The sequence below is a fragment of the Oncorhynchus clarkii genome, chromosome 27 (genome assembly GCF_045791955.1).
Source record: "Oncorhynchus clarkii lewisi isolate Uvic-CL-2024 chromosome 27, UVic_Ocla_1.0, whole genome shotgun sequence".
Classification (NCBI taxonomy): Eukaryota; Metazoa; Chordata; class Actinopteri; order Salmoniformes; family Salmonidae; genus Oncorhynchus; species Oncorhynchus clarkii.
Window position 1 is genome coordinate 2,784,620 of NC_092173.1, and position 72,089 is coordinate 2,856,708.

Consider the following 72,089-nt stretch of genomic DNA (forward strand, 5'->3'; position numbering starts at 1 on the left):
ATAAATTATATGTACAGTATAGGCCTATATACAGTATACGGCTCTGGATTGCTACAATGTGTTTTGTCCACTTCGGAGCAAAGAGGATGGAGTATAGATGTGATGTTTCCAGGCCTGACACAGGCAGTAGAGTGCTTGGGCTGCGTCTCAAACGGTCTCTGGCCAAAACTGGTGCACTTCATAGGGAATAGGATGCCATTTGGGCCACAGCCAGAGCTCTGATGGTGTCCTGTAGCCTACGCTCCTGAACCCTTAGCAGCCTGCTGACAGCTTGATGGATAGGTCAGTGTGCTGTGCTGTGCAGGCCCCAGGAGCAGAGGGTGATGATCATGGATCTAAACCAGCATGGTTACACACCCACAGACAAACAGCTTTACCAGAGGCCGATTTTTAACCAAAAGTTCTCTCAGCATCAATAGATACAGGAACTAACCGAACTTGGCACCATTATTGTATAGCTATTATATTGAATGAACAACATGATTGTTGGCTGTATTTTGTTCAGAATTGTTGGCTGTATTTTGTTATTTCGGCTACATCATCTTCATCATTATTATCATCATCGTTGTCGTCGTCATCATCATCATCATCATCATCATCATCATCATCATCATGGCATTGTCGCTTGCATCATCCTAATTCTTAGAAAGGATTGTTGTTGATGTGCATCTTTAATTCTTAGAGAATTAGCTCATTGCTGCTTATTAAAGGTCCTGGATAAAAGCAGAGGCCTCGGTAAGCCTCCGATGCTATTTCTTGTTTACATTTAGCCGGTCTAAACATGCCCCCCCCCCCATGCTGGTTTGCATTTAGCCCCTGTGATCCCGTGTAATTACTGCGCTTCGATGGGTTACCTGGGTTTATTTCCTACACGTGTCTTATTACATTGCCTAGCAGGCAGCCACGCTCACGCCTGACATACAATAAAGTCTGTGTCAGAAGCATTGGAGATGCCTGCACAGATAACCCCGCATTTGCATTCAAACAGGGCTCCTGACAAAGCCTTAGCAACAGGCTCCTTAATCAGCTGCAGAGCCCCGGCCTGGTCTCTCTTTAAAGCACTGATCTTGAGAAGGAGCTTTAAAATTGGAAATTATTACACATTAAACCCTCAAGGCCAGGCAGGATCGAACTAGGATCGATACCTTGCCGACCACAATAAATCAGACGCTCTGTCTTTCCCCGGCTCTTTGCTCGCCCGCTACTGTTTTGCTGAACATATTTACATTTTCTTGTAACAAATGAATTCCAACATTTTCTCTTGATAGAATTAGGGCAAGTGCTGGTGCTGTCACAAGTGTTTGGCAGCTTCGGGGAGACAAATTGCCAGCCTGGACATGGGTAACAAGCGGCGGTGTTGAGTCCCTGATAATCTCCCCACTAATTCTCCATTACAGCAAAATGAAGCCATAAATCTTCCTGACAGCTGATCGATGTAAACATTGTTTCCCCCATGATTGCCAGCTCTCCCAGTGGAGATACTGTCCGCTTGCAAGCCGCTGAAATTACTCCCGCGCGAGCCCTCCCTGGAAGCCAGCGTGCGCCTCGGAAACCAAAGTCACTGCTGTCGAAAAAGTAGGCTTACCGTCTCATTTCAACTCAAGTCCCCACTTGTTAATCAAAATGGCCCATGTTTAACCATTGGGAAAGGCAATTTGTTACAGCTGAGAAGTATTCTTTCTGTAATCACTGTTATCGGTCATAGGTGCAATGAAATACAAATAAAATGGACTAAAGGCGAAAGAAAGGGGATAAAGAACGAACAAAAAATAGATTTGAAAATCATGTCGGACTTTAGGGAATTTCAGGGGTATGACGTTATTGTCCAGGTAGACTTTGACAACATTTCGTGGCTGACTAGTGGGAAGTTATATAAAATTATCCAGACCCTTTAGAGTTGCACTAATGTCCTGTAAAGGAGAAATAGGAGTGGCATCCATGTGGCAGTCATCCATGTGCACTTAATTCAAGAGCAGATACTTTAAGTACTCTTCCAGTGAGCCCAGCTATATTTCAGCCTCCCACAAGCACCATCCATCTCCTACTGCCACCAATTCCGGTCTGCAACCCCCCTGCACAGGTAGGACATGTGTGTGTGTGTGTGTGTGTGTGTGTGTGTGTGTGTGTGTGTGTGTGTGTGTGTGTGTGTGTGTGTGTGTGTGCGAGTAGAGAGAGAGGGAATGTCCCCACAAGAATAGTAATTTTAGTAACAGTAACATGTTGTTAGTCCCCACAAAGTGAAATGCTATTTCTAGGGGGTTTAAGATCAAGGTTAGAATTAGTGTTAGAGGCCTTCCAAGTGGCGCAGCGGTGTAAGGCAGTGCTTGAGGCGTCACTACAGACCGGGGTTCGAGAGGGTTCGCCAGGGGGGCTTTACTTGGTTCATCACGCTCTAGAGACTGCTTGTGGCGGGCCAGGCGCCTGCAGGCTGACTTCTGTCGTCAGTTGAATGGTGTTTCGGCCGACACATTGGTGCAGCTGGCTTCCGGGTTAAGCGGGTGGGTGTTAAGAAGTGCGGTTTCGGAGGATGCGTGACTCGACCTTCGCCCCTCTCGAGCCCATTGGGGAGTTTGGGGAGTTGCAGTGATGAAACAAGATCATAATTGGATGAAATTGGGGAGAAAAAAGGGCTAAGAAATATGAATAAGACTTTTTACAAAAATGTGTGTTAGGGTTAGAATGAGGTTTAAGGTTAGGAGCTAAGGTTAGTTTTAGGGTTAGGAGCTAGGGTTAGGGTTAGGGGTTAGGGAAAATAGGATTTTGAATGGAACTGAATTGTGTGTCCCCACAAGGTTAGTTATACAAGACTGTGTGTGTGTGTTGTGTGTGTGTGTGTGTGTGTGTGTGTGTGTGTGTGTGTGTGTGTGTGTGTGTGTGTGTGTGTGTGTGTGTGTGTGCGTGTGTGTGTGTGTGTGTAACAGTTTTCCTTCCGTCCCTCTCCTCGCTACTACCTGGGCTCAAACCAAGTACCCTCTGCACACATCAACAACTGACAGCCTCGAAGCATCGTTACCTATCGCTCCACAAAAGCTGAGGCCCTGACAGAGCAAGGGAACAACTACTTCAAGGTCTCAGAGCAAGTGACGTCACCGAATGAAACGCTATTAGAGCTTACCCCGCTACTAGCTGGCTGTTTTGGACTCTCTCTCTGCCGCACCTGCTGTCTCTAACTCTGAATGATCAACTATGGAAAGTCAACTGACATTTACTCCTTAGGTGCTGACCTGTTGCAACCACTGTGATTATTATTATCTGACCATGCTGGTCATCTATGAACATTTGAACATCTTGGCCATGTTCTGTTATAATCTCCACCAAGCACAGCCAGAAGAGGACTGGCACCCCTCAGAGCCTGGTTCCTCTCTAGGTTTCTTCCTAGGTTCTGGCCTTTCTAGGGAGTTTTTCCTAGTCACTGTGCATCTACATCTGCATTGCTTGCTGTTATGTGGAATAAAGACAGACGAGGGCGGAGTGATGTTTCTAAACATCGTCGTTTCTCCCCTCCTCCACGAGGAAACGAAACGCTTTTGAAAGATTGAGATGTCAAACAGTCCAAGCTCAGTATGCTTTATCAGGCTGTTAACTATCTGATAATATTCTTCACCATTATTCAAATCCAATATGCATACAATTACAGAGACTGAGATGCTCTTAAAGGGGACTGTCAACAGCATCCACAGGCTGAGAGAGGGAAATTAAGAGAATTTGTAATGGGACGTTTGCTGTCTAAATTTGACTAAATTATCCAATATCTACATTTCAGATTGCATTTGTAGCAGCAGTATTTCCATGCTCATCTGTTTTCCAAAATAATAAATTAGTTTGCCTGTAAAGAAGTGTTCAGCAGGAAGAGATCATTTTGAGCCAATCAGACGGGGTATGAAGGGTAGGCTATGTACCTCACATAAGGGGTCACATTGGGAGAGGGGGGAGTTCTATCACCTTAGATTGAGAGACATAGAATGGAAGTTGAGTAGAATCTTTAAAAATATGTCTCTATCATGCAAAAGAAATAGGCCTACATCTTAGAGACACTTTCTCCACCCACAAGATCCCAATTCTAGGACCTTGTCCCTTTTAAAACCTACTTTCTCTGAATGACACTTTTTCACTTTTTTTATTTTCCTTGTTTTAGCTAGCAGGTCATTTATCAGTAGGGCAAGGAGTTTTCCCGAGAATCTGACCCAACCAGGATAAACTCCTGGCCCTAGTCATCGCTGGGTAATGCTCTGATGTCCTTGTATCTCAGCAGCTGTTGTCTGCTGCCGTGACTGAGGTCTCTCTGTTCTGTTGTAACTGTACGAGAGTATTTATGAGGCCTATTCACAACACACCCAGAGGCCATGTGTAACAGATAGGGACGAGGGCCTTAAGAGGGAAACAGACATCCTCTATTGGCTTTAAAGGTTACTGCTTTTCCAGTTGGTCCCAGTCTGGCAGCGTCACTTGCATTATGACTTCATCACCCCGGAGAGGAGGAAGAAAGGAAAGAAAAACAGTTTGCAGCCAATCTGTCAATGTCCGTCTCAAATTACCGCTCAACCAATCACGGACCGGGATCAATAGGGACCGGCCGGAGGGGAGGAGAGCTTCTAGGTGGCCACTGAAAGATGGAAGAATAACTGATCAATAACTAAGGATGGATTTTGTCATTTTGAAAACCGCTGTCATTGGCCGCCGACCCCTACATGCGCAGAGCTGTATCCGAACCCCTCCCGAAGAGGACGTGTCAGTCGATCGGAGTTCTGCCTTCTTTCCCTTTGTCAGCCCGTCCGTCAGTCTGTCCATCCGTCCGTCTTTCAGTCAGTCAGTCAGTCAGTGAGTCCTCGCTACTCAAGACCACAGCTCAGATCATAAGGGATTGTCACACTACTGAGCCGAACCAGAACCAAGCTGTACTGAGCTGGCCTGGTTACGCATTCGCCTAGTTGCTGCAGCCGTGCTGAGAAGGACAAAGTGACAAAGTGAAAAGAAAATATTAGAGCAAGTTCAGTTTGTCTGCACAGTGCATTTTAAACAAGGGCTATGTCCCAATTATCTCTCATTCCTCCCAAAGGGTGGACTTGTTCTCTTCCCTTCACTGATTTGAAAGGAAATGACTGGTAAAAAAAATATGGTGGAAACTCCCACTAGCCCATGCCTCCACCAACGCAATGCTTTTAGATTTGTGGGAAGTAGTGAACGAGTGTACACTTCAGGAGAAAGGAGATATTATTGGGACGCACCTATGGAGCCTGTCCTGAACTAGTCCCCCACAGTGAAGACCATGACAATCCGATGTGAAAGGGGTGTCGCCCTGATTAACTCAATAAGATACAAAGATCTAGTTTATCGGGATGCTCTTCACTCTAATGGTGGTTTGATTGGAGCCAGTGGATTTATTGACATGTGAAGTGGACTGATTAATGAGGCTTTAAGTCAGTAAGGATAATAGTCGTTCACAAGGCTTATTTAAGGCTCCAACAGTGACTGGTGCTGAAGCATATAGATGTCTTTTAAATCACACTTTGCACCTCCCTAGATGGGCATCTATTGGTACATTTCCACTATCAAGTTTAGCTCCAGCGCTTGTCCCAGGCACCAGTGCTCCTATGGAAAAACCCAATATAGTGTTGGTTAAGGTGGCAATGCAGCTTTGGGCCAATGGGTGGGAAGTAGGCCCTATTGATTTCAATATTGACTGCTGGCTGAGTCTATAAACATAATTCTAATTTAAATATAGCGCCAACCTGGCCAAAAGCCAGGGAAAATGCAGAGCGCCAAATTCAAATAAATTACCATAAAAATCAAACTTTCATTAAATCACACATGCAAGATAGCAAATTAAAGCTACACTTGTTGTGAATCCAGCCAACATGTCAGATTTCAAAAATGATTTTTGGCGAAAGCAAACATTGCTATTATCTGAGGGTAGGACCTCCATAAACAAAGAGAGAAACCATATTTCAACCCTGCAGACGCGACACAAAACGCAGAAATAAAAATATAATTAATGCCTTACCTTTGACGAGCTTCTTCTGTTGGCACTCCAATATGTCTCATACACATCACAAATGGTCCTTTTTTTAAAATGAATTCCGTCCATATATATCCAAAATGTCCATTTATTTGGCGCGTCTGATCCAGAAAAACACCGGTTCCAACTTGCGCAATGTGACTACAAAATATCTCAAAAGTTACATGTACCTGTGAACTTTGCCAAAACATTTCAAACTACTTTTGTAATACAACTTTAGGTATTTTTTAACTTAAATAATCGATAAAATTGAAGACGGGATGATCTGTGTTCAGTACAGGAAGAAAACCATCTGTAGCTAGCTTTCTGGTTATGCGCCTCTATCTAACAGTACACTTCAAGTGACCCTCGTTCAAGATGGCCGTACTTCTTCATTACACAAAGGAATAACCTCAACCAATTTCTAAAGACTGTTGACATCCAGTGGAAGCGATAGGAACTGCAAGAAGGTCCCTTAGAAATCCCAATGAAAACCCATTGAAAAGAGAGTGACCCCCCAAAAAAGAAAAACTTAATGGTTTGTCCTCTGGGTTTCGCCTCCTAAATAAGTTATGTTATACTCACAGACATGATTCAAACAGTTTTAGAAACTTCAGAGTGTTTTCTATCCAAATTTACTAATAATATGCATATCTTATCTTCTGGGGATGAGTAGCAGGCAGTGTAATTTGTGCATGCATTTCATCCAGACGTGAAAATACTGCCGTCTGTCACCAAGAAGTTAAAGCTAATTATAATTTGATAATGAAATCTCTGGGTTTAAATGTAACGTTGAGAAAACTTTAGGGTCAACACCAGTGGTGTGGGTCAACACCAGTATCGATGGAAATACCTGACTGCCAGTTCCGGTTGTGAACACAAATATGCAATGAGCAAACAGCTTGTAAACAGAGCAAACAGTAATTACTTGATGGTGCCAACTAAGAATCTTAATGGGAATCCTGAGGTCAATCATTGATTGTTTTTGATAACGTACCGTTCAGACCATTGGCCCTCACATTGTCCAGGTCGCAGTTGTAAATGAGAACTTGTTCTCAACTGGCCTACCTGGTTAAATAAAGGTGAAATAAAAATTCAAAGAAATGAACAATAACCCTTCATACACCATATACGTGAATCTTACATGCACATTTTGTTATTTGAGATAACTGATTTCATATCGTATTATAGGTTTACTGTAATATCCAGAGTACTAAACTGGCATGGAAATGGTATTGTACATCTGTATGTAATGTAAAAACTCTGAGAATTAATTTGATACATCTAGAATATATATCACAAACATTTTCTAAAATGGAGAAATATGTTTTTTCATTGCAAGGATTCAGAGCGGTAACAGTAGCTACTGTACAATAGCAAACTGAAGAGATGTTAGCATACTGTCCATCATACTTAGATTGCAGAGTGTTATGTTAATTACTGAAGAGGAATATCTTGTTCAGAGGGTAAGTAAGGTTGCAAGTTGCACCAGATGGGAAAGGCCTCATTGTGGTGGTTTTAGACAGAACAATGTCAACATCAAAAGGAACAAACTCCATCCTATAGTTCAGTAGTGTATCTGTCAATGGGGGTTAAAGGTGACTTGGTAAGGCCAGGGTTGAAGCTCAAGTTTTAAATCACCGGATCAGAATTGCTCAAATTGACAGCGAGACCTGTATGCCCACTGAATTAATCTCCATTTAGTTTTCATTTTGTGGTTGTTTCTTTATTGGCTCCCTCCATTTATTTATTCATTCGGTTTGCTTTTAAAGGGGAAGAAGTGACATGTCCCGGGGCATATTTTATTTTTTTAAATCCAATGATTTAAAGTGTAACATTTTCAGACTCGAGGGTCACCACTGTGTTTTTTTCCACGCTCCCCCTGAAATCGATCGTTTGTGAAGAACTCAAACGGAGAGTGTGGACTCAGGGGTGCTCTAGCAACACGGGCGGAATAAAAGCGCTGCTGGGGACGCAGGCTTGCGGGCGGAGAGAGAAAAACTCCCCGCTCCTCTCCCCATCAGAGCATCAGCGGGGTGACCTTGGAGTCAGAGAGAGCGGGCGGAACGGCCACGGTTCCGGCGTAGGCTCTGTTCCATTCACAGGCGGAGGAATTTGGCAGCCGGAGCCGAGTTGCAGTGCAAGCCCTTGCCCCGGCTTAAGTGAGTGCAAATTGACTGAAATAAAACTTTTAAAGGTCGATGTTAATTGGATTGGGTTCATGCATACTAAGTCCCGATTACTTGAGTTCCTCTGTCTTTAAAAGGCTTGTTATGTTTCGTTAATGTGGTGGAATGTTGAGTATGTATATCCAGAAACAGGTAAGGGGCATGCTGTGTGTATATGGCCCGGTGGTTAATGAAAAGTGCAACACGGACAAACAAACAGACGATGCTAGACAGTGGCTATCAAACAAACAACATATAAAGGATGTCTGCTGAGAAACTGCCTCCGGTGAGAAAACGAGAATGAAAAAGGTGACGGATGGATAGATAGATAGAGAGAATGACAGAATGAGACACGGGGGAGGGCAGCGGTCTTTGTGTGTGCGTATGTGTGTGTGTGTGTGTGTGTGTGTGCGTACGTAGGTGTATAGGTGATTGCGTGTGTGCGTGGAAGCGTGTGTGCATAGGTGCGTGTGTGGGCGTATATAGCCTACATATATCTGTGCGTGCGTAGGTGCCTATGTGTATGCGACTGTATCTGTTTTCTCAGTCAAGGTGCGAATCATCTCTCCCTCTTGTGGTGTAGCTCAGCGGCGGCAGCGGCCCTTGTGCTGCACCCCCACGGGGGTCAACCGTGTAAGGTACATAAAAGGCCAATTTAATTTAGCGCGTCCGCGGTTACAAAGTATTTTAATTCAGACAGCTGTGACTGAGGAGTTAATATTTTACTTGTCAGAAGTGGGGCCGAGGCCAGTGAATCATTGTAATTCTCATTAAGAGGCTCTCCCCTAGCAGCGGCCTAATGCAGAATAATGAAAGTCAAGACTGAGTGAGATTCTAATGCCAGTTGAGCCCTATCTTTTAATATTCCCCCCTTGATGGATTAGGGAAGCAGGAAATTCATCTTGGATCATAGGGCCTAATTTAATAAGGGGATCATTCCAGGAGTATTGCATTTTATAATAATGTCATTTAAAGTGTCGTCTTCCATTTTTACCTTCCCATATGTACACGCTTATATAATGGCGCCGGAGGGATCAACTTTTACAGTGGGGGAATCTCGTTGTGGCTCCTGTCCGCTCTTCTTTTTGACCACACCGTACATCTCTCTCAGGTCTACAGGTTGTGCGGCAGTTTTGATTTCACATTTTGGTGATGAAGGCAATTGGGTGCTTATATAGGACAATAAGACCCTCTGGAGTTCATCTAGCATGTTGATATTAAATATTTTCTCCAATTATATTCTAATGAATAGTATTTAGGAAAATCACGGTGTATGAAAAGTGTTAGCAGCGTCACCCAAAGAAAGCGGATATGATGATTACATTTGCGACATTGCGTACCGCGTCTGTTTAATAAATTATAGCGCTATATTTACCCGTAGGATTTTTTTCATCTGGCGAATAAAAATGGTTGTTCTTCAAATATATTAGGAACTGTCATTGTTTGTTGCAGCACAGAGGTGAACACACACTTATTGCACCATACAGCCATGAGTACATAGGCTCCTCTATGTGGAATTGTTTCATGTTTATGCAATTCCATGAAACTGTATCTATATCAGTAACACTTGAGGCCACTTGCTTGTCGTAACCATATATGAAACATGATTGTGTTGAAAATCCCAAATTGTTTGCATAGTCAACTTACACACAGCACTGTCACACACACTTACCCCACCAGACATGCCACCAGGGGTCTTTTCACAGGACCCAAATCCAGAACAAATTCAATAAAGCATACAGTATTATGTAGAGCCATTATTGCATGGAACTCCGTTCCATCACATATTGCTCAAATAAACAGCATATCTGGTTTCAAAAAACAGCGAAAGCAACACCTCACGGCACAACGCTTCTCCCTTATTTGACCTAGATAGTTTGTGTGTGTGTATTGATATGTAGGTTATGTGTGCCTTAAAAATATATATATGTAGTGCTGTCCTGGAGCTGTTCTTGTCTATTAATGTTCTGTATTATGTCATGTTTCATGTTTTGTGTGGACCCCAGGAAGAGTAGAGTTTTGAGTTTTGCAACAGCTAATGGAGATCGTAATAAAATACGAGATATGAACCCCTTTAATATCTTATTGTCACCTCATAATGACCCTGATCTGGGATGGAACTGAAAGGGAAACTTCACAAATGTTCAACTTCCTAATTTATGATCTCCAGCACCCCCATCAACATCAACATATTTGAAAATTGTGTGTTTCTATGTTTTGTAGTAAAAAAAAAAGATAGAGAAAGATAAGTGTTTCAAACGACATCATCGGTGTGCATCGGGTGATTTTGACCAATTGTGAGTAGGCATCGCCTACTAAATGCCTACTAATTGTCTACTAATCACTTATATTGATCTTTTTTTTACTACAGAACATAGAAACGTGGCATTTTCACATATGTGGATGTTGGGGTGGTGCTGGAGATGATGAATATGAGGTTGAATTGTTATAATTTTTTCCCTTTAAGCATTTTGGGTTGGAAAAGGTATATATAGAAAGGTATAACATGTTATAAGGCTTCTGAGAAGCCTTTAGAAAGGCTCATACATGCTTATAACAAGCAATAAAGCATTATGCCAGCTTTAAGTAAAGTGTTACCATATTGTGTGTGTATGAAGTCGTGCTTTAAAGCGGAGTTCTGGGATTGCTACATTTTTTTACTTTAAAAATTCATTATATATTGTCTGTTGTTGCTAGCGATATTAATAAAAACACTGGGGGGGAAAAAATCGATTTGATATATTTTCACGGGCCCGTGCAGTACATCCATGGACCCCTCGGTTGAATATTCCTGATATTGACTTTGATTCTTGAGGATTTTAACTTATATTGTCTCATGAGCTTAGTTTAACTGTCTTTCTTCATCACAACCCAACAGATAAGCTTGTTTTATAAACTTGTTCTCACAGATTGTTTTACTCACAGATTGCAGCCTCTCTAAAATGGTCCGGTCAGCATTGCATGGAGATACGTGCTACGTGTGACCTTTTAAAGGGGTCGCAGTACTCATTAAGAAAACAAGCTGTCTTTAAACACTTTCTTCAAAATGACAAAGTGCTTCCTCTTTGCCCCTCTCATGTCTTTGGCACCTATATCCACCTACTCTATTTCCCCCCTTCTCCCTCCCTCTCTAACTCTCTCCACTATCTTTTCACCTCTTATCACCCTCTTCCTACTTTAGCTCGTCTCAACCCCCAACATTCTGCTGGCCTTGGCCCTCTTGGTTAAAGAACTTGAGGGTTCAATGTACCGCATTCAGTTCAGTCCATTTCAACCTTTTGGTTAAAATTACACTTAGTTGGGGAATTTGATGCCGTCTTTCATTTGGTTTCCTTAACCAATGATGTCTTTAGGAACACAGTCTACAGTCAAGGCAACGTGTCTGTTATTTTTTGCATTCTATTGATATTCGTTCCCAAGTCATGTGTCACTTCCTTGAGTTATTTTGATGAAAAAAATTAAAGTTGAGAAAAGTGCCACCCAGTGTTCTGGTGGTGAACTAAAAAAACGTTCACGTTCACATACTTTTACAAAAGCGTTGGACTGACCTTCCCTTCTACCAGACTATTGGTTGATTGTTTTGTCAATTTCAAGGGCAAATCTCAAATCCTTTGAATAAACATTGGCTATGTTCATGATGCTCTTCTTAACATGTAAGCAACATGTGTATAATAGGTTTTATAGTGTTCTGGTAGAAATACTACAGTGTGTGCTTAGCTGAGACAGAGACATTATGTGTGTGTGTGCATGCGTAAGTAGATGCTTGCGTGCATGTCTGTGTGTGTGTGTGTGTTTGGTTTTACTATCCTTGTGGGGACCAATAGTCCTCACAAGGATAGTAAAACAGGAAATGTGTAGACAAGGAAAAAGGTTTAGGGGTTAGGCTTAGGGTTAGAATTAGGGTTAGGGTTAGAAGGTTTAGGTTTAGGGGTTTGGTGTTAAGGTTAGGGTTAGGGTTAAGGATAAGGTTAGAGTTAGGTTAAGAGTTAGAGTTAGGGTTAATGCGCCAGCATGCTTCAGTTTGGCTGGCACCTAGCCGATCTCGGCTGGCATCTAGCCGATCTCAGCTAGGCAAACGGAATGAGTGTGCTTGCGTACTTTCTTCGCTTGAAAAGCAAGAAAAAAGCAGCAAAAGTACTATTTGTTCATTTTTAGACGCCGTAGCCAGCATACACTTCCTCATAATAGTCAGAATTCATCTAAGATAACTCAAGAAATCAGTCATTCATTTAGAATTTTTTTGCCAAGGAAATCTCAGTCGCACAATTTTTCATCTAAGATGTTGAGTGCTGTATTTCTCAATGAAAAAATGTGCATGAAAATGAGTCATCTCTCATTAAATGACAACAAAGACTTTACTGAATAATCCCTAGTGCTTGTGTGCCCAAAATTTGTGTGCCCAAACAGCCCCCCAAAAAATGTAACCGAAGTGCAAAACGAACAAAAACGTCACCAAATGATGTCATAATAAAACTCTTCCAAACTGTTTCGGGTGGGAAGCATGTGGAAGCCTTTAGGGTTAGGGGTTAAGGAAAGTAGGACTTTGAATGGGAATCAATTGTTTGGTTCCCAAAGGGGTAGCAAAACAAACGTGTGTGTGTTCGTGTCGGTGTGTGTGCGTGAGAGAGAGAGAGAGTGTGTGTGTGTGTGTGTGTGTGTGTGTGTGTGTGTGTGTGTGTGTGTGTGTGTGTGTGTGTGTGTGTGTGTGTGTGTGTGTGTGTGTGTGTGTGTGTGTGTGTGTACGAGGCAGGGGGGAAGAAGAGAGGGAGAGTGAGTACGGGCTAACCCGCAAGGATCTATTTTTACATCCATTTCAGAATGAGATAGTGTCCCTCTCTCACACTCCCCAATGTGGTGGAAGCTAATGCTGGGCTATTTAATTAGACATTGCCAGATTGCTGAGCCAACATTGTAATCCAATAGAGCCACGGTAGCCCCCGTTAAATCCTGTCTCCTCAAAGAGCCGTTTGGCCCCTGTAATGCATTTCCAAGCAGCTCTTCTCTTTTTCTGTCCTTCCAAAACTCGGGAAATCAATTTACATTACATTGCATTAAAACACGTTACATTCTCTTCTCTTTCTTCTCCAGTGACACCCCCTCAGGCTCTCCCTCAACCCAATGCTCCCTGTTGAACTTGACACGGACCCTTACCATAATACATTACCTACCACGCTCATCATATTATCCCATAACAATGTGTGTGTGTCTGTCTGTCTTTTACGAATTCATCCAATGAGAATGGGCCGTGGGGGTGGAGTGAATTACCATAGCGACACACCTGTCAATACTAGTGGGAGGATGAGGAGATGGGGGTGGCAGGATCAATGAATATATCGGAATGAAATTGCTGCATGACAAATGCCCCTGGTGCATCTAAATCCTGTGTCACCTCACTGCTGCCATCCATTCAACTGTCCTCTCTCTCTCCTCAGCATAGGCAGAAGAAAATAAACGGAAGGAACTACAATAGAATGTCTTCAGAAGGAGACTTGGCCTCCATCTTTTGCTATACTAACACCATATTTTTTGGCCACTCATATGGAGGAACGAATAGAGAGGAAGTGTGTGTGTGCTGTAGCCTAGTTAAATGGAGCTGATAGATGCAGTGACATTAATTGTGACGCTCCACGAACAGCTCCCCTGGACAATATTTTGGTGTTGTCATGAGATTTAACAACACAGTATGAATGAAAGTTGTGGTGATTTCCCATCATTAAAATATAATTTAGCATGTGGATACAAATATAGAGTCATTTACAGGTAGCATTTTGTCATTTCTTACATTAAAAAACGTCAAAGGACACACACCAAATTTCCCTTCTACCATGGCCAATTGCCCACAATGCCTGGCTAATGTCTGAGAGACCGCAAAAGTTCCCCACCGCTGCTTTTGTCTCTCTCAGAGGCCGAGCCACATGTTATCTGCACCCATCGCCTCACCAGCTGCAACTGGAAATGAATTCATAACAAATAAATGCAATGAGTACATAAAAATGTGCAGAATGGCCTGGGGGTACATAAACAGGACGTGGAGTAACAATCTGACTTCTTGTTTTGCTCTGCCCTGTTTTGTTTCGTACCCACTTAGTTACCTGAATAGAATGAGTTGGGAGACTTGTTTTCTTCAACAATCCTTTTTTCTTCCACGCAGGGTTCAAATCTGTGTGACGCAACATCCCGTTTTCAGCCAAATAAAATCATATTCTGGGTAAATGCTGTGTTTGTCTTATGAGTGCAACATACACCAAGCTCTGCGGTTTAGCCACCCGGGCCTACGGTCCACATGTGTGATAACAGAGTAATATGAAGGCCTAATTGCTGGTCTGAGTGCTGTTGGAGGGAGTTTTCGGCAGGTTTCTTTTCCACTTTCACTCCATTTGATGCCTTTGAAGTCCTTCTTTCATCTTGTGATGCTCCTGATGTCTGTTGTCTTTTGTCTGGCCGTGTGTGCACATTGCTCTTTGAACGCACTTAATATATAACAAAGGCAAACCTTTAGAGAGCCCTATTTTATCTTTTCTTTTTCTTCTAGCTTTGTTTTTTGGGTGAAGGACTACTGGTTTCGCTCGAGCGTTTTCGACTCTGACACGAGCACACACACACAAGGGCACATACACACAGACAGCGACACACACACACACATACACAAGCACACACACACACACATACACACAGCAACTTCACACACAGCAACTCCTTTCAGTTTTACACAGACAAACACAGACGGGATGAACGTAATCCCACAACTCTGGATCAGAAGGTTGCGTGTTCAATCCCCAACAAGGTCTCACAGTCTCACATCAGAATTTGACGTTCATCCATGTTTCTCAAACGTCACATTTCAAAGTGTGAAGATTAAGTTTAGGCATTAACTCTGAATTTTTATGGTTGGGGTTATGTTTAGGCATTAACTCCGAAATCTTAAGGTTAGGCAATAATTCCCGAAAGGTTAAGGTAATGGTTTGGGATAGGCTTTAATCAAAAATATAAAAAAACGACTTTCTAACGCTGGATTCGAACATGCAAACTTTTTGCACCGGAGGCAAATGCTTAGTGATGAACTCTTTATGTTTAGGTAAGGGTTGATGTTTTGGGATAGGCTTAAAACATCCCTGGATTCAAACATGTGACCTTTGGCACCAGCGGCAGATGCTTACACCCATTTCTGTCTACAATGCCCAAGCAAAACCAAAACCTACTTTGAATGTAACAGTGTTCACTGTTGCCCCTAGTGGCGAGCTTCCACGTCATCTCCCAACGTCCTCAGACATGGATGAACGTCTAATACTGACTTGTATCATGGGTGACCTGGCTGCTATCCCAGTGGTGAACACTCATTTATATTGTTTTGTTTTAACCCTATCCCAAACCTTAACCCTTTGCTTAACTAGCATGCTAGTAGATACCCATAGACTTCCAGTCGTTACACTAACAATATAGTTAGCATTCCCATGCAAAACTACCTCTTAACTTCCTTCATACTGGACACAGAGACATAAACATGGTATCCACAAATTCATAAAGGGCCTCATTACCAAAATCCCGAAGTATGCCTTTAATGTTTTAACCCTATCCAAAACCTTAACCCTTAACCTTGTAAAATTGACATTTGTAACAACTTTGACATTTTACTTTTGGAGAAAAGGTATAATACTGAGCATGAGGAGTCAACCCAGGGTGTCAAAAACGATTTGAAATGTAATGTTTAGAGCAACTTCAAAATTGGACGTTTGTAGAAACGTGGCTAAACGTCTAATTCTGCAGTGAGACTGTGAGAGCTTGTTGATATCTGACATACCCACTACCATTTACTACATACCCACTACCCAATACCATTAGGGGTGGCAGGTAACCTAGCGGTTAGAGCGTTAGGCCAGTAACTCACAGGTCGCTGGTTTGAAAACCTCAGCTGACAAGGTGGATAATCTGTAGATTTGTCCTTGAGCAAGACACTTTATCCTAATTTGCTCAGGGGTGCCGTACTACTATGGCTGACCCTGTAAAACAACACATTCCACTGCACCTATCTGGTGTCTGTGACAATAAAACAACTTTTGTTTTCGTACCAAAATAAACAAACTTATGATGAAACAAACTGACACCACTGTGAGCAAAGAAAATGTTATACGAGGGCTCATTTGATAAAGGACCCAAGTGCCTTTGCAGAGGAAATGATACTGCAATGTTATTGTCTGCAGCATGATTATAGAGAGGTAAATTTAGCAACAGGTCACGAACAGTTGATATGAAGGATTCTTTGCTAGGGAACCAACCGGGTGGTATGGGCGGCATCACAAATAGCACCCTATTCCCTATATAGTGCACTACTTTTGACCAGATCCCCTTGGCACCCCATTCCCTAGTGCACTACTTTTAACCAAAGCCCTGGAGCTATAGTAGTGCACTATATAAGGAATAGGGTGCCATTTGAGATGTAAGCATGGTGTGACTAATATGGGCTGGGGTTGTGTCTTTGCCGGGGGGGGGGGGGGCTTATTAGATGTCTGGTGTTGGTGTTGTGTTTTCTGGTGTCTTTTCATGCTCCAAGGACTCTTGAGTCTTGATTACACCGCCTCTGCTGAACTCTTCGTCCTGTGATTCAGTGTATAGAGATGGATAATGGAGAGACGGAGAGACATAGCCTGAGAAGTATAGGAGGGAGGGAGGGAGGGAGGGAGGGAGGGAGGGAGGGAGGGTGGGGTGGGTGGCAAAGAGGAAGACAGACCGCGAGGAGGGGTGTCTGGCTCCCCGGTGGCGGTGTGGGACCTGTGTCTTGAGAGTGTGTGGAAAGGAGGGTGAGAGTCGTTGTTCGCCCCATGGCTAATCTAGAAAAGCACTTGTGTGTCCCCGTCTCGTTGTCTCCTCGGACCCTCTCAGGCTCTCCACCTCAAAACTGATATGGATGCCTGGAGAGAGGGAGCAATAGGCTGCATGCAAACCATGGTGACCCCCAACATAGCAGTAATAGTAGAAATAGTCTCTAGAAACATAAAAAGATCAACTAAAAACATCTCCACTCTTAAACGACACGTTTCTATCCCAGCACGTGCAAGTCATTAGAATGGTTCCTGTCTAACTGACTTAAAAAACGGCCTAAAGTAGCAGGAACCTGGTATGGGAATGTCCCCTACTTATTTACATGAGTGCAAGTGCGCGCGCCTCCATTAGCAGGCCCGGTTTCGTTCTCTCCTCCACTACTGGTAAGGGGAGTGATCAATAATTCAATAGTTTTGGCGTCTGAATCCAACCCAAACGGCAAGATACACAAGCACTCTAGAGTCTAGTGCATCTGTGAGAGCGGTATTAATTAATAGCAAAAGACATTGTGTTTTGTATGGAAATATCGGCTGGTAATGTGATCCGCATTGCTCTAAAATCGGCTCTCGTGTCAGGTGTTTATTAAATCCTCAGTAATGGCCGGTTAAGATGTCCGGAAACAAGTCAGGCCAATTTGCTCTGGAAGTCAAGGGGTCTCTATGCATGACGCGCAGTCTCAATGAACCATATTAAACTGTGTAGACATTTCCAATCTGTCTGTACAAGTGTTTGGAATTAAAAACGAAACGAATTCATCTGAGCGTCATGCCAAACAGTGGCCTAATAGACAATAATGATTTTGCTCACCATAAAATAATTCTCAAATTGATATTTCAATGGTAGCCTAATTCCGAAAACAAGGAACCTATTTCAAATGTAGCCTATGGTATATTTTGAAAGCATTTTGAAAGCATCTGGAATAAAGCAATTATTGGAAATGTAATGATGTGTGTAAAAACGAGCTGGCCTTACATAAGAGACAACTGTAAGGCTAGACCAGTGAAAAGTTCCCGAAACAGCTACATCACCACACCGGCATTACACACCATCATTACACACCATCATTACACGCCATCAAACAGTCTTCGTGTCTTTTCGGGATTTTTCCGTGTATTCAATGGACTTAATATTCTATATTCTATAATTCTCTAATATTAATATTCTATAAGCATTTTACTATCGTCTTCAATGCGATATTTGACACCTTTTCCACAGAGGTCTGAAATGTAACAAAACATTTTGAATAATGTACTGGTTTGGAAAGGTTAGGGACTATGACAAAGATGTCCATGATCCTGAGAAAAAAAATAACACGTGGCTAAACGGGCCTGACACAACTGGATCAAATATATCGAAACATGAATCATTTATGTAGCCTTCCATAAGTCTGTGTAGGCAAGGCCTACAACCTGAATACAATCAATGGTAGTAGCAGAAGTAGTAGACTAAATAATAATAATGCATCTTAGCCCATTATAATAATTGTAATAATACCCTTTGTGCAAAAATAATATGGAATAATACAGCAATAATCATATGAAATTAATATATTTTGTAACAAGTTTATCCATCGAAACTAGGCTACACCCCACACATGAGACACATTTGAATTAAAAAATAATGTAAACAGAGGCTATCATAAAAAGAAACTTCAGTTGATTTATTCTATGAACCGAAAACATGTTGTTCAGGTGAGTTCACGTTTCACATAAGTGATGAAAAAAGTATAAGGATTTCTATGATATTTTTAGAAATCCGTGCCTCAGGTAGGGCTACGTTCACTTTCACTGTTATAAAAACATCAACATTACATAGCCTACAGAATGCACATGATTTTTACACACGGAAGGACAGTAAAATAGAAAACAAAAATTCTCTCACAATGCACTCATAAGCCACAAAATAACAAAAAATAATGCATGTTTCTTGTGTATTAACATATTTTACATGTGCTCCGTACCGTCTCACATATAGCCTACTGCAATTATTGACCGAATATTTTGTCATTCTTAACATGTGACATATATTGCGCTTTCAGTAGGTCGAATCACTCGCAAATGCACTCCATTGCATTGTATAAAACTTCATAGACTAACGGAAGTTCACCATTCGCAAAATAATGTAACATTTTCGGGCAAATGTCTGAATTCCACACATCCCGACACGTCTAGAAGCCACGAGATCCAAATACTGTGACATTAAAGTGAGAGCTTCATCAGGTCCTCGGAGTGTTTGTCTGTCTGTCTGCTGTCCACGGAGGGAGAGCACGAGAGTGAAATGGAACCGACTCAAATAACGTCATCTGTGAGGAAAGACATTCATGCAACACTGCAGATGAGTTTTCATTTGGACAAGAAAAAGAACAGAAAAAAACCTGTCACATAAGTGTATTTTTTGTTGTTGTTGTCTCTATTCGTTCACGAACATCCGCTGTTTCCTTTACAGAGAACACGTTTTTGAAATATAACGAGGCCAGCCTCTATAGTGTCAAAAGGAAATAACATAGCCTAATAATGAAAAACAACGCAGAATAGTTCTCCTTGTTTCACAAAGAGTCGAACGTCCCATGCGGCATCGTTCCTCTTGGAAATCTTGCTCGTTGACACCTCCACCCTAGTTTCACGTTGGTGCAGTTACCACGTGGCATTTGTGAAGACAGCCTATATCAACTCCCGCCCTTTATTATCGATTTCACAGTCCATCTTTGTTTTTATCTCATAAATAGCCTATTTTCTATAGTTATACATGATGTCCTTCGTTTAAAAAACAAACAAAAAAACATATATGTCCTTGCTTTCACTTTGTAAAGCATTTTTTGTTTTGATGCCTGCGTTGTTGATGACTCTCAAGTCAATAATGTAGGCCTTTTTAGACGCCATATACGCCTTGTTGCACGCCTAGTCACAGTCCCAGAGCTGCCGCGTGTTTTTTGGCCTTGAGTCTCAGATCTGCAATACTGGAGTTTTTGTTGGTGTTTTTGGCGGCTGCAGCTGCGGCCACAACCGAGGCAGCAGAGGCGGATTCAGCCGCGAGCGTAGCCAAGGGCAAACCAAATGGCGGGCCCGGAAACATCATGTAAGGGGCGTGCGCTGCCAGGTGAGAGTGCAGGTGATGGTGCGCGTGGGCCACCGCGCTGTCCAACTGCAGTTGCGCCTGGACCTGAAAGGAGAAGGGCGGCACGTTGCAATGACTATCCTACGGACGCACGGATGGGGGAAGAGAGGGGAGAAACATATTAGCTAACTTGTGGAAGGCTGTCTTGTATTCATTTCATAAAGTATTCATTGGGTCCAATTACATTTCAATTACAAGATCCGATGATATGAATTTGAAAATGGCATTTTCAATTAATTTTTCAAGTCCCTTTCAGATGGAATTGAGATGGAATTGAATCCAACCCTGTTGATCCATATTGTTGAATGCAAGCCGATATAAAACACACTATGTCAATTGAATCAAAAGTCTGTATCACAACTTGAGGACACAATTTAAGAATCTCTAACGACTGGGGGGATTTTCTATTAATATGTGGCATAGGCTACAATGGGTATTCACTTGAGGGTCTGATAACAAGCCTAAAGGCCTTACAGGATTATCTGAATAAGATTTTTGTAACCCACTATTATTGGAACACTGTTGTCCCATACCACTTGGACAAGGCCCGTGCCAAGACAGCAGTCTGGTGATTGGTTTAGTCAAAGACTGCACGCTTCAAAGTAACTTGCCTGTTGGAATGGCATCCGTAAGGCCCCCACGTTGACATATGGCGCTACGCGACAACCTTCAAACTGACTCGCGGCTCCAATGAGAACTCCTGGAAAAAAAGATAGGACATCTGTAAGGGAAATAGTCTCCAGATTATAATTGAGGCAAATATTTATACTCCGGAAACAACAAACAATTCCATTATCCAAAATAATGGAGTGCAAATAGCACATCAGGATAAAGATTCAGGGAGCATACTGCCATTCAAACGCTATCGATTTTTTTGCACCATATAGCCTGTAGCAAGACTCTACAACCCTGTTCCTGGAGAGCTACCGTCCTGTATGTTTTCAATCCAAACCCATTTGTAACTAACCTGATTCAGTTTATTAACCAGCTAATTAATAGAATCATGTGCGCTAGATTAGGGTTGGAGTGGAAACCTACAGGACGGAAGCTATCCAGGAACAGGGTTGGAAAGCATTTGTTGTTGTGCATTTGGTGCATTTTAATTTGTAGGCACCCTTGATGGTTATGGTTTTCAAATATGTTCTTGTAACCCTTTCCAAATGTAAACCATTATTATCACGACGCATAAAATATGATATTGCAGATGGACAAAGAATAAAAACGCACCTTTGTGTAACTGATTCTCCTGCTTTCTGCATTTGGCCCTCCGGTTCTGAAACCAAACCTGCGGGGAGAGAAATTAATTAGTGACCGTGATTGGCAGCTGCTTGTGAGGGCATGTGTAATTCCGCTCAAAATGACAACAACCGCAGAAAAACAATATCCCAAAGGAGCCCTGAAATATTAATGCGCACGCTTAACACCAGATTTTAATTATTACATGTACAAGGGGGCTGGCTAAATACAACGTAAGAAAGTAGACCACAACGAAAAGGGGGAATGTTATTATCATATTATAGCTGTGTAAACACACTTGTTTGACATTTGCAGGCTATATTTGATCAAAATAAATTACCTTCTCAGCACTGGTTTCATCTTTCTATAGATTGGCGTCCCAGAAGAACCGAATTGCTTCTCTGATATCGGATAGCATTAAGTGATTACGGCTTTGGACATCTGAGCAACGTGATCTGAGAAAAGCTCTCTCTCATTAATGGCTGGTGAAATTAATTACCTTAATCTGCAGGAAAATCTATGTTACTGAAGCATTTAAATGCTTTACAGTTTCGTTTAATTACCGCCATAACACGCCCTACACAAAGCTCTTTCTGAGGATAGCTCTTTTCCTTTATGTCTGTTCTTTAAAAGCATAATGTTCCGAGGAGTAGGCTATCTTGGAACGGAGATAAGGCGTCTCATTACTATGATAATCTACTTTGAATCCCCTACAAAGCTGTGGATAAATTAGCCCACAACACAGATTACCAATTCTCCTGCACAGAGCGCATCATGGACAGAATGGAAATTATATTGATAAGTCTATCAATATGTCGTAAGCGCCATCCTCATATTTTGACCACGTAGCCGTGTCAACAATGCAATATAACACACATCTCGTGTCTTATTGATTGTATTATAAATCTTTACGTAGACTGAAAACAGAAGCAAATAGCCCACCGCGAAGTAAGCAAAGACGTTGCTACTTTAAAACAAAAATAAATTGGCCTTTGTGCCGGAAATTGTCATTTCATCCCTGCATGCAACTGTGGCTAGAAAAGGGCCCCATGAATCGCATGGTCGTTTACATCATGTACTGAAAATAGAAAAAGCAGCAGATCTTGATTTGGGAGGAAAATAATACATAATTTATGTAAATCCTCGAGCTGTGCTCCTTGCACTCGCCTTGCTTGTGACACAATACGCCTTGGTAAAATTCCAACTCTCGCCGGGATACGTTGCAAAAAGCGCTTGCTTTAACTTTTATGGGGGAGGGAGGTTTTTTGGGCCCGTTTTATGATATTTTAGAAAGAACCGACATATTCAGTGAATAAATACTCGCTCCGTCGTCTCCCTGGGCCGATGCATAAGGGATGAAAGAGGCTGAAATAAGATATTATGGGGTTTGATAAATCAGATCAGAACCGATGTCTATGTTCATTGTCATTGCTCGGCTCAGTCACTCTTCTCCGGTTACACAGAGACTGAAGTCCCCCCCTCTCCGAAACGGCTTATTGGGTTTCAGTAGTACAGATGGTCTTTCCCGGTGGAAAAAATACAAGACAGATGTATCTCGTGCGAGCAACATATAGGTTACTAATAAAGTGGGGACAAATATTGTGTTTGTTTTCTACAGGATTTTGAATGTCTGATTTAAAATTAAATTGATCGTATAATAATATTTTTTTAAACAAAATTGTAATCTGAAACTTGGCACAATGTGGTTTGCACGATAGGCCTACATATATGACAAGATTACAGGCCTTAATTGAGATACACTGTACAGCGTTATTATTTTTTACATGGAATAACTCTCTTTCTTTATTCTCACTCTTTCTTTCTTTATTCTCTCTCGCTCACACGCGCGCGCGCGCACACACACACACACACACACAGACACACAGAGAGAGAGAGAAACACAGCATATTCAGAAAATGAGATTTCATCCATTTTAACATTTCAGTTTTAGTTTTCTTGATAGCCAAATACATCAACTATAAAATGTTGATCAATTGTTTATAGTGTAACTTTCTAGAATGGTGCTATGCCCCCCCCCCCCCCCAAAAAGCCACAAGAAACATGTAAATAAACCCCATTCTCAAGAGACCGGTAGTGGTACATGGTTTCCCTCTGTGCGTAAAAGTATAGTCGAGAACATGAGGACAACTGTTTCCTCTAGACATCGGGTTCTCTTTTGTCAAATATTCCTAATATGAGCAACACACGACATCTTTACACATAGACAACAAACCTAAAGAAGATAGAGAGCCCCTTACTTGTACTCGAGCCTCGGACAACCCTAACCGCTGGCTCAGCTCCTCCCGCATGAAGGCATCTGGATAGTGGGTCTCATCGAATAGCCGCTCTAGCTCGTTCAATTGCTCCAGTGTAAAGTTAGTCCGACTTCTCCTCTGCTTGATTTTAGTCTGTGCCTCGTCCTCCATTTGCTTTGTGTCCTCTTTTCTCTCTTTCATGTGCGTGGTACCTACAGAGAAGGGTAGCAGCAAATGAATGAGGGTGAGTAAAAAAGGCCTCAGCTATACAAGGGTAGAGAAGGAGGCATCACACAACGACCTTCCTAAAGCGAACATGTGGATCCATCCTCCCAAGCATTACACCAATATCAGCTTCGGATGTTTTGTAGTCCTACAGAAAGGTCTTCAATTGTTAACTCCTTATAAATATGCATTGAGGTGCTCACTGTTGGATGTCCTATCGCTTATCATAGCTCGTGTTTTCCTGTTTAGGATATAGGACCAGCAGCTCGGTTTATATTGTTCATGATGTCACTACAATTGTATTGTAATGGCTATGATATGATTTGTACTAAGGTATAGGCCTACCCGTTGTGCAAGTATCTGTAACAGATACTAATTGTATCTGCCCAATGTCATTCTCCACGGTTGTATAAAGTGAAACGACTGATTATTAACATTTGAAGACGTAAAATATTACCATCCCAGCTAATGCAACATTAGGCTATTTGTTTGATCTAGGCCAATGCAATTAGTGATCAATATGATAGTCAATATAGCGAAAATACCCATTCCAATTAATATTATTATTATGATTAGGATGCATAATTACTGATGACATAATCCAATTAAATGATTAGAGAACATGTATGAAAAACATAAACACATTAATATGAATAATTTCTGCTAGGCCTGTTGATTTTTTGTGTTATTGGATCATTTAAATAGCCATCTTTTCTCCCAGCCTTTTTGTCTGTATGCGGTTGATGAATATCTCAATACAACACATTGTTTCTTGTTACTGAAATTACATCGCGCTTCAGATGGGGTTACACAGTGACCAGCCATGGTCCAATTGTGGATTTGATAATTCCAAAATAAATGCGTTTATCTTTTAAAAGCATGCTATACCATTTCTCTTCAGACAGAAAAGCACTTAACCGGATAGACCTACCTAATTCAATTGTGGACCTGGTATTACACTCAACATTGCATTACACAGCCACTACACATTATGACAACAACTAGGCTATAAACGTAAGATTACTTTTAGTGTCCCTCACAGTCACATGAAGCTAAACTTGTAATTGGGAAAAATTCAAAATACAAAAGAGTGCTAAAACATGCACGTAGGCATATAAACGTATACCAACTTATAGAAGCAACACCTTCATTCGTTTTTCCCCCAGCGATATAGACAAAAGCATGCAAGGATATGTTCTTTGACTAGGCCGGTGACATGTTTGTCAAAGTTAGCGCACGGGGTATTCCCAAAGTATGAACGTTAGAGCATAATTCAAAAATATGTTGACTTTGTTTAACCTCAAAGCAGTTACATTATAGTACATCGCATAAGAAAACCGTATGAACGCATAGCTGGAGGCTAGTTTACCATCGATCAGTTTCGGGCTTCCCACATCCCTGGTTCTCTCTGGCCCCAGCATGTCCGGTTCCCTGCCTGGCGATCGCGCGTCTACACGAGCGATATCGTTCATTTCCTCGCGATTCGGATCGCTGGCGAGACCTTCCCTGGCTCGCGCAGATCCGGTCTCCAGCACCTCCCTGTACGTGATCACTTCCTTCTTTTCCTTCACTTTCTGATCAAAAGACTTCGACACAAACGCGGTAAGTTCTTCCATCACTGCTCCAAAAAATCTCCTCGTCTTGGTCTCTCACTCTCGCTCTCTCGTTCTCTCTCTCTCTCAGTTCCACAACAGTTTAAGACATCAAGAGTGTTTATTTTAGACGACCTAAATGCAAGGTGATGTTGTTGCCAACTCTGGATCTCGTGCTGCAGCTAAATGTATAAGATCTCGACAAATTCTTCTTGCTGCGGAGTTCCAACCTGCTGGTGATCCGCTATTGAAGTCACAGTATTTATACTTTGCAACGCCTGCCCCTTGATCTGTGCAAATTACCTCCCCTCAGGATGCCGGGATGAGCCCCCTTCCCTTCGCCTGTACTGACAGCATCGAAAAACAGATTAGCAGCCCTTCAGATTTCACATCATTCTTACGAGGTTGCTATTGGCCATTAATCCAAGATTGACAAGAAGGACTAATTAATTTAATTAAGCGTGGATTCGTTGCTATTGTCCTGAATTAGTTTTTTAAACACCAGGGAGATGGGCAGGATTTCTGCAGGGGTGTGGCTAAAACTGAAAATGACAAGCTCGTGCGGGGAGCACATAACGGAGCTTCCTCCAAATCTCTGTGATCTGGGAAAAAAAGAGACAGCGACAGTGATACCGAGAGAGAAAGGTAAAGAGAGGACCAACTGGGATGCTTGGTGGAGGCTCACCGTAGCCAGACACTCACCTTGACTCACATGCAACGATAACGCGTTTGAACAATGTTTTCTGCTCAAATAACAGCAAATAAACACATAGTTGAAGCAATAACAGATAAACTATTCTGCATGTTGATAGTTTGTATATGTTACTTGTTAGTAATTTGTAGTGTGTAATTTGTAAGAACAATAATTTGATAAGCAGCTATCATATTAATAATAATCACAATAATAATAATAACAATAACAATAGTAATCATAATAATAATGATAATAATAATACAAATGATAAAAGTAATACATATTTCTCCCATGATTTGGAAGATAGCATAATTCATTGTTCGATTTTGATTTTGTTAACCAGATAATTATGATCAATAGTTTTTGTTCTTCAAATGTCTTCAGATGACAACTGAAATGATAAAACTGATCTCACATTTTTGTCTTAATTTATTAGATAATGTATTTACATTTTAAATCAGCAATTATATTAATCTGAAGTCATTAGGGAAACTATATTGCTTAATATCAAATCTCGATAGACTTTCTCACGCCATTAGAATGTTAAACAGCAACTAAACGTTTAATTAAAGCTTTTCATGTGATGCGTTGCCATTGGGCGTGTTAATTATGGTTTCTTAAGTTGACTGCCTATTGAAATTATTGCACATTTGCAAAATAAATAAACAATGGTTCATTTACGGTGAAGGTTACTGGATGCCGTGGGGACAAAGCAATTAAGTGAACTGAAAAAGGCTAAATATAAGCCGGAATGGGATGGGATACAGCTGTATGATAGGCTATCACTTGTAAATTTGATGCAAAATTAAAGCGCGTTTATTGATAATCTATATAAATATTTTTTCCACACTCAGGCTCGAACAATTCCCCTTATTAAAAATTAATGATGTCTCCGCTCTTGAACCTTAGGCATTAATTATTTTTCTGCGGCCTCTGAAAGCAGCAGAAATTATAGGCTGCTATTAGGCTAGAGAATTTAAGTTAATCTGTAACCTGCTATTTATATCACAATAAGTACAAAGACCTATACACTTTAGTAGTTTAAGTTCTATCAATTGCAAAGATAAACATGTTCGATCCATTTCAACGTGGGATGTCGTAAAGGTTAGGCTACTAATATAACACCCTTTCCAATAAGTTAATAAAAAGTTAGCATTCCGCATAGGTAAGCTACCATGGAAACATCTCCGAGTTAAAGTTTTAACATAGGAAAACCGAGAAACAAGAAAACTATTGGCTATCGGACATTTATTTAGACTAGGCCTATGGTGTTTTAGGAGTTTATATGCTATATAACCTGTATTCACTCTAATAGGCCTAAATGGATAATCAACCCCACAAAAATGATATGCTCCCTTTGTGTGTGTATGTGGGTATGTGTGCCTTTTGCGTATGTGTGTTTGTGTGTGTGTGCGTGTTGCGCGCGTGAAGACAAAACCTGTGGACCAAAGAGCAACATTTCTATTCAATTAATTCTAGCACAATACATGTTAGGCTTAAATTACTCCTAAACCTCTCAAATTATTATTATTAATTCAAAGTAGGCCTAATGAGAGCAAATGCATGGGGTGCACATACGAATGTTCTTCAAGCAACCCCAAATGCTTTCTTTCACTCGTTTATTTAATAGGTAGTCTATTTGGGAAGAATCCTTTGTTAAAGTAGGTTATAAGAAGAAACTTGGAATAGTCTGACATCATTGACATGGCTTTCATATCGTACTATTTGAATGCAATGCGACAATCTTAACCATAAAGCAAGACAAAAAAACAAAGAAATGGTACTTTGCTTTAGCCTATCTGCTCTATAATGGACTTCAAGTCCTAATGCGTCAAGTTGCGTGAAATCTGATTAGCCTAGAAATACTTCAGTGCCGAATCAGAGTGAGAGTGTGGGTGATATTCCTTTGAAATATGCCTAATGATAATTTATATTCTATGTGAGGCGCCAAATATGTGATTGGACTGTGATATGTGGTTGTCCCACCAAACTATCTTAAAATGAATGCACTAACTCTAAGTCGCTCTGGATAACAGCGTCTGCTAAATGATTAAAATATAGACTAATGGTAAAAATGTAATCTTGATTGCAGGTCTGATAGGTCTACAAGTCTACATTTTCCTCAAATGACATGAGCAGTAAGATTTGTAATTATAACCAATTCGGAGATTATTCGGCATTCACAGTTTATTTTACACTCATAATATCTCAAAATAAAAAAATGACCGTTTTATTATAGGCCTACAACTTCATGCTACTGTTTCCCATAGCCTAGGCTATATACGATATAACGTAACAAAAGTTATGCAACTTCACGAAATATAGGCTAAACATACACAATTGTAAAATAGCAGTAGAGATCATAGAGATCATTGATTGAGAGACATACGAACGATAGCTCTGTTATAGATTATCTTGCCTGTGTGTTTCATCCGAGCGTTCTTCAATCGATGTGCTCTCGATCTACTAGTTTAGTCTTTTGAGCAGTGCATGGTGGTGTATTTCGAGTGGTTTTCAAATGAAGGAGGAATATTTGTCGCATGATACCTGGTATGAATTGTTGTTTTTCCCCCAAATTTACAGTCACTGTATAAGTAATGTTTGAAATACATCAATGCTGGTAACAACGTTGTAGCTATTTACCGTAACACAAAAATGCCTATAAGTTAGTCAGCTGTGCTTCGCTGCAAACTAAAGCTAACACGATAGCTAGCATGCCAGCAGTCTTGAAATGGCAAATTCTGCCTGCATGCTATAACCTGAAAATGAAAACTTCACAGTATATTTTTAACACATGCATAAACGGTAGCTATTTCAACAATTATTTGGGAATGCAAAGCTAGCCATTATGCTTGATAGCGTAAACTGTCGCTAGTTAGCGCTATGATAATGTAAGTTCATTGTTTACATTCTGCCCACGCTCTCTTAAGGCAGGTGGAGCCGAGTTGAAGTTAGCTAACGAGCTCTTTGACATACTGACTGCACAAGTATATTCAGAATATAAAAGTTATTTTGCCAGCTATTTGTCAGTCTTGTAGGAAGGAAGGAATGGGGACATTAAACAACGTAGCCTCTCGCCACAGTACAGCTGTTCATTGCAGGATTTACGCTGTCTCAACTCAACTCCACGCTTTACGATGGAGTTGAGTAGCGACTAGTGTTGGCGGACTGGAACTTTTAAAACGACTGATTTGAGCACCCAAATAATAGCCTGCAATTACACAGAACAATGTCATGTGTAATTGTAGGCTATTCTTTGGGTGCTCAAATCAATAGTTTATATAAAAAAAATAATGTATGTGACATCGCAACTCCAGTCAGCCCGCACTAGTCGCCGCTCAACTCCATCGTAAATCGTTGAGTTTAATCGGCTAGATGTAGGCCTACTGTTTCGTCTGATAAATCAATGAATAGATTTGATTAAATTAAATAAGACGTCCTTTTTCCTGCTGTTATGCTTTCGCCCTCTCCCAGACCCAGTGAAGTGAGGGATAATGGGACACCACTCCTCTGACAGCTAGGAGGACAGCCATAGCAGGAGGAAGAAGAAGGAAAATCACGGAAGGCGCTCCTATTCCTCCAGCTCCTCCGGTAGCCAGGTGACCAGCCACAGAAAGAGGTCCAGCAGCTGCTCCAGAGACAGAGACAGGAGGTAGGTCTATATAGAAATACTACAATATACAGAGACCGTTAGATGAGTTAACTACTATACTACACTGGCAAAGATAGGAGGGCAGAAAGAAAGGACAGACCTGCATGGTACTTGAACTGTGTACAATACTAGAGGAACAGGTATACTGTCTCCGTCTAACAGAGGTGCATGAATAAAGGAGCAAACTGAATGTGTAATGGATCATCAGCTGTAACAGGGGCTAGTCTAGTGGTAGTGCCATCATCTCCGCACCACATATGCCTGTGGAGGCGGCGGTTGGATCCTCCGTCCTGCCACCCACTTTGTCTCCTGTATCCCTCTCCTCTATCTCTCCATCTACATATCTAGCTAGCTATCCCGAATATGTTTATGAAACGTGCCTTAAAATATATATTTAAAAATAATAATTATTGAAAGACGGTGTCAATTGAGTAGGATAATACTACTTTATAGAGCTACTACTTAGGGTGTCCAATCCAAAATGCATCTTTAGACCAATGGGTAACTCCGCAGTGCGTTAAAGAATGTAGAGGGAAGATTGCTATTCATTTTGACATGTAGTGTTTTCACATTTTAGTATACGCTTTTCATATTCATTAGAAATTAATGCAAGCGTATCTCTGTGAAATGTCGACGGACAGGGCCTAAAATTAACACCCGCCACCTGCCAAATGCGGGTAGATTTTGGTATTTTCCGGGTAAGATGTCTATTTCACCAGCCACGTTGGCGGGTGGTCAGGGCTCCAGAGTGCAAGCATTTCACTTAAATTTGTGAATAAAAATAGTCAAGTATAATCACATTTATAGTAAAATGAATGCAGCAGTAGCTGTTTTCAAAGTGTTTCTGCCATTTCGTTTCATTGCTTGTAAATTAATCGTACAATGTCAAGAACTACGAATCCTATATAGCCTATTCCCCCTCGTGCTGCAACACTGCCTGGCAGAAGCGCTGCGCACAGGCATAAAAGTTGGTCTAATTTACTTGAAACGAATGTCTACTGAAGTGAGACTTTGTCCTTGTGTTTCTAGAATATGTACATTGGTTTGTTCACAAGCTAGGTTGTTGTTCTATGTTTTGAGTTTCATCTGCTAGGGAAGAGAAGACAACACTTCTACTAGTCAGACTCAATCTCACAGGCACAAACATGACTCGAGTCGCGCTAACATGGTAACCTCCCGTCCTTAAGGGGGCAGGTGACATCTTTTGGTTATTTTGGTTAAAGGCCACCAAAAATGACCTACTAGCCACTGCTAGGCCCATATCCCGGCTAGCTAAAGAGGTCCATCAGCCACTCCTTGGGCTACAATACCTATTTTTCCAATTGGCCTGGACCTCTTTTATTGCCGATACGGAGCCCTGCCGATCCATCATGACTGGACTACCGACGTAATCCGCCCGAGGGTTTTTTTCAACAGGCTCCCCCGTCGCGACGTCACCTGAATGCCCATCTGGTAGCCGCGGACCGCTAGCTGTCTAGAGTAGAGGTCGACCGATAAATCGGAATGGCCGATTAAATAGGGCCGATTTCAAATTTTCATAACAATCGGAAATCTGTATTTTGGGGCGCCGATTTTGTTTTTGTTTTTGATGTAAATGATGTATTCAATATAGACAATAAAAATACATTAGTGTGTTATTAGTTTAAGCACACTATGTTTGTTTATTGTTGTGACTTTGATGATGATCAGATCAAATTTGATGACCAATTTATGCAGAAAGCCAGGTAATTCCAAAGGCTTTACATACTTTTTCTTGCCACTGTATGTCAATAGAGCTTGGTGCTTATTATCGGATGTATTAGGTTATGAAACCCGACTGTTTGGATATAATGTTAATATGTTAGAGAAAGGACCCACTGAACGATTCAGAACATGAATAATCATATTTCTCTTGATAAAATATATTATATAACATAAGGAATTAAAATTTCATCACCAAAGCGCATTTTCACCCACTGGGCAACGTGTGTGGGCACCCTATAGTACTTCATTCATCAGGCTACTCCCACTGTCCTCCATCACTACACAGACAGCTAAAGGGAAGGGGAGGGAGATTCATAGAGGGGATGGTGGAGTAGAGGGATAGGGTTTTATACTATTGTTGCTATAGAGCAGGGCCGCCCAAATTGGGGTTTGCAGGCCAAACTTGGCCCTCAACAACATTCGGTTTGGTCTGTCAGGTACTGTATGTAGTAATAAGTTATTTGTGTGGTCAATGAGCCTTCTAAGCTTCACCATCAAGCCTATTTGTGGTGTAATTGAATGTAACAAGTACAGTGCCTTGTGAAAGTATTCGGCCCCCTTGAACTTTGCGACCTTTTGCCACATTTCAGGCTTCAAACATAAAGATATAAAACTGTATTTTTTTGTGAAGAATCAACAACAAGTGGGACACAATCATGAAGTGGAACGACATTTATTGGATATTTCAAACTTTTTTAACAAATCAAAAACTGAAAAATTGGGTGTGCAAAATTATTCAGCCCCTTTACTTTCAGTGCAGCAAACTCTCTCCAGAAGTTCAGCGAGGATCTCTGAATGATCCAATGTTGACCTAAATGACTAATGATGATAAATACAATCCACCTGTGTGTAATCAAGTCTCTGTATAAATGCACCTGCACTGTGATAGTCTCAGAGGTCCGTTAAAAGCGCAGAGAGCATCATGAAAAACAAGGAACACACCAGGCAGGTCCGAGATACTGTTGTGAAGAAGTTTAAAGCCGGATTTGGATACAAAAAGATTTCCCAAGCTTTAAACATCCCAAGGAGCACTGTGCAAGCGATAATATTGAAATGGAAGGAGTATCAGACCACTGCAAATCTACCAAGACCTGGCCGTCCCTCTAAACTTTCAGCTCATACAAGGAGAAGACTGATCAGAGATGCAGCCAAGAGGCCCATGATCACTCTGGATGAACTGCAGAGATCTACAGCTGAGGTGGGAGACTCTGTCCATAGGACAACAATCAGTCGTATATTGCACAAATCTGGCCTTTATGGAAGAGTGGCAAGAAGAAAGCCATTTCTTAAAGATATCCATAAAAAGTGTCGTTTAAAGTTTGCCACAAGCCACCTGGGAGACACACCAAACATGTGGAAGAAGGTGCTCTGGTCAGATGAAACCAAAATTGAACTTTTTGGCAACAATGCAAAACGTTATGTTTGGCGTAAAAGCAACACACCATCCTCACTGTCAAACATGGTGGTGGCAGCATCATGGTTTGGGCCTGCTTTTCTTCAGCAGGGACAGGGAAGATGGTTAAAATTGATGGGAAGATGGATGGAGCCAAATACAGGACCATTCTGGAAGAAAACCTGATGGAGTCTGCAAAAGACCTGAGACTGGGACGGAGATTTGTCCTCCAACAAGACAATGATCCAAAACATAAAGCAAAATCTACAATGAAATGGTTCAAAAATAAACATATCCAGGTGTTAGAATGGCCAAGTCAAAGTCCAGACCTGAATCCAATCGAGAATCTGTGGAAAGAACTGAAAACTGCTGTTCACAAATGCTCTCCATCCAACCTCACTGAGCTCGAGCTTTTTTGCAAGGAGGAATGGGAAAACATTTCAGTCTCTCGATGTGCAAAACTGATAGAGACATACCCCAAGCGACTTACAGCTGTAATAGCAGCAAAAGGTGGCGCTACAAAGTATTAACTTAAGGGGGCTGAATAATTTTGCACGCCCAATTTTTCAGTTTTTGATTTGTTAAAAAAGTTTGAAATATCCAATAAATGTCGTTCCACTTCATGATTGTGTCCCACTTGTTGTTGATTCTTCACAAAAAAATACAGTTTTATATCTTTATGTTTGAAGCCTGAAATGTGGCAAAAGGTCGCAAAGTTCAAGCGGGCCGAATACTTTCGCAAGGCACTGTAGTGGATGTGGTGTTGGTGAGTACAACAGGAAAAGGAAGTACCCACAGTGGTCTGCTAGTGGGAGATTCTCAATTGGGCAAAAGTCTGTCCTTACTGTGACTTCTCCGTCCTACTCTCCTCCGTGACCTAGAAACCGATAAGTGGTTGAGTGGTCAAGGAGAGTGTAAATTTGCTAGTAGGCGAGCGGGGGATTATGCTCACCTTCTCGATGACCTACTTCAGCAGAGGATGCACAAGAGTATCCTCCCGGCGGCTAGCGGGAAGTGTTTTAAAATCCGCCACACCCCTTTGAATCAGCTGTTGTTTTCTCGAAGGATAAAAGCATGTACACATTTAAAAACGATATGCTACTTATCCTTTTATCTATAGAAAGTCTTGGACAACTAGCTACATGTGAATTGATCACTTGACACATGTTTTTTGGGATTCCACCCCTGTAAACATAATTCCCTTTTGCGAGGGGGTTATTCTCATTTCATACAAGCGTATTTGTTTCTTCTCCTCGGCTCCGCTCCTTGATTATCTTGGACCTTTTTAAAAAGCAGACGAGGACTGAGGAGAGGACGCAAGGAGTCACGCAATACCAATTGAGATTCTCTCATTTTTTTATTTTTTTATTTTTTATATTTTTTACCCCTTTTTCTCCCCAATTTCGTGGTATCCAATTGTTGTAGTAAGTAGCTACTATCTTGTCTCATCGCTACAACTCCTGTACGGGCTCGGGAGAGACGAAGGTTGAATGTCATGCGTCCTCCGATACACAACCCAACTAGCCGCACTGCTTCTTAACACAGCGCGCATCCAACCCGGAAGCCAGCCGCACCAATGTGTCGGAGGCTACACCGTGCACCCGGCAACCTTGGTTAGCGCGCACTGCGCGCTAACGACTATTACAATGAATACATATAATTACCAGTAGTTGATGTTACTGTCATCATTTAGGCCCACAGGCTTTAACATTTGTTTCTCCAGATTGTGTTTGTGAGAGAGAGAAAGTGTCTCTAAGTAAATGACCGCGGATGCTGTCTTTTAACAGAAGATACTGGACATAAACCCCCACCCAGCCTCCTACAAACGCACGCTCGCTCGACACTCCCCTCTGCAGTCGTTTAGACAAGGCCGGTTGATGGTAATTATTTATGAGCTTTGGTCAGGGTCCATTACGCGTGATGGGAAATCATTGGTGGTCTTGAGAGAATGGCTCACTGATCTGGGGCCGGCTGGGTGGCGTGGGGTGGGGTGGGGCCGGTTGTAGCCGTTTAAACCATTAGCCTTCAGTCTTCCCACTCATTCATTAGCTGCCTAGGAAGTGCTTCTGTCAAATCAAGGAGTCGGACATGGCCAAGGAATGGTTGAAAATAGATACCAGGTTCAATAGATTAAGTTAGGCCTTCATGTATGAGGCTACGTCTGCATCTCCCTATGGGCCAGTGGTCAAAAGTAGTGCGCCGTATAGGGAACAGGGTGCTATTTGGGACACACCCTACGTGTGTAAAGATAACCGCTACCCTAAGTCTCCAGTGAAGAGCAGCAAGTGTTCACTAGCTGTTCACCAGGCATTAAATAGCTCCCCCCACACTTTTCCGTTGAGTTGACACCGAACACACAGTCAGTGTTGGTGCACATGTCAACCCTGCTCCCACTATTCACTTGGATGGCTTCCGCCATGCCGGAGCGCAGAGGCAGCCTCCCTCTCATGTGCCGTAGCGGCATCTTTCTCTTTCTGTGAACCAGCCGTGTTTTGTTCCATTATCTTCACACGCCTGTGTGTGTGTATATACTGCAAGTTCAAATAACATGTCTTCTCCTGGACGTTTCTTCTGCTGAATGCGAGTCTGAAGTGCTTGAGTCAGGGCCATGACGGAAGCCTTCTTCCTGAACCAACCCGCCTCTGTGATCCAACCAACCCGTTGAATATTAATACAGTGCTCTTTCTCTCTCAGTAAGTAGTAACAAGTTTGTTTTGATAGTTCAGCGTCTATTATTTGTTCAGTGTTTTTTTTCTCTTCCCCTCTTATCTTGCTGGGCTCCCAATGGAGAGGGCCTGTTTTTTTAGTAGTAAGCATATGTGAGTATTTGGTGCGGGAGAGAAACAAATAGAAAGAGAATAGTTAATAATGAATATTACTCAAACTGTTTCAGAGTCAGACAAGCCCCCCTCAAATGTACATACTCTCCCACCAATGATCGCTGCTTCACACTATCAATCAGAGCGCCATTTAGGCAACGGCAGTGTTTACAAAACAGAATAGCATTTGTTCCACACCACTGTCGGAAGCCCCAGCCCCAGCTGAGGAGCTCCGTGGCTGCAGCCCCTGCTGACTGCAGCCCTTGCTGACTGCAGCCCCTGCTGACTGCAGCCCCTGCTGACTGCAGCCCTTGCTTACTGCAGCCCCTGCTTACTGCAGCCCCTGCTTACTGCAGCCCCTGCTGACTGCAGCCCTTGCTTACTGCAGCCCTTGCTTACTGCAGCCCTTGCTTACTGCAGCCCCTGCTGACTGCAGCCCCTACTTATACTGCAGCCCTTGCTGACTGCAGCCCTTGCTGACTGCAGCCCCTGCTTACTGCAGCCCCTTCTGACTGCAGCCCCTGCTGACTGCAGCCCCTGCTGACTGCAGCCCTTGCTTACTGCAGCCCCTGCTGACTGCAGCCCTTGCTTACTGCAGCCCCTACTGACTGCAGCCCCTGCTGACTGCAGCCCCTGCTGACTGCATCCCTTGCTTACTGCAGCCCCTGCTGACTGCAGCCCCTGCTGACTGCAACCCCTGCTGACTGCAGCCCTTGCTTACTGCAGCCCCGCTAAGGCTGCAGCAGCGTGTCTGTCAGCACCACTTTGGTCCAAAACCACCAAGATACGTGGTTAAGACAGCAAGGCTTGATGATTCGATGAACAGCCACTGGCACTTCTTGGGGGCTAGGTATGGAAAGTAATAAGGGAATGATTTGATTACTGAAATTAACAACGCAACAAATTAGGATTGTGAGGGATATATATTTATGTATGAGATGGGACTGGGAGACATGTCTTCTCTGTTACTCAGTCTAACGTGTTGTGAAAGACGGGTAAGAACACAGAGAATGAGAGAGGATCTACTGCTTGGGGAGGAAGCACAGGGGAGAGGGTGTGAAGGGCTGAGCCAGGGGGTTGATATGTGGTGTGTGTGTGTGTCTGTGTGTGTGTGTCAGACGCAGGCGGCGGTCCAACAGCAGCTCGTCCCGACGGAGGAGGGAGCGGAGATGGAGACCGAGGCAGGACCAACCGCTCCCATAGGACATGCAGCCGCACCCGCAGGTATGATGGGGACTGAGGTAGTGGGGATGGGGGGACTTGGTAGGGGGAGAGAAGGGCTCAAGTGGGTTTACAGTGGAATTACTGTAGTTTTGTGGGTATGAGGTTTGCGAGTAGCAGGTGCTGGCTATCAATAGGTGCCTGACTACCACACACACGCCATACTCTACTCTCTCCAGCGTACGCATACTCTGTGTTTGTCCCTTATTTTTGGCTCAATTTCACAATGATCATGATTGGTTCCAGCAACCACACTCTGAATGTTGCCATTTTGCTTGCTGTTTACAGCAAAACATACTCAAACAAAAAACAACAACATTTGTAGGGACTTGGTGTGCATTTGCATGCGTGCACGTGTGTGCATGATAGTGTGTATGTATGTATGTGCCAGCCAAGCAGGCAGCAGCAGCTCAGTGTGGTTTGCTTGCTGTGGTGGCGAAGGCCATTATCACATGGCAGGCTGTCATTAAAGAGACTGTGACTCTTTCACTACTGGGACAGCTAATGACACACACAAACTCACACTCTCTCTCTCTCTGTCTCTGTCTTTGTTTCTGTCTCTGTGTCACTGTCATTGGTTGGCTGGGAGACACACAATGGGGGAGGCTCTATGCATGGTTGTCCATGTCACTAACAACTCTGCTGTTTAAATCTGTTTTTATCATTTTTAATTGTGCACAAGGCCCCTTGTTTACTTGTTGTATGGCTACAGAGAAGAATTGACCAACCGTTTTAGTCACAAAGAAGCAGTTTCATATATTCATTAGTTTAGATGAGATGGCGGTGATTAAGGAAACTGGTGACAGAGACTTTGGACTGTCAGAGCTAGCAGGGGAGCCTAATTGGGTGGAGGTGCCCTTCTTACATGGAGAATGACATTGTTTATACATATGTACACATGCACACACTGCCAAACCACAGCTGTTCTTTTGTGACGCTCCGCCAACGACAGCGTTGATTACAACAACACCTCCCCCCAAACCAAACAGACATTAACGCCAGTCTCACATGAAAGTAGTAGGGAGATTTTGGAATTACAGTCGATGATATCTCTGTGTTAACAAATGAAGCAATGCGATTAAAGAGGGAAGCCTCCTGTAATCGGCTTAAGCAGAGCTGTGAGGGGGGCGGGTGGGGGGTGGAGGAGGCACTGCAACCTGAATGTTAAGTGGGGAATACGTTTCATAATTTCTGTCTCGACAATGGCCAATCTGCAGCGATGCCAGTCCATCAGGGCAAACGCACCTGCAGCAAGCTACGGACCGTTTCACCTGTGGTAATTGCTTAGTACACAAGTTGCAAACTGCAACTATTCATACCTGTTGGGTTCACTGAATGAAGCAAGGGGAAACTCATGAAAGTTATAAGAAAATGTTAGGGTTTGCAGTTTATATGGATTCGATGGCAGATCGCACACCACTGATTGTGGGAAGTATCGCAAATAGGCCTATAACGTTCCCGATTATTATAAATAGTCGAAATCATCTATCTACTGTATCTGTCATATCTGTGTGTGTGTATCTCATGCAGGTTGAACCCAACCTCTAAACACAGTCAGTGGTGTGGCAGGGTAGACGATATGCATACATACTGGGGGTGCTGCTGCCTGGGGTGGAGGGGTGGTGTTCGTGTCACAGTCCCACCAAGCCTCCTAGTGTGTGTGAGCTAAGTGGAACAGGTTGCCATGGTCTGGGTTGCTATCTGTCACTGTCGCGTTAAAAGGGTTTGGGTCGAGGCTACCTGATAAATCAGAGGTGGATTGAGTGGACAGGGCCCCTGTGATTGATACGCTGACAGGATATGAGGCGCTCGCTCGCAGCACCAGAACCCGGGACGCCCGCGTGGCATGAGATATAGAACATGAGAGAGGGGGGAGAAAAAGGATGGGACGAGAGGGATATTATTCAGAGGAATGAGAATAATAACAGCTGCATGGAAATATTACAGGGGAGAAGATTAGGACAGTTGGCTGGGTCGGGTAGGGGGTTATTACCTTCTTTAGAATCTTTTATGTATAAACACAAAATCTATATAGGAAATAAGAATAATGCTCTATGAAGCTCTTATGTGTTTACTATTCCAGAGCGACTCCCTCTTTCTTTTTGCAATCAGAAAATTATTTGAAGAGAGGAGATTTTCCCCCATCACCCCAGAGGCGGCCAATCAACCCGCCCGAAATGTGTAGCAGATTACCCATTAGTCATTAATGTTTATTCCCTTTGATCAGAGGAGTCAGATCCCCCAGCCAACGTTATATGGAGAGGTGTCATGGCTCAGTTCACCGCTCCGGCTCCAGTGCACTGGGGATGGCTAGGCACCGAGCACACGTCTATCTGAACTCAACTAAACCCGCTCCAACAAAGACAACACGGTTAAGAATTAGGGAGGGATCACAGGAACATTTTTAGGGGCAGTTTGTGAAGTTTGGGTGGGTGAATTAGGGAGAGTCACAGGTTAAAGCCATGTGTCAGTCAGTCAGCGTTAAGGTTCAGTGGCAGGTTCACAGGAGAGAGATGGAGGCCATCATAGCGTTACTAATCCACCACTTGACCTCAAACACCAGACGGCACGCACGCACGCACGCACACAAAGATGCTTACATCTCTCTCATTAATATTTCAGAGGCATGTTCCGTTTGGGGGCCATAGTGCTTGTGTAAGGGTTTAGCCCAGATAACTGCCGAGCGGTTAGATCAGTGTGATTGTCATCTGCATCAAGCGGAGGGCCCCTAATTATCATGCCCTCCTCCCTTAAGGATAGTAAACTCATCCAGAAAACACTATCGCTCCAATCAGGCGCTCTGGAGCGAGTAGGAGTAACTAGGACTGCACTACTGTGCAGGTTTGGGTACTGTGTGTGTGTGCCTAGCTGTGAGGTTTCAGAATGGGAAACCCTCTCGTTGGCGTAGTAGTCGTTTGCTTCGGCACGCCGTTGGAAGATCACACAAGGCGTGAGTGATGGCCCAATATTTATTTCGCACAGCAATTTTCTGGTGTAATGAAATGAGGTGCTGGGCGGCCTGATGGCTTTTCCTGACTGCGCCGAGCTAGGGGCCCGTGCAAGGTCACCAAGTGTAGAGAGCAGGAAGGTTGGTGCAGGGGGATGAGAATCAGGCCTTTCTGAGAGAGAAAACCCCCCCTCTGGTCCTCAACGTTTCCACGGTATCTGGTTCACCCATCAGCCATCAGGTGGCGTTGGTGTGGGGGGTTGGGTGTGGGAAGTGTGTCAGGTGGGTCTGGGCCCAGCGGAGTGCTATGGGGATCCGATCCGAGTGTGCGTGTCGTGGACATGACAACCCAAATCTGGTTGTCTACCCCAAAGCGCAAAGAGCTTGACTATAGGATGTAGAAGAAGAAAGATTGTGAATTCTTATAGTGTTGAAGAAAGGAAAACAAGATGAGTACCTGTTAGAGCAGAAAATAACAACACGCAAGTGTTATATCACAGTTTTTCTACTGTCAGCGGTGAGTGTGTAGCCTAACCTGTTTAAGTGTGTGTGTTTGAATGCTGCTTACAGGGCAACCCTCTCCTCTATATACAGTGGGGAGAACAAGTATTTGATACACTGCCGATTTTGCAGGTTTTCCTACTTACAAAGCATGTAGAGGTCTGTAATTTTTTATCATAGGTACACTTCAACTGTGAGACGGATACTGAAACAAAAATCCAGAAAATCACATTGTATGATTTTTAAGTAATTAATTTGTATTTTATTGCATGACATAAGTATTTGATCACCTACCAACCAGTAAGAATTCCGGCTCTCACAGACCTGTTAGTTTTTCTTTAAGAAGCCCTCCTGTTCTCCACTTATTACCTGTATTAACTGCACCTGTTTGATCTCGTTACCTGTATAAAAGACACCTGTCCACACACTCAATCAACCAGACTCCAACCTCTCCACAATGGCCAAGACCAGAGAGCTGTGTAAGGACATCAGGGATAAAATTGTAGACCTGCACAAGGCTGGGATGGGCTACAGGACAATAGGCAAGCAGCTTGGTGAGAAGGCAACAACTGTTGGCGCAATTATTAGAAAATGGAAGAAGTTCAAGATGACGGCCAATCACCCTCGGTCTGGGGCTCCATGCAAGATCTCACCTCGTGGGGCATCAATGATCATGAGGAAGGTGAGGGATCAGCCCAGAACTACACGGCAGGACCTGGTCAATGACCTGAAGAGAGCTGGGACCACAGTCTCAAAGAAAACCATTAGTAACACACTACACCATCATGGATTAAAATCCTGCAGCGCACGCAAGGTCCCCCTGCTCAAGCCAGCGCATGTCCAGGCCCATCTGAAGTTTGCCAATGACCATCTGGATGATCCAGAGGAGGAATGGGAGAAGGTAATGTGGTCTGATGAGACAAAAATAGAGCTTTTTGGTCTGAACTCCACTCGCCGTGTTTGGAGGAAGAAGAAGGATGAGTACAACCCCAAGAACACCATCCCAACCGTGAAGCATGGAGGTGGAAACATCATTCTTTGGGGATGCTTTTCTGCAAAGGGGACAGGACGACTGCACCGTATTGAGGGGAGGATGGATGGGGCCATGTATCGCGAGATCTTGGCCAACAAACTCCTTCCCTCAGTAAGAGCATTGAAGATGGGTCGTGGCTGGGTCTTCCAGCATGACAACGACCCGAAACACACAGCCAGGGCAACTAAGGAGTAGCTCCGTAAGAAGCATCTCAATGTCCTGGAGTGGCCTAGCCAGTCTCCAGACCTGAACCCAATAGAAAATCTTTGGAGGGAGCTGAAAGTCCGTATTGCCCAGCGACAGCCCCGAAACCTGAAGGATCTGGAGAAGGTCTGTATGGAGGAGTGGGCCGAAATCCCTGCTGCAGTGTGTGCAAACCTGGTCAAGAACTACAGGAAACGTATGATCTCTGTAATTGCAAACAAAGGTTTCTGTACCAAATATTAAGTTCTGCTTTTCTGATGTATTAAATACTTATGTCACGCAATAAAATGAAAATGACTTACTTAAAAATTATACAATGTGATTTTCTGTATTTTTGTTTTAGATTCCATCTCTCACAGTTGAAGTGTACCTATGATAAAAATTACAGACCTCTACATGCTTTGTAAGTAGGAAATCCTGCAAAATCGACAGTGTATCAAATACTTGTTCTCCCCACTGTATGTCTGTTATACCTCCGGGCTTTCTCCTCTCATTCACCTCCTACAGGTGGCGAGGGATATTTTCTTCTCTTCCAGTCCTCGCATTATACCTGACTTATACAAAATGTTGGTTTAAACTGAACGATGACCCGGGATGCTTGTGGTGCGTGCTCTTTACTTCATAAAAATCAACATGCTTCCAGTTTGGAAGATCTGATGTGCTTTTTCAGAGGTTTTTCCCTCTGCATCCAGTCTTTTTTTTATTTATCCCCTTTAAAGGCCAGTCAAGCGCTGCTCGCTGCTTTGTTGTCAGAAACCTTTATTTACCAAAGAGAGGAGTAAGTGACTGACACGGACGGAGCCTTTCATCCCTGGCTCGCCGCGAGGCACGGTTCCCCTCTCCTGCCAAACCCCCCCCCCCCCGTCCACCACCGTCCACCACCGTCCACCCACCCTCCTCCAGGCACACATTCAGTACCAGCCCCCAGCCACACTCCCCTGGGTGGGAACCTAGCCGAGTCTGTCCTGCCGCTAAACAAACACACACACAAGCGCATGTACACACATGAGCACTTGTATACAGACAGATAAACAGACAGACACTCACACACAAGGCTTTGTGATAGCCCCAATGCAATAATCTGATATGCCAACGTTTTGGAGTAGACAGGTTTAATGGTTAATTCGTTTTTATATTTTCCTAATAAAAAATGGATCTGTTTTAAATATATATATTTCAGTTCAGAAAACATCACGTGTTTTTCTTTTTACACTGACCCTATTGTGTGTCGTTCAAGTAAAAAACAACCTTGCCACAGGAAACTCAGTTGGTATTTGATCATCTTATAGGAACGACGAAGATTAACGAGCTCGACGAGATGTTCTTCTGAATTCATCCCGTGTCAGAAACAATGACCGATCGGTCCGTCAAACAGCAATGGCACCTGAATGCGAATTGTGAAGAAAACCATGACGACAATGTCTTTTAATCACCCATCATTACCCATCAGATTGCTTGAGCTCTGTAAATATTAGGGGCCGTTGTTCTGCCTTGACCTCGCTCGCACCACTCTCGTCTAATGCAGAGGCTTTCGCTTTGACTGGGCCTTTCAGTTCTCTCTCAGTTCTTCATGGCTGGCCCTCTGGCCTTCAAAGCCAGAGCTCAGGATTCTGCCTTCACTGTGTGGTACTAGCAGCTATCTACCTGTTTTAAGGATTCCACAAAATGTCTTTAACCTGTCAGTCCACATTTGGACCGGTTTGGAGAAAGATGGCAGCAGCTCCTAATACACAATGTATGTTAATTTCATCACGCCGAAAAAGCTCGCCCGTTTGTCCAGGGTGTGATCGAGAGGAGAGCGAGAGAGACAGAAAATGTGTGAGAGAGAGATAGACAGACAGAGAGAGACTCTTTTGCTCTGGTATCGGAAATCTGAATACAAAATGAATCTCTCCCTTTCCTACTTTTCTCCTCCATTTAAGCTTCTTGAAGTTCTTCCAAATTGGGTTTTAAATGCCAATTAGGAGGTTGAATGTAGTAAAATAAAAGCAAATGCAACCAGAATGGCCTCACCTTCTGGCTGGTTAGGCTTCTGAGAGAGACGCTGAACCTTTGGCTCCGAGCGCTGCTTTGAGAAAAATATCCTGCCTAATGAACACATTAATTAGAACCATAACTATTTATAAGATGATAATTAGAAACGAAGGGAGGTAAACTGGGCTTTTCCTGCAATTAATGGAGGATTAATTACTGGAGGTAATGAAGTGGATTTTTGAAACGCATTAAGGTGAAGTACAGAGATGTGCAGACGCTTTGTGATCAGTGGCATAATTATTTAGGCGGCTGTTTGAATCTCGGCTCACTGCATCGTTATATATGCACTTAAAAAGACTTGCCACCAAAATGACTGCCTAATTATTTCTAATTGGCAGGCCCGTGTGTTGTCATTGAGCTGTTTGGAGCGAGTGGTGGCAGAACCCTGGGTTTAATGACGCTGTGTGGGGAAAGTGAAGGGGAGAAGGTGGCACCTTGCGCCACAGCCCAGCCTGGCCTCGCCCTCCCCCCGTGCCTCTCACTCCCGACGGGGTCTCACCGATTCGCCTCTGTCTGACTCGGGAGGTCACCCATCAAGTAGCCGACCGGCAAAGTAATAAAAAAAATAAAATAAAAAAGTTTTTTTTTTTTTTAAATTCAGCACTTTTCAGGTTTTAATTTTTTCCTTAATGAATGGCCATGGCTTCCTCTCAATTAAGCAGAGAGGAACGGCCACCGCGGTCTACCCTCCTCCTCCGCCCCCCCCCAGCACCTCCACACATTTCTGCAGCCGTATGGTACGCTACACACGCTGCTCTGTTCAATAGCCATTTTCTGTGACTTAACGTACATTTCCTATTGAAACCTAGGCCCAGAGCCACAGCCACAGATTGGGCTCTTTACCAGGTACCAACATCCTACTTATGACTCACTGACAGCTTTGTTTGAATACTTAGCAGAACATGTCTCCCCTAGGCTAGGCCTAACCTTAGACGACAATTGAGGCTAGTTGTTATAATTGATACAAATTCATATGCTTATATTCCCAGGTTGTCTCTTTGTGTGTGTCTGCATGCCTGTGTGTGCATGCCTGTATGTTCGTGCATACATTTATGGATGTGTGCGTGCTAAGCAGAGCCATGTGCACTGGCCTGTCAGATGAACCACTGTCACCCCCTCCTCCACCCTCCCCAGAACAGAACAGCCGGCAAGCAAATTGTGGACTAATGGAATCTCCCAGGCAGGCTGCACTTGTCTTCTACCCTTGCACAGGCAGGGGGAAATGTGGTTTCATTTATCCATCTAATAATTGAACTGTAAAAAAAAAGGATGGCAAAATGAAAAAATTAAATTGGGATCATGTGCTTATTGACTGAAGTCCGGACACTCTTTGAAAAGTAATGAAACACTTTCTCAACTTGCTTGAGTTTTGAAGAGTGTATTTCTTTCTTTCTTTTCCTTCGTTCTGTCCGTCCGGCTGGGGGCGTCCCATGATGGAGCTCCTGGCCAAGTCGGAAACACAAAGAGGAAGTGGGGAAATGTATCACCTGTCACATGGCCACCCTGCCTCTCCGTGATTGGTTGGAGGAGTGCGTTGGAGTACCTTAGTGCTTCTTCTCAGGAGCAGTAGATTCCTCAGGAGACTCTTGGCTCTCTCTCTCTGGTGGATGGCTCTCGCTTGCTCGCTCTCTCTTTCTCGCTCCCCCCTGGCCCAGGGAAAGATTAGAGTAGGGTTTCCCATACTCTGTCCTCGTGACCCCAAGGCGTGCACATTTCATTGTTTTTGCCCTAGCACTACACAGCTGATTCAACTAATGATCAAGCTTTGATCATTTGAATCAGCTGTGTAGGGTTAAGGACAAAAACAAAACGTGCACCCCTTGGGGTTACGAGGACAGAGTTTGGGAAACGCTGGAGTAGAGTGTTCTGCCCATGTCTGCACTGTTTAATCACTATTAACCTATCAAGTGGGTCCTCATTTTCACTGCCCATGCCTTTTACTGCAGGATTGGGGTCAATTCAATGAGGTTGAATTGAAAGTCCAATTCAAGAATTGAGAAGTGAAATCAGTTTTCAATGAGGATCTGAAATTTTGTTCAATTCTTGTATTTTTTTCCTTCCCATTCTTGAATTGGAATTTTATGATTTTTTCCCAAATCCCTGAATTGATACAGAATTTAGCCCACCATCCCTGCAGCACTATTAGCCCGCCATTTAGCCTGACCCCTATCAGGTCCTTCCCAGTATAACTTCCCCTGCAGATAACACGCAGGATGTTGTGTATGCTATTGCAGCGATAGCGGCGTGTTACAGTGGTCAAGCTCACAACAAGGTTATCATCCGCAGCGAATCGCAGCATTGGAATAACTGGACTATCTGGGCAAAATCATACGCAGTTTAATACATGTTTTACAGTTGTCTTGGAATATGATATTCGTCATATTGATTTCTAGTGCATTTTTGGTTATGTTACCCAGCTGAATACTGAGAAGTGAAGGAGGCAGTCAAAGCTTCGTTGGTGAATAGTGTGTGTGCGCGGGGATTTAAGGGACCTGATATAGAGCAATGAGCCCCATAGTTATTGGGCTGTCAGCAATCGGCTGCACTGTGTCGTACGGCCTGATGAAAACCCATCAGTTAGAGAGAAAACCCCAGATTGATCAGTAATAAAATGTGATATCTGTGGGCATCTGTTTTTTTGTATTTTTTTATTTGACATCAGACAATTTTATGTTGCGCAGCGACAGATGTCACAGAGGAGAAGTTTTCTCTGAACATGTTTTTTTTGTTGAGAGGGAGACACTTTGTTCTCAACATCAGCTCGGAATGTATTTCTGAAAAAATACAATTGAAATCCTCTCTCTCTCTCTTTCTCTCTCTCTCTCTCTCTCTCTCTCTCTCACACACATCAAACTTTCATTTCACTCTGTCGGAGTAAAACTAAATCGTTTGGTGGTTTTACGAGGCGATATTTCAGATGCACTTATTTGTTTAATTAAGTGTAGTTTCCCCCTCCGAGGTGGAATGCGTGTCTGCTTTGTGTCGCCCGTTCTTTTCCCTCCCTTTTACAGTGAGCCCACATGTTTCGTCTCAGCGTTTATGATTTTTCTTATACCGCAGTTGTGAGGTTCCCTAAATCACTTAAGCGCACACGGCATAACCGTCTACATTTAAACAGTAAAACACTGTTATGGTAAGGGCCTCAGATCTTCCACCACTTCATAAATACACATGTATAAAAAAGTAGGGGAAAAACCTCCCCATCAACCTGCCCCTATGAGCACACCTGCTAATTAGGAACACGTTGTGTCTGAAGCGCGGCTGTCTGAGTAGTCCGCCTCTCCCTCTCTCCTTCTCTCTCTCCAACCGGCGCAGATGGAGCCACACTGAACTATGTGTTGCAATGAAACAACAAAATGACTCTCCTCTCACATACCAAACTCAACATGACTAATTGTCAAACCCAACATTAAATACACACAGTTAAGGTTTGACACTGAAACGTCTGCGTGTCCGACAATTCCTCTGTCTGCTGCAACCAAGATAAAAGGAAACCACATGAAAAATAAAAAACTTTTGTCCCTAGGCCTGTTGCGGTGACCGTATTACTGCCACACCGACAGTCACGAGTCATGAAGGCAGTCAAATTCCACGTGACCTTTTAGTCACAGTAATTAGGCTTCTCCAAGCTCTGATGCTGCTGATGGTCATTAGTAGCCTCCCAAACTTGCTAAGTGTCTGGTACTCAGCGCTCTATTGTCCCTCTAATCACTCTGACATCAATGCAAATGTAATGGAAATCTAATCAAACACTTCATGAGAGCCCATGAGCTCATGTTGCGCAACATTTCTATAGGCTACAGTACCTTGCAAAAGTATTCATCCCCCTTGGCATTTTTACTATTTTGTTGCGTTACGACCTGTAATTTAAATAGATTTTTATTTGGATTTCATGTAATGAACATACGCAAAATAGTCCAAATTGGTGAAGTGAATGAAAAAAAGAGAACAAATTCTAACAAATGAATAACTAAAAAGTGGTGCGTGCATATGTATTCAACATCTTTGCTATGAAGCCCTTAAATAAGATCCGGTGCAACCAATTACATTCAGAAGTCACATAATTAGTTAAATAAAGTCTACCTGTGTGCAATCTTAGTTTCACATGATCTGTCACATGATCTCAGTATACATACACCTGTTCTGAAAGGCCCCAGGGTCTGCAACACCACTAAGCAAGGGGCACCACCAAGCAAGCAGCACAATGAAGACCAAGGAGCTCTCCTTACAGGTCAGGGACAAAGCTGTGGAGAAGTACAGATCAGGGTTGGGTTCTAAAAATATATCAGAAACTTTGAACATCCCACGGAGCACCATTAAATCCGTTATTAAAAATGGAAAGAATATGGCACCTCAACAAACCTGCCAAGAGAGGGCTGCCCACCAAAACCCAGGCAAGGAGGGCATTAATCAGAGGGGCAACAAAGAGACCAAAGATAACCCTGAAGGAACTGCAAAGCTCCACAGCTGAGATTGGAGTATCTGTCCATAGGACCAATTTAAGCCTTACACTCCTCAGAGCTGGGCTTTACAGAAGAGTGGCCAGAAAAAAGCCATTGCTTAAAGAAAAAAATAAGCAAACACTTTTGGTGATCGCCAAAAGGCATGTGGGAGACTCCCCAAACATATGGAAGAAGGTACTCTGGTCAGATGAGACTAAAATGTAGCTTTTTGGTCATCAAGGAAAACGCTATGTCTGGCGCAAACCGACACCTCTCATCACACCGAGAACACCATCCCCACAGTGAAGCATGGTGGTGGCAGCATCATGCTTTGGAGATGTTTTTCATTGGCAGGGACTGGGAAACTGGTCAAAATTGAAGGAATGATGGATGGTGCTAAATACAGGGAAATTCTTGAGGGAAACCTGTTTCAGTCTTCCAGAGATTTGAGACTGGGATGGAGGTTCACCTTCCAGCAGAACAATGACCCTAAGCATACTGCTAAAGCAACACAAAGATGTAAGTTAAAGTTTGGGGAAGATAATTCTCACCATAAAAATGCACCTTTTATAATAAAATCATTACATGCCTAATCACATTTGCTGTCACTTTTGATAATGGTGTTTTCCACTAATGGAACATTCCCGCTTGTAGCCTACTGCCATGTGTGCATTGGTGCGCTTGTAATGTGAAGAAATAGCCAAATAGTTTATCAACATTTTAAGCTCAACGTACTGATCTGTTCCGTCAGCCACATTGCTTAAAATTTTGTATTTTTTATGCTAGTGGTTGTATTCATTTGGGATCGATTGCACCCCACAGCTGTCCCAGACATTGTTTGGAATATTTATTTCTGGCACAGAATAGAATTGGTTGACTTTTGTGCTATGGGGGATAGCAGATTGACAGATGTTTTTGCCATTCGTTAGGCCTACACATCTTGTTGGCTGATGAAAAGTAAATGTGGACAGTTCTTCCAATTTCTTCATTATGCACCTCGGAATTGAATCAGGACGGGCACAGTTGGCTCACCGATGTCTGTCTTCATTCTAGCCTGTGAGAAAGACCCGATCACGTCAGTGAGAGGCGCTTCAGATAGCTCAGTACTCAGGGAGAAGGGCATGGATTTTTTTTGGTGTGCATTACTAAAAAAGTGGATGCTGCCTAGAAATTCAAGGCATTATCAAGTGCTTGTCAAATTGTGAATGAGACTGATGAAGTGTGTACAACCTGCACAAAAAACAAGAGGAGCTCATGCCTTTTCAAACTACTTTTTGTTGCCTTACAATGCATTAAAAATCAAAACATATAGCCCAGCGTCTGTAGAACAACTAAAGTTACATGAATAACTCTAAATTAGCATATAGGAGTCCCTATTTCTTTGTTAACTGCTCAACACAGAATAGCCGCATGTGCGCACTCCCTCAAATCGTTTGGAGAAAATATCCTTTCTATTTTATTCAGCTCTGTTCAATTGTATTCTTCATACTATAAAATAATGCCGCAGAATTCTAAGCAAATCTTGTCTGCTAAATGAACAAGTGAAGCCCTCAGCCATTTGGCATAGCTAGATCAGGACCCAACATAAGGACAACTCAGAGTATGCTGTTCTGTTCTTCTGAAATAGACTACAGTTTCGTCATATCATGTTTCTTTAGACCTGTCTAAAATAAATTATGGATTTATTGTGAAGGTGTAGGTTATATTACATGGATTTATTGTGAAGGTGTAGGTTATATTACATGGATTTATTGTGAAGGTGTAGGCTATATTACATGGATTTATTGTGAAGGTGTAGGTTATATTACATGGATTTATTGTGAAGGTGTAGGTTATATTACATGGATTTATTGTGAAGGTGTAGGCTATATTACATGGATTTATTGTGAAGGTGTAGGTTATATTACATGGATTTATTGTGAAGGTGTGGGTTATATTACATGGATTTATTGTGAAGGTGTAGGTTATATTACATGGATTTATTGTGAAGGTGTAGGTTATATTACATAGATTTATTGTGAAGGTGTAGGCTATATTACATGGATTTATTGTGAAGGTGTAGGCTATATTACATGGATTTATTGTGAAGGTGTAGGTTATAGTACATGGATTTATTGTGAAGGTGTAGGCTATATTACATGGATTTATTGTGAAGGTGTAGGTTATATTACATGGATTTATTGTGAAGGTGTAGGTTATATTACATGGATTTATTGTGAAGGTGTAGGTTATATTACATGGATTTATTGTGAAGGTGTAGGTTATATTACATGGATTTATTGTGAAGGTGTAGGTTATATTACATGGATTTATTGTGAAGGTGTAGGTTATATTACATGGATTTGTTGTGTAGGTTATATTACATGGATTTATTGTGAATGTGTAGGCTATATTACATGGATTAATTTTTTTAAATGTAGATGTTCCGAAGGTCAGCATCAGTGGCTTGTAGGCTATGTGTGGAAGCCAGAAGATGCTAAGTGTGTTTGTTAATTAACGGTCAATTAACGTGAGACCGACAGTTATTTGCTTGCTGACTAAATTTTGTGACCGCAACAGCCCCGTTTGTCCCCCCCCCAAAAAATGTGACTATTTTTTTGGAGTAAACCCAAATGAGTTGTTGAATGACTAGCTCTGGCGAAATTAGTTGAGTTAGTGAGTTAGCACCTCGTCTCGGGGTTTGACCTCCACTTGACGCTGTGTTTGGGTTCAGTGGCTGAACAGTCGCTCCATCACGCCTTTCGCTCCAGCTGCTGACGGGCGTCGTAGTGGGCCGCAATGCCAGGGGTCACCAGACAGGCCAGTTTAGGATTGCGGCGTCGTCGGTGAGTGACAATGGGCACATGGTGCCAGCAGGGCTACCTCGGAGGTGAACCATGCCAATGAAGATTTCATTCAATTTTGTTACTCTCGTAGAAGTACATTTTTCTCATTTGTATATTTTTTTTAACCCGTTAGCAATGTGGGTTCATGTAGATCTAAGCAGCCTTTGAAGGCCTTTGAACTTGGCTAAATTATTTGACCTATGGCTGTGCGGGTGGGCTTAAATGGGTGCCAATTTCTTTTCCTCAAGCCCAGCAGACTGTTGGACAGTTGAATTTAAAGTAAACTGACAATTATGGCAGATATAGATATTTACTGTCTCCTTTCATGGTTTTGAGGGGGAAGGAGGAAGATCAACTTAATGGGGAATCATTCATGATTGCTCTTTGCTGTGTTAATTGTGCTAGCAATCAGCTACTTTACATCGCTTGTAATTTGATGTGCTCTTTGTGTGTGTGTGTGTGTGTGTGTGTGTGTGTGTGTGTGTGTGTGTGTGTGTGTGTGTGTGTGTGTGTGTGTGTGTGTGTGTGTGACTGAACTGAGAGTACAGATAATATGGCTGTTTGGAAGAGGGAAACAGCTTGGGAAATGAGTTCAACAGCTATCGTAATTAGGAGAATATCATAAATTAAACTTGTGTCTGACACAGCGTTTGAAGAGCACTCAAAAGTAATACATTCTGAATGGTTAACATATTTGCATTGCGTTCGGCGGGCAGCGCTGGAGAGGAACAGCTGTTTTGCATGTCTTTTGGCAGCAGGAAATGCAGCTATTGCTCATTTAAGGTGCTTTGCTTTCGAACAGTATCATGAAAATCACTTTTAACTTCAAACAGCTGCTGTGTGTGTGGGTCTGTGCGTCTGTCTGTGCGTGTGTGTGCGTGTGTGCACCCGTATGTGTGTTTTCTCTCGCTCTGCAGGAACTCGGTGGGGGTAGACGCTTTAATGAAGTTCCTGAAAAATGTATTTTTATTTATTTATATATATATATATATTTTTTCTGTCAGATGTGGTTTCTATGTCTTGCATATTTGGAGTTTTAAAAAAATGTACCAGACCTTGTTTGGTGTAGAAAGAGTCCTAGTCAAGACACGGGGCCAAAGAACTAACTTGCGTGTGACTTTTGACTTTCTCTTCAATTGTGTATTGATATTAAATGGGACATATTTGAGTTGCCTGCGCATATCCCAAGTAAGGATTGGGTATAGTGTTCACCCTGGTCTCTCACAGGTCCAGTCGTAGTACAGCAGCCCCATCAGAATCCATCAGTCAGGTGCTTAGAAAGAGCCACTTATCGAAGCAGAGTGACGACATGACAATCACCAGTGGAATCGGAGACTTCTCTTTCACATAGGCATAGCCCGTTAATCAAAGATTGACCACGCTGACATAGGAAATCTCCCCTAATGTCAAGATATAGGCTAACCATCACCATGGTCCTGTGTTGCTCAGGTGTTAAGAGCATGGTTCTAGCGGTGCCAGGGTCATGGTTTCGACATGTACTATAAGTCACTTTGGATAAAGGTGCCTGCTAAACGGCTTATTTAATATACCCACTTAGCACTGTGGATGTTGCATTTATGCCTATGTTTGTACCTTTGTCTACCGAGAGTATGGATCGCTAGTAGTGGTAGTGGTCGTAGTCCCCTGGGAGGAGAGGGCCACAGTCCCCAGCTGAAAGACTATAGAGAGGATGGATGGCTGGATGAGAGAGAGTTCCAGGCTGTCGTCACTGCTGGGATGGGGAGGGAGGTGGAGAGGGGAGGCAGGGGGGCATGGAGGAGGGGGTATGAATAATGATTTGACCAGGGTCGGATTCCAGTCGAGACTTTAGCCTGTTTTCCAGCACTAGTGGTATCATGTGGCTGCCATTAATGTCCAATTTTCAATGAAAAACATGGTTAGCCTCCGAAATATAATACAGACAGATAACGCGGGGCGACGACACCATCATCCAGGCTTCACACCCCCGACGATATAATTACCCAAATAGGTTGTGGTTAGGGATCATATCCTGGGTGAGCGCAGGGGGTCACCCAGCGATAAGCTCCCCAACCTCGCTCCAACACACTGGTAATTACTTTATTGATAATTCACTGAGAAAATTGCCCTAGCCAATAGCGGCAGCCCAATTTAATGGATTGGCTAGGCGAATAGGAGGGGGAGAGAGGGAGAAAACAGCAAGGCCCTGTTAATAGAAATGAGAATATGTTTAGGCCATAGGGGAACCATTTTCTCCCGAGATGATGATAATAACCAAAATAACATGTAAAATAGGCAGGGCCTTGGCATGGGGTAGGGGTTGATGCTGTTTATCTGTGTCTCTTGCATTAACACATTTACCCCTGGCCTTAAACGAGCTAATCATTCTCCAAGGGGAAGGGCTCGGTAATGAAATTGACATTTAACAGCATAGCCTCACTCTATTAACTACAGTAAATTTAATTTGGTACAGACCCCAGAAGTGTGTGGCTGCAGTCCCCCCCCCCCCCCCCTCTCTCGTTCAGAAAAGCAGCCACAGATTTAGTGTTTATTGCATCTGCTTGCCACGAGATGCTTGGCTGATAAAATGAGACTGCGCTTGTGTTTCTCCATATGTAGCAATTGGACATACACAAACACACAACACACACACACACACACACACACACACACACACACACACACCAAAACACACCAAAACACAGAAAATGGACAGTGTCCAATTCCTCGTCTCACATACGTCGGTCGTTGTACCACACACACAGTTTCCCACACCACAGCCTGTGGGTTGGCCTGGGGATCTTCCAGGCGGGAGGCTGATTAGAGTAATAAACCTATACACATTCCCCCAGGACGTTAAGGCTGGGTGGTTTGCCAGTTCTCTGGTGACATAACCACCTTACACAGAACTCTGATGTACTGTATTAATGTAACTCTAATTCCGACAAGGTGATTGTCTCCCTCTTGCACGTGTGCGGTCTTGATACATAGAATATTGATATTTACTTGCTTGCTGGCGGCGGCAGGTAGCCAAGTGGTTAGAGAGTTGGGCCAGTAACCGAAAGGTTGCTGGATCGAATCCCCTGAGCTGACATGATAAAAATCTGTCGTTCTGCCCCTGAGCAAGGCAGTTAGGCAGTCATTGTAAAATAAGAATTTGTTCTTAACTGACTTGCCTAGTTAAGTAAATAAAATCTAAAATAAAATTGTTGTTTCCGCTGTTGTTTCAGACTGAGCTTTGTTCGCTACAAAGCTCAGTCTGAGACTGCCATCATTTAAGTTTGTGGTGTTGTACAAAACAAAGTCATCAGCGATTGGATCATTTCTAACCAAACAGAGCCAAATGATACATTTTCTAAATGCTGCTTTACCCACGTGTGTTCTGGCTCTGGCCAAACCCATTGGTTTTGGGGACCAATCAGAAGTGTGTTTGCGTTCTTGAAATTGTCAGGGATTCTCAGGTCCAGACTCATTGGGGAGAAGAAACTAATGTCTGTGGGCATGGTATAGCGTTTGGCTAGAGAAAGGAGTTTTGGTAGCCAGGCAAAATATTGACCACCATTACTAGTGATGACAGTGCAGCGTTTTATGACATTAGAATCTGATATTTCTCTTGTGAAGGATGTATTAATGTGATACTTATTAAGACCTGTGTCCTTGTAAATGGTCATGTCATTGTGCAAGCACAGTATTAGGCAAATATTTTGAATGTCATTTGCATTGTATAAAGAACTAGTTTTATTTTTGCAGTATTCAATGTATCACCTACTCATCGTTGACACCCAGGTTTGTTCGACACTAGAACACATTGTAGAACTAGTGTATGTATAAAGCATCTCACAGTAGGAGTGCTGATCCAGGATCAGTTTTGTGTTTTAGATCATAATGATGATAAGGTTACATTAACAGGGAGGACCTGTTTTCAACAGTTCTCCACAGAATTTTGTGACAGGACTTGGAAAAATATGATTAGTTTTATGTCAAAAGAGGGATCGCTTTGGATATTTCAAATGGCAAACTAATAAAGAGGAAAGAAAGCAATAAAGATTCTCGGACAGCAGGTTGGACTGTTTTTATGGACAAATCAATAAAATGATAGATGATAGAATATAACACCGTAGCTTCCTCCTTTTCTTTTTTACAGGCTTCTTTTCACATCGTCACTGTCAGACACACACATCAGCCTCCGACTGACGGCGTATTGAAAAGGACTTATCTCAATCAATAGAGGTGTGCATGCGTAAATAGACACTAGTCTCTCCACTCCACGGAGGTGTGTGCAAGAGAGGCAGTGACAGGCTGCGGTGACTGCCAGTGTGTCAATGGGCTCTGAAGGCTGGCCCAGCCAGCCTGTCTCTATAAGTAGCCTACTAAATCTTTCCAACTACTCCCAGTGTGTGTATCTGTGTGTATTCAGAGGTCCATCCCATTGACTGTCAGGATCGATAAGGCTGCCATCTAAAGCCCTACCTAATTGCCTCCATTTCTAGCCAGTCCCCCATCTCCAGCCTGTCCCCCATCTCCAGCCTGTCCCCCATCTCCAGCCTGTCCCCCAGTCCCCAGCTTGTCCCACATCTCCAGCCGGGGGCCCCATCTCCAGCCTGTCCCCCATCCCCCCATCTCCAGCTTGCCCCACATCTCCAGCCGGGGGCCCCATCTCCAGCCGGTCCCCCAGTCTCCCATCTCCAGCCGGTCCCCCATCTCCACCCTGTCCCCCATCTCCAACCGGTCCCCCAGTCCCCCATCTCCAGCCTGGGGCCGTATCTCCAGCCGGTGCCCCATCTCCAGCCGGTGCCCCAGTCCCCCATCTCCAGCCGGTCCCCCATCTCCAGCCGGTCCCCCAGTCCCCCATCTCCAGCTTGTCCCACATCTCCAGCCTGGGGCTGCATCTCCAGCCGGTGCCCCAGTCCTCCATCTCCAGCCGGTGCCCCAGTCCCCCATCTCCAGCCGGTGCCCCATCTCCAGCCGGTGCCCCATCTCCAGCCGGTGCCCCATCTCCAGCCGGTGCCCCATCTCCATCCGGTCGTCCATCTCCATCCGGTCGTCCATCTCCAACCATCAGTTTCTGATCACAACGCCGACTCGGGTTTTCCAATAGGCTGCTGCCATACCATACCAGAAGCTGTAAATTAACCGCCGTCACCCCGGCAACTAGTAACTATTTCCCACTCACTCACTCACTCACTCACTCACTCACTCACACACACACACACACACACACACACACACACACACACACACACACACTCACACACTCACACACTCACACACACACACACACACACACACACACACACACACACACAGTCTGATTAGTATGCCTTTTTAATTTTGTGTTTTCAACATTTAAACAATGAATAACGTGACACAAGGCATTACAAGTTACAGAGGCCCCACAGTACATAAAGCCCTTTCTAACAGTCTGACTGACCCAAGGCCTTGGGAGTCATAACATATGGGACCTGATGGGGTGGTTTTGGTTGCATGTCAGAATCATGCAGGTAGCCTCCGGGGCAGCAGGTAGCCTCAAAGTTAGAACATTGGGCCAGTAACCAAAAGGTCGCTGGCTCAAATACCAAAGCCGACAAGGTGAAAAGTCTGCAGCTGTGTCCTTGAGCAAGGCACTTAACCCTAATTGCTCCAGGGGTACTGGACAATGGTGACCCTGGCCGTGACCCCATTCCCTGCAGGTGTCTCAGAGGGAGATGGGATATGCAAGAAACACATTTCCATTACACATTTGTGTGTAACAGGACAAAAGCACCCCCCCAAATTATCATAATTTTTAACTGTTACCGTGCCTCTTCGGTTAGTGCCAACTGTTACAGTATATTTAAAATCAAATCGAACATATTTTACATACTTTTCATCAATATTTTTGTTGTGATTCTGATCGTGTGTTGTGTTGTCTCTCCAGGTCTCGTGAGCGGCGGCGTTCTCACAGCAGGAGCAGCGGCCGGTCCAGCCGCAAGAAGAGCCGCAGCCACAGCCGAGACCGCAGCCGGCTGAAGGGCCGCGACAAAGACAAGGAGAAGAACAGGGACCGAGACAATGGCAGGGACCGAGACCAGGGCAGGGACTTAGACGAGGGCCGGGACCGAGACAAGGACAGAGCCAAAGCCAAGAGGTCCGACAAACAAGGGTGAGTGAAGAGTTATTTTGTGAGTCCATGGCATACTCACACTGACATGCATGCACATACACCCCTTCCAGGTGCATTAATGTGGATATTATGAGGGTATCCAGCAGAGACACCCCGGCTGGGCCTCATCCAAGCCTCATCCATCCATCACCCCTTCTCAGAATGCATTACATTGTCTCCTGTAATGTTGCATCCTTAAGTGTACCTGCGTCACCTGAACATAGTTGATCTCTTTATCTCTCTACTGTCGATCTGCCTTGGCCCAGGTGCAATATGTTCACACACACACAACGCGCACACACAGACAACCCAGGTGCAATATGTGGACCTAACTCACTCAGGGGGCCCTACTTTCCATGAGAATAGCACCTTGATTCACCCATATCCTTCCTCCAAGCGCTGTGTTCTAATGTGATTGGAGGGCGGGGTAATGTGATTGGCGGGGAGTCGTTGTCTGTCATATTGAGTGGCGCGTGTCTCGGACTCGTCAGTTATGCGCCAGAGCTCGGAGGGACGCGCAGAGAGAGGACTGTGGAGGCCTCAGCGCAACCCTGTCCAAATATAACGTATCCATGCGCCCCATTTAGGCAAGGGTCTCTACACTGGGGTCACACATCAAGGTATGCGTTCCGGGGCCTCATTTATAACCGCTGTGTAAATTTCTAACTAAATATCTGCATGCACCATTTCTGAAAAGAATACATAAGTAAAAAACTATTGAGATTTATAAACTTGGCGCACACGATACATGTTTCCCGTTATAAGTCAGACCTGTCGTGAAACTGTGTGCACGTGAACGAGCGTTGTAACTCCGTCAGGAAAACGCCATTCACCTTTTATGGTGACAATACTTGCTGTATAATTTGGAACTATTGGGATTAGGCCTCGGCAGGTTCTAAACGAAAGAGCGATGGCACATTTGATCACATTTCTGTAGAGGTGTGGGCAGAATGTTTTAATGGTCCAATGCAGCTGTTTTTTTTTATCTCAATATCAAATCATTTCTGGGTAACAATTAAGTACTTAATGTGATTGTTTTCAATTAAAATGGTCAAAAATGATCAAAAATAACTAGCAAAGAGCAATTTATCAAGCGAAATTTTGCTTGGACTGTCTGGGAGTGGTCTGAGTGGGGAGGGGGACAACTGAAAACTTGCTGTTATTGGCAGAGAGGTTTGGAACTCTATTTCTTATTGGTCTATTAACTAATTTACCACCTGGTGATGTCACCAGACAGGCCAAAACTCCGTCCCACCAAAACAGGCTGAAATTGCAAACAGTTTTTACACTTAAAGGGCATTATCATAGGTTTCACAGTATTATTCCAACCTCATAGTGTGGAAATATATGTAAGACACAGGACTTTTTACAACTAAACATGCATGCTGCCTTTAGCAAGTTCCACACACTTGATTGATTGTATGTATTCAAAAAAAGTTTAAATGCTACAGCCCACACACACTTGTTTGCAAAAGACTAATAGTTCAATATTTTGTTTATCAATCGATTATTGGGTTTCTATCACCTGCATGTAGGCTCTGAGGCTATGATGTCGTGCTCCTATTGCACAGAAATACTGTAGCCTAAACCGACAACTCTTTTACATAAGCTACCGGTCTATTTACTGTGTTGGCAGAGTTTTTCAGTCTTTTGCAGTAACTTAAGCTTTATTTGGCAAAGGGCGGTGACATTTTCTTAATGGCAAACTATGGCAAATTGTTGTGGATCTAGAGAATGTTTCAATTCAACAATGTTTTGCAATGACCTCCCCACACAACCTAATGTGCTGGACTGACCGTGAATTCCAAAATATTGTCTAGGCTACTGATTCCCAAATAATTATTGCAGTAGGCTACAAAGTGTAGTAGCATACATACTTCAAAGTAAAAGATCAACTGCCATTTTGACCAACTGTAGGCTATAAACCGGCTGCCTATGGGATCGCGTACAGCAAAATGTGAAATAGACTATTGGTAAATCCATTTGAATTCAATCACTTTTTGACAGCACCCCTTGAAAAAAGAAAGTGATCAGAAAGGGACTTTTTGAGCTTGAAGGCCAAAACATTCAGGATATAAAGGTGCTCAAAGTTGACCCATTTCTCGTACCCCACCATACCATGAAGAAATACATGTCGTCATCACTGGAAAAGATCAACAGTTGAGTTTGACATCATGTAAAAGCTTACAAATAGGGTTGTCTACACAATTTTATATTTACTTGAAATGAAAATGATGACATCTTTTAACGTCAATTATCTAAACACACGTTAGATATTTTTGTATTTGCATATGCGAATATAACAATAATCGGCGTTTACGTGTTTTTATATGATGTTTTATGTAGCTTAGACCCTACTTTACATCGTCTGAGGTTTTTGGCTTGTGCCCGCCGTTAGTTGAGACACAACATGCGCGTGGGGAATTTATTCTGCAATGGTTAGGAAAATAAAATAAGCAGAAATAGATTCGCAAAAAATAAAACAACATTTTTCACTCTTCCCTAATTCTTCCCTTCCCCAAATGGCTGCATCTTGTTATTGTGTATTTATGAATAAGTGTGTTGTCATTTTCCCCATTTGCACAAATTACTTACTTGCCTACTTGCCATACAATACTAGAAAATGTGTGTACGCATGGTCTAAAGTTTGCATGGAGGAAAGGACATTCTCACGCCAACTTAGATTAGACATAGGAATCATTTTCCTATTTATTTTATTTTCATGACAATTGCAGAATTAAATTCCTCACATTTTCTGGCTGTGATGTCATCTTATTCCCAAAGTAGCCATATGCCTACAACAAATGACCATACACGTCTCTCATTTAATTGGGGCTAGTAGCCTAGTAAATACATAGGCTATATGTATTTCAAGTGTTCATACAGTATGTTTGATCCCAAAGGCAGTGCGTTTTATAATAGGCTACACAAATTTAATGGGCAGTCCAGCATATTTAGGTTGGGAGAAAATTCATTGCAAAACATGTCGAATTAAAACGTTCTGCTGACAGGTCCACAGCAATTTGCCATGGTTTTCTCTTTCAGAAACTGTTCATAGTCCTTTGCCAAATACAGCACAAGTTACTGCAAATGATTGAAACACATGGTTGAAGTTGGAAGTTTACTTACACTTAGGTTGGAGTCATTAAACTCGTTTTTCAACCACTCCACATATTTCTTGTTCACAAACTATAATTTTGGCAAGTCGGTTAGGACATTTACTTTGTGCATGACAAGTCATTTTTCCAACAATTGTTTACAGACAGATTATTTCACTTATAATTCACTGTATCACAAGTTGACTGTGCCTTTAAACAGCTTGGAAAATTCCAGAAAATGATGTCATGGCTTTAGTAGCTTTTGATAGGCTAATTGCCATCATTTGAGGCAATTGGAGGTGTACCTGTGGATGTATTTCAAGGCCTACCTTCAAACTCAGTGCCTCTTTGCTTGGCATCATGGGAAAATCTAAATCAATTAACCAAGACCTCAGAAAAAACTGTTGTTTAGTTATTTAGAGTTCAAGGCACACTTAAACAGCATGGCTACCACAGCATTCTGCAGCGATACGCCATCCCATCTGGTTTGCTCTTAGTGGGACTATCATTTGTTTTTCAACAGGGCAATGGCATCATGTTGTGGGGGTGCTTTGCTGCAGGAGGGACTGCGGCACTTCACAAAATAGATGGCATCATGAGGCAGGAAAATTATGTGGATATATTGAAGCAACATCTCAAGACATCAGTTAAAGTTAAAGCTTGGTCGCAAATGGGTCTTCCAAATGGACAATGACCCCAAGCATACTTCCAAAGTTGTGGCAAAATGGCGTAAGGACAACAAAGTCAAGGTATTGGAGTGGCCATCACAAAGCCCTGACCACATCCTATAGAACATTTGTGGGCAGAACTGAAAAAGCTTATGTGAGCAAGGAGGCCTAGCAACCTGACTCAGTTACACCAGCTCTGTCAGGAGGAATGGTCCAACATTCACCCAACTTATTGTGGACAGCTTGTGGAAGGCTACCCGAAACGTTTGACCCAAGTTAAACAATTAAAAGGCAATGCTACTAAATACTAATTGAGTGTATGTAAACTTCTGACCCACTGGGAATGTGATGAAAAGCTGAAATAAATCATTCTCTCTACTATTATTCTGACATTTCACATTCTTAAAATAAAGTGATGATCCTAACTGACCCAAGACGGGGAATTTTTACTTAGATTAAATGTCAGGAATTGTGAAAAAATATGTTTAAATGTATTTGGCTAAGGTAACTTAGATTTGACAGAATGGGTAAAGGCTACAGTATTGCTGTGCGATAGTAGCGTGATATCGTAGACTTAGAGCCTTTACCAAGGCAGGAGATAGAAACACTGATACCAGATATTGAATTAAAGGTGTCTTTTTGCATAGAAGTGTGGCTGTATCATTTACTTTGAAATTGTTTCCAATATACAATCAATCTTGCAGAATGCGTGGACGGTGTATGGTGAATGGTGGGTGTTGTTCAGGCAGAGTTATATTGCTCATTCACGCACGCACAGTTTTAGGACGGGTCGGATTTGTAACAGCAAACATGCGTGTGATTGCCGTGCGGCAAGTTTATAAATCTGGACGTACAGCACGTATTCTTTTCAGAAATTGTGAGCATCACATTGATTGTTGGCTTTTTAAGGGGCTATATATATGTATTTATGTGTGTCTTTATTTAGTTGTATTACACATTTCCTTTTTCTTAGATCGATATCAGCCAAACAAATATAGTGAACACACTCAACTAAAAAGGCCAGTGGAATATATCTATATTTTCTTATTAAGGCTTCAATATCCTTTAAAACGCTTGATAAGGATCTCTGCTTTCCTTTGACCCGCTCGGTGTGTGTGTGTGTGTGTGTGTGTGTGTGTGTGTGTGTGTGTAAGAGTTTGTTGATGGACTGTGTTGGTTTAAATACACACACACACACTCACACTCACTCACTCAAACAACAGCTAACCAGCCCACACAACATTGAACAGAGCCACATCCCTGTTGTAGACCAGAGATTGTCTGACATGCCACTGCTCCCCCCCCCCCACACACACACACACACTTTGATATTCTCCCGCTCCATTAAAACTTTTTGCTTCACACTCTAACAATTTCAAGAAAAATGGGCCTTTTTCTCTTTTTCTTCTGTAGTGCTTCTAGAGAAAAACCAAGAAGGATTCTAGAGTAGAGCACCTTGTGCAAGAAGGAAGGAATTTCCTTCCAATTGGTTTCTTATGGTGTTCCCTGTGGTTAGTGGAGTTGGGCTGGGCATATGATGGTGGGTGGCATGAGTCGACGGGTCAGAGAGGGTGGCAGACATACTCTATGCCAGTGCCCTAAACCTAGGAACTAGGCCTAGCTATGAGTAAGAGAGATGTGAACATTTTCTCTGTGTGTGTTTCATCCCTGGTCAGAGTAAATTATTTGCTCTCCTCTCATCAGTTCAACATCTATCAGCTCATTAGCGCTGATAATACACACAGAGCCGGCAGTGTGTATGTGTTTGGCATGTGTTTCAGTACAGAGCCCTGTCCTCCAGCCATGGATGGTGTTGTTGTGATTGTGTCTGTGAATGGATCGGTCTGGGGAACCTTTGGCGCTCTGTGTGTGTGTTAGTTGGGCTGTTTTGCAGGACTCTAGGCTGTGTCTGAGTAGGCCAGGGAGAGAGGACAACTTCAAACGCGGCGCGGAAGGTTAGATTTGAATGAAATCAATGCGTAACTGTAAGTGTGGCGGTGAGGGGGCGGGGGGGCACTAAAGCAGTGGGGCCGGCAGCGATATGGACGCAGTGGATTGGAGCAGGAGAGGTGGAAGAAAGGGGGAGGTATGGGGGCTGGGGGTACATCCTGTTCCTCCAGGTGGGTGTGGTGGCTCTCCAATGAGGCTCCTGAGAGGGAGGCGGCCAGAGGAGGAGGGGGAGGAGGAGGGGCAACAGGGGAGGTTTGGAAGTGAACCCCGCCTGCAGAGGGGCATAGCGGTAGACTGTTAAGGAACACACACATACATACTCACATCAAGGGGGGGAGGTGGGTCTCCCTCCAGACTCATACAAAGAAGAGCGAGCGCTGTTCTGTTGCCGACGATGCCCTGTGGCGGTGCTGCTGCTGCTGTAAGTGTAATTTAGCTGCTTTTAAAAAATAATTTACCACAAATAATGAGAAGACTCTCCTGAAAACAGACCCTGAGCTTCACAAACCCACCGCCGCTCACATTAAAACCGCTAAACAGACAGAAGGAGGAAAAGATAACAAGCTTTGTAGTTCAAACCAAACAGCCCAGTTCTCTGTCTGTTTGGAGAGCTATGCCCCGACCCATGCCTGAACACGTTAGCCATCCAACGCAAAAAGCTAGCTAACTAGCAGGCTGACTGGTTTACACAGGATAAATGCACAAGAGAAAGATGATTGCCTGTAATGTGTGATGCTACAGGAGAAATGTTACTACGTGTGTGCATGTGTTTACTCAATTACAACAATTCCATACAGTATCAAATTGAGTTTTCAACACCTTTTAGTGACATTCTTCCTGCTTTAGTATTCGATACTAATTCAGTGAACAAGAATACAGCTTACTTTTCTCAAATATTTAATAACAATCTCATATCCTATACTCTTTTTTTTCATAGGAAGAAAGTGGTTTATTTATGGTTATGGATATTATTTGTTGAGCCAGTATGTAATGAATTGTGTGATGACCTCATTCAATAACAAATTATACCAATTTTGTGACATGTATTCTAAGTTGAGGGTGTAGGTTAATTTTGCTAAAGAAATCCTCTCATAAGATGACAATATATTGTTTTGGTATTAGATTTTGTGACACATATTTAATGTTTTGAAGGTGTAGTGCATTTTGAAAGAGAAATGTGGCGTTTTGGAAAACGCACTTTTAATTTAGTTAAAGCTGTGCTGTGTAACTGTGTGTTTTTGTACACCCCTCGTGCAAGAATGCTGTATTATTTCAAGATTTGAATGCAGTTTCCCCAAAACCCCCGCTCTCATAGGTAGTCGGCTGGGAATGACACTGTACATCAACATCATCTCTGAACAGAGTCTAGGCTGCGATAATACGGACAAGATTGGAAATAAAATAAATCAATTCCGATTTGCAATGTCTTCAGAACAGGTAAAACGTTATATACTGGGTATGTTCTTGAACTATTGTAGTCCTTAGCTAGCAAGCTACCTAGTTAGACTAGCAAACAAGCTAATTAGCTGGAATTTGTGAAATGAACAAGTGGTGATGGGCACCAATGTCAAATTGCTATGAGTATGATGTAGCCCAATCATAGACGACACATTCAATTTTATTTTATATTTTGATATATCTTTCTGCATTTTTGTCAAAAATGTTATTGACATAGCCTTGTTCTGTTCAATGTTCTCTACCTATATAGTAATTTAAATACCCCAATTCATGTGGTTAAGTTCAAAAGAATACAAGATAAAAATTGCTGACACCATTCAAACCATGAGGGTCTGAAACTTTTAAAGCCAATTATCACATAATCATATTTTTGCAGATAGAACCTTATAGTCCCAAGCTCAGGATTTATCAAGAGCATCGAGCTACCGCATTTTATTTGGTATCAACAAGTGGTTATTTCATTAGCTACATTGGTTATCAAGTCGGTGTGTGTTGATTGCAGAAGTGTGATACTCAACCCTTGTGTCTGAATACCATGAAAACTATTATACATTATAGACCATGTACTGAACTTTAAAATAGATTCCTAATAGTGTTGTTTACATGTGTTTTTTTCTGTGGGATTCCATTGCAGTCCTCATTCGGGGTAAGCTATCCCAGGATCTACAGACATCCCAGACCGAGGACAGCCTCGCTGGTGCACCTGCCTTTTTTTTTGTTGCTGTCAGGGCCTGGATATACAGTACCAGTCAAAAGTTTGGACACACCTACTCATGCAAGGGTTTTTGTTTATTTTCACTATTTTCTACATTGTAGAAAACTATGAAAGAACACACCAGCAAAGCACTGCCTCCTCCGTACTTCACGGTGGGAATCACACATGCGGAGATCATCCGTTCACCTACTCTGCGTCTCACAATCTCAAATTCAGCGGACAGATTTCCCACCGGTCTGATATCCATTGCTCATGTTTCTAGGCCTAAGGAAGTCTCTTCTTCTTATTGGTGTCCTTAAGTACTGGTTTCTTTGCAGAAATTCCTCCATGAAGGCCCGATTCACGCAGTCTCCTCCGAACAGTCGATGTTGAGATGTGTCTATTACTTGAACTCTGTGAATCATTTATTGGGCTGCAATTTCTGAGGCTGGTAACTCTAATGAACTCTAATCCTCTGCAGCAGAGGTAACTCTGGGTCTTCCATTCCTGTGGCGGACTTCACGAGATACAGTTTCATCATAGCGCTTGATGGTTTTTGCGACTACACTTGAAGAAACTTTCAAAGTTCTTGACATTTTCTGCATTGGTATTGTGCCGCTACTAGAGGTGAAATTCTTGGACCGGCGCAAGACGTACGAAAGTGAAAGCATTTGCCAATAATGTTTTCATTAATCATGTCTTAAAGTAATTATCGTCTGTCAATTCTCTTTGCTTATTTGAGCTGTTCTTGCCATAATATAGACTTGGTCTTTTACCAAATAGGGCAATCTTCTGTATACCACTCCTACCTTGTCACAATACAACTGATTGGCTCAAACGTATTAACAAGGCACACCTGTTAAACTTGTTACGTGGAACGGTTCGCCAACATCCGGTGAAATTGCGAAATTCAAATTAAATTATTAGAAATAATTAGCTTTCATAAAATCACAAGTGCAATACACCAAAATAAAGCTTAACTTCTTGTTAATCCAGCCTGTCAGATTTCAAAGAGGCTTTACTGCGAAAGCAAACCACGCGATTATCTGAGGACAGCACCCCACCATACAAGCACATGAAAATCATATTTCTTTACCTTTGAAGATCTTCTTCTGTTGGCACTCCAATATGCCCCAGAAACATCACAAATGGTCATTTTGTTCGATAAACTATTTTTTTATATCCCCAAAATGTCAATTTACTTGGTGCGTTTGATTCAGAAAAACACCGGTTCCAACTCGCCCAACATGACTACAAATGATCTAATATAGTTACCTGTAAACTTGGTCCAAACATGTCAAACAACATTCCTAATCTAACTTCAGGTTTCCTAAAACGTAAATAATCGATACAATTTAAGACGGAATATACTGTGTTCAATAGCGGATCAAATCAACGTGGAGCGCGTGACCTGGAGCACGCACCAAACAAAAGAGTACACTTGGCTTGACACTCATTCTGAGCAGCCGTTCTTGAAAAAAAACCAACCAATTTCTAAAGACTGTTGACATCTAGTGGAAGCCATAGGAACTGCAACCAGGTGCCTCATAAATCTAGTTACCCATAGAAAACACAGTCACCCCCCCAAAATAATCCTGGATGGTTTGTCCTCGGGGTTTCACCTGCCAAATAAGTTATGTTATACTCACAGACATTATTTTAACAGTTTTAGAAACTTTAGAGTGTTTTCTATCCAAATACACCAATTATATGCATATCCTGAGTAGCAGGCAGTTTGGGCACGCTTTTCATCCGGACGTGAAAATACTGCCCCCTATCTCAAACAGGTTAAATGAAATGCATTCCAGATGACAACCTCATGAAGCTGGTTTTGAGAATGCCAAGAGTTTGCAATGCTGTCATCAAGGCAAAGGGTGGATACTTTGAAGAATCTCAAATATAAAATATATTTAGATTCTACCATGTAGAAAATAGTAAAAATAAAGAAAAACCCTTTATGAGTAAATGTATCCAAACGTTTGACTGGTAGTGTATGTGTGAGCAGGATGGGACACATGGAACTTTTTTTGCCTGGAGGAGGGTATTTGCTGCTTGTCCGAATCTGCCAGAAATTACATTCTGACATTGGCCGATCTACAGGGTCTAAGCACCGATCACAAGCAGTACAGACATTCAGCATAAAGACTGTTTGGCAGTATGGAGCCATGGGACAAGAACCGAGTGGTGATCCCTCGGCTGTAGAGCTCTGTCTTCATTCCAGAAGACTGCACAGTAAATCAACTTCTGGCGCCGTCACAGGAAAGCCTATAAATACATGGACAACCAAGTTCAGACTGCTAAATGCTTCAATCCAACGACTCATGCACCTTACATCACATAACTGCTGGCAGTTCACCACTACACTATTCTGTTTATTTATTACCACATATGTTTACACAACAGTTAAAAACGTGTATATCAATTAGGAAAAAGATTCCATTTGGTGATATCTATATACATCATTGACATTTTCTTTTGCCATGGTCCGAGTGATATCAGTTCAGTCCTTTTTTCGTTTATCAGAATGTTTTCCTAACACTGCTTTTGTTATTTTGAGAAAGTTACCTTGCATTCTTGTTTATCTTCCTAATAAACCTTTATTTGACCTGATCTGTCTATTTGGACCGACTTGTTTTGTACTGTATTTACACCAGGGTAGTCCCATCAGTCTTTCTGGATATCTACTCTCCCCAAGTCTGCTAATTTGAAGTGAGTACCCTCAGGAGCATAGATATCCAGGAAAAGGGACCAGTAAACTAAATAAACATAAAAGTACAATAATGATACCTATAATGCTAGATACAGAATGTACAAATATTGATTCTCACTTGTTTAATGTTGCTCACACAAACTTCCCTTATTTACATGTTTTACACTGTGTGTGCAAAACATTTAGAACACCTTCTCTTTCTATGACATAGACTGACCACGTGAATCCGGGTGAAAAGCTGTGACCCCTTATTGATGTCACTTGTTAAATCAAATCAAATCAAATGTATTTATATAGCCCTTAGTACATCAGCTGATATCTCAAAGTGCTGTACAGAAACCCAGCCTAAAAAACCAAACAGCAAGCAATGCAGGTGTAGAAGCACGGTGGCTAGGAAAAACTCCCTAGAAAGGCCAAGACCTAGGAAGAAACCTAGAGAGGAACCAGGCTATGTGGGGTGGCCAGTCCTCTTCTGGCTGTGCCGGGTGGAGATTATAACAGAACATGGCCAAGATGTTCAAATGTTCATAAATGACCAGCATGGTCGAATAATAATAAGGCAGAACAGTTGGAACTGGAGCAGCAGCACAGTCAGGTGGACTGGGGACAGCAAGGAGTTATCATGTCAGGTATTCCTGGGGCATGGTCCTAGGGCTCAGGTCCTCCGAGAGAGAGAAAGAAAGAGAGAATTAGAGAGAGCATATGTGGGATGGCCAGTTCTCTTCTGGCTGTGCCGGGTGGAGATTATAACAGAACATGGCCAAGATGTTCAAATGTTCATAAATGACCAGCATGGTCAAATAATAATAAGGCAAAACAGTTGAAACTGGAGCAGCAGCACGGCCAGGTGGACTGGGGACAGCAAGGAGTCATCATGTCAGGTAGTCCTGGGGCATGGTCCTAGGGCTCAGGTCCTCCGAGAGAGAGAAAGAAAGAGAGAAGGAGAGAATTAGAGAACGCACACTTAGATTCACACAGGACACCGAATAGGACAGGAGAAGTACTCCAGATATAACAAACTGACCCTAGCCCCCCGACACATAAACTACTGCAGCATAAATACTGGAGGCTGAGACAGGATGGGTCAGGAGACACTGTGGCCCCATCCGAGGACACCCCCGGACAGGGCCAAACAGGAAGGATATAACCCCACCCACTTTGCCAAAGCACAGCCCCCACACCACTAGAGGGATATCTTCAACCACCAACTTACCATACTGAGACAAGGCTGAGTATGGGGGGGCAACCCAGACAGGATTACCACATCAGTGAATCAACCCACTCAGGTGACGCACCCCCTCCAGGGACGGCATGAGAGAGCCCCAGTAAGCCAGTGACTCAGCCCCTGTAATAGGGTTAGAGGCAGAGAATCCCAGTGGAAAGAGGGGAACCGGCCAGGCAGAGACAGCAAGGGCGGTTCGTTGCTCCAGAGCCTTTCCGTTCACCTTCCCACTCCTGGGCCAGACTACACTCAATCATATGACCCACTGAAGAGATGAGTCTTCAGTAGAGACTTGAAGGTTGAGACCGAGTTTGCGTCTCTGACATGGGTAGGCAGACCGTTCCATAAAAATTGAGCTCTATAGGAGAAAGCCCTGCCTCCAGCTTAGAAATTCTAGGGACAATTAGGAGGCCTGCGTCTTGTGACCATAGCGTACGTGTAGGTACGTACGGCAGGACCAAATCAGAGAGAGAGGTAGGAGCAAGCCCATGCTTTGAAATCAGCCCTTGCTTTGACAGGAAGCCAGTGTAGAGAGGCTAGCACTGGAGTAATATGATCAAATTTTTTGGTTCTAGTCAGGATTCTAGCAGCCGTATTTAGCACTAACTGAAGTTTATTTAGTGCTTTATCCGGGTAGCCGGAAAGTAGAGCATTGCAGTAGTCTAACCTAGAAGTGACAAAAGCATGGATACATTTGTCTGCATCATTTTTGGACAGAAAGTTTCTGATTTTTGCAATGTTACGTAGATGGAAAAAAGCTGTCCTTGAAATGGTCTTGATATGTTCTTCAAAAGAGAGATCAGGGTCCAGAGTAACGCCGAGGTCCTTCACAGTTTTATTTGAGACGACTGTACAACCATTAAGATTAATTGTCAGATTCAACAGAAGATCTCTTTGTTTCTTGGGACCTAGAACAAGCATCTCTGTTTTGTCTGAGTTTAAAAGTAGAAAGTTTGCAGCCATCCACTTCCTTATGTCTGAAACACATGCTTCTAGCAAGGGCAATTTAGGAGGTTCACCATGTTTCATTGAAATGTACAGCTGTGTGTCATCTGCATAGCAGTGAAAGTTAACATTATGTTTTCGAATAACATCCCCAAGAGGTAAAATATATAGTGAAAACAATAGTGGTCCTAAAACGGAACCTTGAGGAACGCCAAAATTTACAGTTGATTTGTCAGAGGACAAACCACTTCAATCAGTGTAGATGAAGGGGGAGACAGGTTAAAGAAGGATTTTTGAGCCTTGAGACAATTGAGACATGGATGTGTGCCGTTCAGAGGGTGAATGGGCAAGGCTAAATATTTAATTGCCTTTGAAAATACTTGAAGGGCCTTTGTCAAGAACTGATGCTGCTGGGTTTACACTTAACAGTTTCGGTGTGTATCAAGAATGGTCCACCACCCAAAGGACATCTAGCCTGCTTGACACAACTATGGGAAGCATTGGAGTCAACATGTGCTAGCATCCCTGTGGAATGCTTTCGACACCTTGTAGAGTCCATGCCTCAACGAATTAAGATTGTTCTGAATGCAATAGGAGTGTAACTCAATATTAGGAAAGTGTTCACTCAGTGTGTATGTTTTGTTGTAGGCCCCCCCCCCCCCCCCCCTTCAACAATATTTCTGAGTACTCTGTAGGTTCTCACACTTCCCGGGAGCCAATAGGGAAAGCTGACAGTTGGGAAAGCCCAGGTCCTCCCCGCTCAAAGGTGTGCCAACTGCATCCTGTGTTGCGTGGTGACATCTTCTCGAAGTTGTAGCACCTCCGCCATTTTCAACACGTAGACACTCCACCTTCCAGACTTGGTATTGTAGATTCTCATGAGGCTGAAAGAGAATAATATTTGGTAAGTATTTTGGTTATAGAATTTCAATTAGTCATTGCAGAACTATAGTGTGGACATCTGTTGAAAATATAACAGTGATAAACATTTATTGAGTTCTAATAATGGAAACATTTTGGTTTGACATTATACAAATCTTTTTCAAATTCAAGAGGATGACTAACACTTACGTCTTGCCATCCGCGCTCTCCAATGCTGGACAATGGTTATGAGGATTCAGTCGTGCTGCCAGTAGGGTTCCAGCCTCATAGACTATAGTAGAGAAAATTGACGTAGAGCTGAATTAGATAACAAATCAAACATGCTCCATCATTCCCAATTCTAATCCGGAATATGATTTTACCATATGACAAAACTTCCTTTTGAAGACCATTGTTATATTTCCAGGTTAAATACTTTCAGTTTAGGATGAAGGGAGTTAGTATTTTGGGGATAATTGGAGAAGGTGGCTATTATGGAGAATGGATTTTTCCAGTCATTCAATATAAATCAAATCAAATTTTATTGGTCCCATACACATATTTAGCAGATGTTATTGCGGGTGTAGCGAAATTCTTGTGTTCCTTGCTCCAACAGTGCAGTAATATCTGACAATTCACAACAGTACACACAAATCTTAAGTAAAATAATGGAGTTAAGAAATATATAAATATTAGGACGAGCAATGTCGCAGTGGCATTGACTAAAATACAGTTGCCGTACCAGGCGGTGATACAGCCCGACAGGATGCTCGCAATTGTGCATCCGTAAAAGTTTGTGAGGGTCTTATGGGCCAAGCCGAATTTCTTCTGCCTCCTGAGGTTGAAGAGACGCTGTTGCGCTTACTGCACCACACTGTATGTGTGGATGAACCATTAAAGATCGTCAGTGATGTGTATGCCAAGGAACTTGAAGCTTTTCACCTTCTCCACTGCGGTCCCGTCGATGTGGATAGGGGCGTGCTCTCTCTGCTGTTTCCTGAAGTCCACAATCAGCTCCTTCGTTTTGTTGAGGGAGAGGTTATTTTCCAGGCACCACTCCGCCAGAGCCCTCACCTCCTTCCTGTAGGCTGTCTCGTCATTGTTGGTAATCAACTGTTGTGTCATCTGCAAACTTGATGATTGAGTTGGAGGCATGCGTGGCCACACAGTCATGGGTGAACAGGGAGTACAGGAGGAGGCTGAGCACCCTTGTGGGGCCCCTGTGTTGATGACCAGCGAAGTGGAGGTGTTGTTTCCTACTTTCACCACCTGGGGCCGGCCCGTCAGGAAGTTCAGGACCCAGTTGCACAGGGCGGGGTTCAGACCAAGGGCCCGAGCTTAATGATGAGCTTTGAGGGCCCTATGGTGTTGAACGCTGAGCTGTAGTCAATGAATTGCATTCTCACATCCTTTTGTCCAGGTGTGAAAAGGCTGTGTGGAGTGCCTCTCGCA

The 72,089-nt window shown here is 42.9% G+C and overlaps 1 protein-coding gene and 1 long non-coding RNA gene across 2 annotated transcripts; one reads left to right on the forward strand and one right to left on the reverse strand.

Annotated features, from left to right (window-relative positions):
* Positions 1-18,629: 18,629 nt before the first annotated feature.
* Positions 18,630-25,510, reverse strand: LOC139386029 (short stature homeobox protein 2-like). The gene is made up of 5 exons (XM_071131424.1): positions 25,180-25,510; positions 23,589-23,797; positions 21,322-21,379; positions 20,706-20,794; positions 18,630-20,175 (listed from the first exon to the last, which is right to left on the reverse strand). The coding sequence occupies exons 1-5, from the start codon at positions 25,424-25,426 to the stop codon at positions 19,882-19,884; spliced, it is 897 nt and encodes a 298-aa protein (XP_070987525.1). The 5' UTR covers positions 25,427-25,510; the 3' UTR covers positions 18,630-19,881.
* A 3,081-nt stretch (positions 25,511-28,591) lies between these two features.
* On the forward strand, positions 28,592-57,001 carry LOC139386259 (uncharacterized). The gene is made up of 4 exons (XR_011629021.1): positions 28,592-28,646; positions 29,571-29,748; positions 36,822-36,927; positions 56,807-57,001. It is a non-coding gene; the product is annotated as an uncharacterized lncRNA (long non-coding RNA).
* Positions 57,002-72,089: the final 15,088 nt, after the last annotated feature.

What these genes read in the sequence shown, in the direction of transcription:
- LOC139386029 (XM_071131424.1), bottom strand. Translation starts at nt 25,426, where the DNA reads ATGGAAGAACTTACCGCGTTTGTGTCGAAGTCTTTTGATCAGAAAGTG. An exon ending in AAGCCCGAAACTGATCGATG is followed by an intron (nt 23,798 to 25,179) that starts GTAAACTAGCCT and finishes CCTTCTCTGTAG; the next exon opens with GTACCACGCACATGAAAGAG. An exon ending in TACGGATGCCATTCCAACAG is followed by an intron (nt 20,176 to 20,705) that starts GCAAGTTACTTT and finishes GTGCGTCCGTAG; the next exon opens with GATAGTCATTGCAACGTGCC.